The sequence below is a fragment of the Coffea eugenioides genome, chromosome 1 (assembly GCF_003713205.1).
Source record: "Coffea eugenioides isolate CCC68of chromosome 1, Ceug_1.0, whole genome shotgun sequence".
NCBI lineage: Eukaryota > Viridiplantae > Streptophyta > Magnoliopsida > Gentianales > Rubiaceae > Coffea > Coffea eugenioides.
The window spans coordinates 40,609,280-40,680,119 of NC_040035.1; the positions used below are offsets into that span (position 1 = coordinate 40,609,280).

General features: G+C 35.4%; 6 protein-coding genes across 8 annotated transcripts; 3 read left to right on the forward strand and 3 right to left on the reverse strand.

Moving 5' to 3' along the window:
- Positions 1-1,341: 1,341 nt before the first annotated feature.
- Positions 1,342-3,849, forward strand: LOC113783527 (protein FAF-like, chloroplastic). Its single transcript, XM_027329690.1, has 2 exons — positions 1,342-1,462; positions 1,730-3,849. The coding sequence occupies exon 2, from the start codon at positions 1,786-1,788 to the stop codon at positions 3,472-3,474; it is 1,689 nt and encodes a 562-aa protein (XP_027185491.1). The 5' UTR covers positions 1,342-1,462; positions 1,730-1,785; the 3' UTR covers positions 3,475-3,849.
- Positions 3,850-9,296: 5,447 nt separating this feature from the next.
- On the forward strand, positions 9,297-14,317 carry LOC113775451 (J domain-containing protein spf31). Its single transcript, XM_027320341.1, has 9 exons — positions 9,297-9,439; positions 10,643-10,733; positions 10,859-10,919; positions 11,256-11,333; positions 11,760-11,833; positions 12,147-12,260; positions 12,341-12,448; positions 13,786-13,824; positions 13,943-14,317. The coding sequence occupies exons 1-9, from the start codon at positions 9,345-9,347 to the stop codon at positions 14,027-14,029; spliced, it is 747 nt and encodes a 248-aa protein (XP_027176142.1). The 5' UTR covers positions 9,297-9,344; the 3' UTR covers positions 14,030-14,317.
- Positions 14,318-14,752: 435 nt separating this feature from the next.
- LOC113759240 (serine/threonine-protein phosphatase BSL3) lies at positions 14,753-26,008 on the reverse strand. 2 transcript variants are annotated; one of them, XM_027301811.1, is made up of 22 exons: positions 25,119-26,008; positions 24,631-24,691; positions 24,428-24,506; positions 24,254-24,333; positions 24,057-24,151; positions 23,798-23,897; positions 21,330-21,399; positions 20,518-20,619; positions 20,349-20,430; positions 20,039-20,218; positions 19,534-19,801; positions 19,207-19,444; positions 18,936-19,106; positions 18,377-18,615; positions 17,245-17,329; positions 17,051-17,149; positions 16,776-16,975; positions 16,618-16,693; positions 15,803-15,938; positions 15,523-15,662; positions 15,360-15,423; positions 14,753-15,275 (listed from the first exon to the last, which is right to left on the reverse strand). In XM_027301811.1, the coding sequence occupies exons 1-22, from the start codon at positions 25,564-25,566 to the stop codon at positions 15,262-15,264; spliced, it is 3,027 nt and encodes a 1,008-aa protein (XP_027157612.1). In that variant the 5' UTR covers positions 25,567-26,008; the 3' UTR covers positions 14,753-15,261. The 2 variants fall into 2 exon arrangements, with proteins under 2 accessions (XP_027157612.1, XP_027157608.1); XM_027301807.1 differs by having other exon boundaries at positions 14,753-15,423.
- A 10,597-nt stretch (positions 26,009-36,605) lies between these two features.
- On the reverse strand, positions 36,606-42,842 carry LOC113760511 (T-complex protein 1 subunit beta). Its single transcript, XM_027303123.1, has 12 exons — positions 42,638-42,842; positions 41,917-41,980; positions 41,757-41,813; positions 41,514-41,579; positions 41,313-41,424; positions 40,949-41,077; positions 40,211-40,282; positions 39,833-39,948; positions 39,677-39,753; positions 38,544-39,029; positions 37,325-37,640; positions 36,606-37,141 (listed from the first exon to the last, which is right to left on the reverse strand). The coding sequence occupies exons 2-12, from the start codon at positions 41,920-41,922 to the stop codon at positions 36,995-36,997; spliced, it is 1,584 nt and encodes a 527-aa protein (XP_027158924.1). The 5' UTR covers positions 41,923-41,980; positions 42,638-42,842; the 3' UTR covers positions 36,606-36,994.
- Positions 42,843-44,017: 1,175 nt separating this feature from the next.
- LOC113749316 (GTPase LSG1-2) lies at positions 44,018-50,794 on the reverse strand. The gene is made up of 7 exons (XM_027293007.1): positions 50,352-50,794; positions 48,229-48,330; positions 48,071-48,157; positions 47,104-47,197; positions 46,026-46,082; positions 45,591-45,670; positions 44,018-45,499 (listed from the first exon to the last, which is right to left on the reverse strand). The coding sequence occupies exons 1-7, from the start codon at positions 50,573-50,575 to the stop codon at positions 44,353-44,355; spliced, it is 1,791 nt and encodes a 596-aa protein (XP_027148808.1). The 5' UTR covers positions 50,576-50,794; the 3' UTR covers positions 44,018-44,352.
- Positions 50,795-55,468: 4,674 nt separating this feature from the next.
- LOC113763387 (outer envelope protein 80, chloroplastic) lies at positions 55,469-63,970 on the forward strand. 2 transcript variants are annotated; one of them, XM_027307180.1, is made up of 11 exons: positions 55,469-55,710; positions 56,025-56,091; positions 56,224-56,259; positions 56,379-56,523; positions 56,983-57,141; positions 57,237-57,307; positions 57,385-57,463; positions 57,619-57,734; positions 58,268-58,415; positions 62,587-62,656; positions 63,289-63,970. In XM_027307180.1, exons 1-11 carry the CDS (start codon positions 55,677-55,679, stop codon positions 63,435-63,437), a joined length of 1,074 nt encoding a protein of 357 aa, XP_027162981.1. In that variant the 5' UTR covers positions 55,469-55,676; the 3' UTR covers positions 63,438-63,970. The 2 variants fall into 2 exon arrangements, with proteins under 2 accessions (XP_027162981.1, XP_027162974.1); XM_027307173.1 differs by having other exon boundaries at positions 55,470-55,710; positions 63,280-63,970.
- The last annotated feature ends 6,870 nt before the right edge of the window (positions 63,971-70,840 follow it).

Below are 70,840 nucleotides of genomic sequence, written 5' to 3' on the forward strand. Positions count from 1 at the left end.
ATTTCACAGATTAATTGCTAATTTTACAGATTAAGAGCAATTATCGACTAAATGGTCACAGATTTACTGATTAAGTTGTTTAGTGGCTAATTACTGACGAAAAATAGTTTGATGATCAAAACATGATCTGACCAATAGTTTAGTGGTCACTGAGGTTTTTTGCCCTTATTATTTTCACCTTTGACCCATGTGGTTATTTTACTTTTTTACTGCTACTACTACTTGAATGGGTTGTTAGCTGATTAATTTTATCCAGGCCCTTCATGAATTAAATCACAGCAATTGCAAAATTAAAACCAATTAAGCATTAATTCGAAATGCTCAAACACCACGGATTTAAGTACTATAACACAGAAAAGGACCTTAATTTGCAATTTTGTAGAAAAAGGACTACATGTTACATACTTGTGGACTTCTTTCTTGCCTTGATCAAGTATTCATGTTATTCTAGGATATACTCCTTGATTTTTTTTCTAGTCTCACTCCAAAACAAGCCGTTTCTCTCATCAACGTTATTTCTGACCATAAAGTTTTTAATTTCAGCTGAGAAATCTTGTCTTTATTAGTTCATATGGATATAGAACAAGTCATCATCTTTTGCAAACCATACTATTCTAAAAGAAGTAACTGTACATTTTCTGTTGGGTAATGTGTCATGAAATACGCTAACTTTCCAATCATTTTCATATTCTCTGTAAACTTACCAAAAGAGTAGGGGGGGAAAATTTTTCTGGGATGACATATCTGAGGGGAACAGTTTGAAAGAGAGAGCTCTTACAATAGTGAAAACGAGCCTATTATTGACTCTTGGTGTCCAAGGTTTCCGGGGTTGATTACATTTGGCCTAACCAAAAGTTTTTGATAACGAAAACAACTTCCTTACCCCCCCCCCCCCTTTTTTTTCTAGATTCTAAGTTTATATCTGGTCAGTTTCCTTCACATTTCATGGCTCATGAGTACCCTTATTTTTGAAATTCTGCAAATAGAAACATTCTGACGATTGCCCCTGCTTTTCAAGAATTCATGTATTTCAAAGATTCAGGCTAAAATATGGTTTAAACTTTAAACTTGAAACAGAGGTCAGAATGGAAAGAGAACAGCTCTTAATGTTTGGTAGAGAATCACCATAATTACTGTTAACTTAAAGAGTAACAAGTGCTATATGCTTTCTTAACTTCTTTTTATTACCTCATCATTCATGATAAAAAAAATTGGAAACAAGTGAAAGGTCTTTTCATGGTGTCATAGTGTAGGACCCATGACACGGTCCAAAAGGCATTTTCGGCTCCTACAAATACCCGACACTCCCCAGCCCTTGTAATTGCCATCAGCCAAAGCCAATCCACAGCATCCTCAAACATCACCTTCATAATCCCTTTTACTCCTCCTTGGCTTGCAACTGGCAGCCCAGTGGTCTCTGCCTGTAGCAGACCTCTGTTGGATGCTGTTGTTTGCTTGAGAGGTAAATTTCGTATCGAATTTGTAGCTAATTTTATCCCATAAAACTCACGACACGCACAAATACACAGCTTAATTATAATCTCATTCAATAATTGCTATTGTTAGTTTGTTACTTTTGTTACTACATGCATGCATGTAACATAGAATTTTGGAAAGCTTTGCTTTGTAACTTGAGAATTTGTTTCATAGTATTGATATTCTACTACTCGTGGCAGTAGTGAATTGTATTGTTCTTTTTTTCTGATGAAATTTCTTCGACTTTGTGCAGAGGGAAGAAATTGTTTTGATCTTCTCTAGTCTGTAGTGCATCATCAGACGGTGAAGATGTCCACTTGTGTAAGCAGCAAGAGCAGCTTTCAACTACTATCTTCTATAAAAGTTGAAGAAGAGGCACCAAGAGTCACCATTGAGAAGCAAGGTATAGTGTCCATTCTTGGATCAGACTCTGAAACAACCAAAGCAGCAGCTTCTTTGAGAAGAACTCTTTCAGCTGATATGTCCTCAAAGAAATGGTTAGCTCAAAATGGCTTCACCAGCTCTAGCCCCATGAAGAAGATTGCATCATCTGAGAAACTAGCACTTTCAGCCGCTGATCATCATCATTCGTCATCATCTTCTTCTTCTTTTTCAGAAGGAGAAGAGGAGTATTATAAAGGTAATAAAGAAAGGCCTGCACAAGATGACGTATGGATGTCAATTCAGTCACATAAAGAGAAAAAGCAGCAGCCAGATGTGTGGAGTTGGGGCTCAATTCTTTCCCAAAAGAATGAGGACTCATCCAAACTTCCACCCCCTTATGTTCATCCTTTAGTAAAAAGATCTGCTAGCTCTTTGAGTGAAAAAAGCCTCGAAATTTGCACAGAAAGTCTTGGCTCTGAGACTGGCTCTGATGGCTTTTCCTCGTACCCGCCTTCTGAAGTAGGCGATGTAGATGAGGAAAAAGATAACGACCAACAACAACCACAACCACAACCACAACCACAACCACAACTACCGCAGTCCTACGAGGACATGCGAATTGCAAAGTATCATTACTCTATTTCCAGTAGGAAATCAGGGCCTCGGTCCTTCCCTCCTCCTCTTCCTTCATTGGCTCGCGAAGATAGAACCTCAGTTCACATGCAGTCTCACAGAGAAAATGGTAGGTTAGTTCTTGAAGCTGTTTCTGTCCCTCCACAAAACTATTTCCAGGCTCAACGCGAAGATGGCCGCCTTCGCCTCACTTTCATCAATACTCCTTCCTCACAAGAAGAAGAAATGGAGGATGATGTTCAAGAATTTGAGCAAGTGTTTGACAATTTTGAAGAAATTGAAGAAAATGGGGGGTCCAAATTTGATGATCCAAGTGATAAAGGCCATGAAGAAGATGAAGAAGAAGAGGAGGAAGTAGTAGTAGTAGTAGTAGAAGAAGAAGAAGATGATGATGATGAGAAAGTTTTTGAGAAAGAAAAAGGAAGAAGAGAAGTGGAGATTGTGATGGAGCAAAACTCAAGATTGCCAGGTGGATTGATGGATGTGCACAAACCAACATTGATGATGAAAAAGCTAATGGGACTAGACAAAAAGAATCTAGCATGGGCTCCAAGGTTCAACAAAGCTGTCAACTTGGGGGAGGTGGAGGTGGAGTTGGAGGACGCGTTTGCTACTCCACCACTTCCTCAGTCACTTCCAGTTCCACCACCACCGCGGGTGGCTCGACTGATCTCAGCCCCACCGGCAACCACAGCAGCTACATCTTTCAATGCTTATGAATACTTCTGGAAAGAGAAGCCCACAATGGCAAGCATCATCAAGCCAATGTCCACAGCTGAACAATGCCAGCCTCCCAAAAGCAACCAGAACAAGCTCATTCTAGCCAGTCATGGCAGCTTGAAGGGATATGAGCAGCAAAATCTTGTGCTCATGAGAGGAAACAAGGCAGAATACTTGGTTCCTTTGTTCAGAGGATGCAAAGAATCAAGAGCAAGATCTCTATTACTTTGTGAGCCTAATTGCATTGCTACCTCCTCATGATCCACAACCACAAATCGATACCACAGTGCTTCATCAACCACTTTTTTTTTAAATTCTTCTTATATAATTCCTCTACGTAAAATGTTACCTACTACTTGTCCCTCTTTGTATTAGTAGTACTTTTTACTCTCAGAAAGAGTTATGTGTAGTAAAATAAAATATTGGAAAAAGGGGGAGAAATTACTTGTTTGGATTTAGAGGATTTATGGAAGAAAAATGTGAGAGTACTACATAAATTTTTATTACTCCTGTACACTTTTTTAGTAGCAGTAGTAGTACTACTACTCTGTTATCTAACAAAATCTTACCACTATCTTTGACTTGGTGGTGTGTCTTGTCTGTCTCTGCATCATAATGGAATAACCTTCTTTTACATCAGCTTTTGCAACTGTAGCCAATGGGATTGCAGCATGGGTCATATCCCGTCCTTTTGGAAGTTAATTTTGGCTACATCATGATCACTTCTTGCTCTGTTGTGCTCCTGCAAGTTTTCTAGTCAAGATTTTCTGAATATAATCAACTTAAGGCTCGTCCAATGAGATTTTGGCTAGGAATTAGATTCATAAAGTCAATTGTATTCATGCAGTATACTGTATATGTTCCTACGTTCGCGTAACTATTTTGTACAAGCGTTAGCTTCGATTAAGACTGGGGATTCTTATTCTTCCGGCAAATGGATTACAGCAGAAATCCGTACAGTTCATGCTGGCTTAATTATGTGTTTCACCAACAATAAGCAGTCTTTTCAAGGGGAGATTACATTGACGATAAATATCTTTTCTTTCTTTTCTTTTTTTAAATTCGAGCAGGGCTCAATATATGCCACACATGTTGTTTCACATAATTAGTAAAACAAAAAAGTTGACAAACTGGCACATAGATTTTTTTTTCGTGTAATAAAAAGTTTAAGTAACTTTGGCTCCGAACATCACAACGAGTCAGAGCATGCCTTCGGAACCATAAGCCGAGATTCTTATAGAGTGTCCGTCAACACAATCATCATATCAGCATAACATACAATCTTTTGTGAGAAAATAATCCATTTTTACCAATTAAGTCAACTTATATTAACAAAAGACACATAGATAGCTGGATTATATGGACAGTGAATGGGTGACTTTTTCCCAAGTTCACGTATGGTTACAAATATTTCTCTCAGTTTCTTGTGAAATTATGTTGGTGATTAATGTGTATCAACTGAATATGTTTTTAATATCATAACTTCGTATGGGACACTCATATTTCGACGCGGTTTGTTTGGTTTGAAACTCGAGTCTTATAAATTTAACTCAAAGAAAATGATTTTATGGGTTCAATTCATACATCAAATGCAGAAAGTTCACAAAGGTGGCTGATCATCAACCGGATGCCTGTCTAGAAACAAATCTTTCAACTGATTTTTGACAACTTGTGGTCGGAATTTGGAAACAGACTTGATAAAAGACGAGCTATATAGTCTTAGACATGACTTAATTGATAAATGACCGGTGTTAGCTTTCCATTGAACATTTTGTTGCGAGACTTTGATATTGATCTTACTGTTAGTTCAATATGCCCTAGGAATGGCAATAAGGCTAGGCCTGTCAACTGACCCGGACCCGGACCGGATCCGTCAAATAATTCCGAATACGGGTAGGGATATAATTCCATTAACGAATCCGAATCCGTTTTGTCAAACAAAAACATGTCGGATACGGAATATGGTATTCTGACCCGTATTGAACCCAACCCGGATATAAATTGATTAATAATTTAAAATATATATATATTTATTTATATAATACCCTAAATTTACTTCTCTGACTATTATCCAAATAGTCAAACACACCAAAAACAAGTGTTGTTGCAAAATAGATTTTTGATGGACCCTTTTTCGGATAGGCTCGACCCGTCGGGTATTCGAGTAGAATCCGGAACTGGTATAATATGCCGGGTCCGGATTTATTAGTTTCTGCCCGGACCCGACCAGTTGACAGTCCTAAATACGGCGAGTGCTCGCCCCACGAGCTTAGGAATGGGTGGGGATTGGGGTGGGGGCGCGAGAGCATATGTCCATCCCATCTCGCGCCTTTATTTTAAAATAGTATGTATACGTACAATTTGGAATAAATGTTATGTTATTGTTAGTATATAAATATATTTTATGAAATAAGTAACATATTATGTTGTTATAATAAAACGATGTAATTTTTTTACTAAAATTTTAAAAGAATGATTAATAAAACTATTATTAGATTTATATAAATTGAAAAGATTAAATCAAATAAAAATAATAATAATGATAGTGGAGTAGGACGAGTGCACCCACAGAAATAATAGGGAGGGACGAGGGTAGGGGCGGGGGTTGGGGGAGTGGGAAACAGGGCAGGGATAAGGAGAACTTTGGTAGATCAGGGTGAGGGTTGGGGGAAGCTTCTCCGGCTTCAAAACAGCCCGTTGCCATCTTCTAACTAGCCAGATTAAAACTTTAACCAAGAGTAGATGCAAAATAAAGTTCACAAGACAAATCAAACAAGAAATAACCAATTTATTTCACCTCATATTTTTGAAACTCTAATATAAAACTGATCATGTTCAATTCCGATTAAGTTACTTATAACCATGTTTTTTTCTTTTCATTTTTCACTCGCCCTTTTAACTTTTAAGTCATTTTGAAGTTCTTTAAAAAAAAAAAAGAAAAAAAAGAAGCACAAGTTCCGAGTTCCAACATATACTTTGGCAAATGCTTTAGGGAATATGAGTAGGACGGCTATCCATTCCCAAAAATTCTAACAGCTTTTATGAAAAAGATGTCGGAGCATAAGAATATATAAGTAACTAGCTAAGACGCGGTTATGTGTGTGTATGTATATACTCCCTCCATTTTTTTATAACTGACGTTTAAGAAATTTGCTCTAGTGTACTTTTATCTGTCGTTTTATTATCCCCATACAGTATTAATTATTTTTTCACAATTTTACCCTATTATCTCTCTTTTCCAATACAGGGTTCTTAATTACTACTCCTAGTAATTATTGCTTCTCTCTTTGTAACAACCCTAGTAATTATCTGCCCCTCCGCATTCTTTCTTCTTTTCTCGCAGTATGTTGCACAATTAATGAGGGTACAAAAGAAAAGTAGTGTACAGATTTAAGCAATGAAAAACTTTTCTTAATTGGTGTGCAAAACCTTAAACGTCAGTTATAAAAAAAGGGAGGGAGTATACATATGGCATTGAGATAGAGGCAAAAAGAAAAAATAATTAAAAAAGTTTAAACAATAAGCATATGCTTTAATTTTGATACTTTGTAGCAGAATAAGATGACTTAAGGTACAACAAAAAGTCTAGAAGTTCTCTCTACTTAATTATTACTTATTATATGATGGATTGAAAATGCCAGTTTAAAGCTAGAATTGACACCAATCTTAATGAACTTTCACATCAATTAGGAAATTAATTATATTAATTTTCTTTTGGAATTATCAACTCATTTAGGACCAAGAATCATGCAGACATGTCTGCTTTTACTCTCTCCACATTTGTAAGGTCTACTGTCTCCAATCTCCACATTTGTTAAAGTATTTTGGGATAATTTCAGAAACCTCTCCTGAGGTTTTTGACAATTTCATTAGCCTCTTCTGAAGTTTGTAAAATTATACAAACCTCTCTTGAGGTTAAGGTTTTGATAACAAAATTACTCCAATTAGAAAAATTAACATTAGAAAAGTACTTTAAGGAGAGAGGTGAAACTTTTATCCCATAAATACTCTTTATGCATGCATATAAGTTGTATTGGTAAAAGAATGAAAATAATTAAAAGTTAGAAACAATTAATACACATATTTTACCACTCAAAAAGTCCACATTCAATAAATTAGACAGCACAAATAAGCAACAAAACTACACTGATGATCGTAAGATTCAACAACACAGACTAGTCATCTCTTTTGACATGATGTTTAGTATAATTCATTTGATTTTGAAAAGATAAATTTTCAAATTTTGCCTTTTTCCCCTCCTTTCTCCTTTACTAATATCTAACGATTAAGTAATTCGAGCACTAATTAACGAAAATATTTGTTAAAAAATTCTTTGATGATGAACGATGACTTGTAATTAAAAAAATACATCAATTGATATATCTAATGACACTATTTTGTGATTGATAAAATTTAACAATGACCAGAAATCAGTTGCACACAATGTGAGAATAAGAGCTTTAGTAGAAGAAAAAATACAGGCCAAAAGAAGGTTGTTCATGAGAATATTTTCTTTAAAACTCTTAAAACTGTGACAATTGTAAAATAATTTCGTAAAAATAAAGGAGAAATGAGGGGAAAAAAGTCAAAATTCAAAAATTTTTCTGATTAAAATCACAAGAATCATAGCAAACATCATGTTAAAAGAGATGACTAGTCTGTTTTGCTTAATTTTGTTGCTTATTTGTGTTGTCTAATTTATTAAATGCAAATTTTTTGAACGGTCAAATGTGTATATTAATTATTTCTAACTTTTAGCTATTTTTGTTGTTTTACTAATACAACATATATATACACGCATAACGGATATTTAAGAAGTAAAAGTTTCATCTCTCTCCTTAAAATACTTTTTTAATGTTACTTTTTCTAATTGGACTAATTTTGTTATCAAAACCTTAACTTCAGGAGAGATTTGTGTAATTTTACAGACTTTAGGGGAGGCTAGTGAAATTGTCAGAAACATTAGGGGAGATTTTTGAAATTATCCCAAGTATTTTACTTCAAACGTGTATGGCTCATTAACAAACATTTTGGCCTAAGTTTTCTAATCAAAGTATAGCCTAATAATATGTTAATATTTTGTCTAATGTTAATATTTACTTCACTGTCATACTCATGTGTCTATCGTTACAGGAAAAAATGTTAGTAAGATCTCCAGTTCTGCAAAGAGTTTAATTTGGATGGTAAGGTGGAAGAAATTATTAGTAGGAGATCTTAGATACAAGACCTACCACTTACACAAAAAAAAAAAAAAAAAAACTTTTCCAATCTTTTTTTTTGAAATTCTTATAGCCTACATGAACTTTTAGTACTTTTGAAACTGATATCCATTTGGCTCTTTTTCCTCTTTTTTTTTTTTTCAAATTGCTTCGTTTTGTTCTTTGGTAATATTTGTAGAGATACTAATCATTTGATTCTCTTCAAATGAAAAAGGATAGAAGAAAAGAAAATATAAACATTTGGAAATATTCTTTGTGCTTATGAGATTTAAATGAGTATCCTCTAATATGTGTCCTTTTTTTGTTATTTTTTCCCTCAAAAGTGGTACACAGAAATGAAAGTGGGCGGTGAATATATACACTACAATATCTCCACTAATGGTCTAATTGCAATTTAATATATCGATTAATTTCTCCGACGCTGCATTAACAGAAGGATGCATTCAATCAAATTACGTACCTATTTTTGTCTTGCTTGTATCAAAGCAAATTGGGCTTTTTCCTCAAAAAAAAAAAAGCAAATTGGGCAATTGTTGGTAAAAGAAAATGATAATTTGAAGTATTTTTTTTTTTAAAAAAAAAGAGAAAACGTGTGATTAAAAAAGATGAGGTAGATCTGCGCACGAATTGGACAGGTCCGGAATCCCATAAAAGCAAATATTTTGATGGCCCAATAGCCAAAATAAACAATCGGACACCATTAGCCCATTCACTCAAATACGATGGACTGATTGGATATCTGAGGCCAAACCTGATTGATGATCTGCTACTTTGGTTCAGATGGGCTGGAGCCCAAAAGTGGCCCGAACTAATTTCCATATTTGTAAAGGAAAGATTTGCAGCAAAGGCAAAGGAAACCTTTAAGGTCGTGTTTGGTTGAGTAAGAAATTCATTCATCCGTGGGCTACTGGGATGGGAGACAACAGCGCCAATAACCTCGACGATTTGCTGCTGAAGCAATTCTTCGCAGAGGTTAGCGAGGTTGAGCGTGATAACGAAGTCAATAGGTTCATTTCTTTCTTTTTTCCGTTTTTATGTGTATTTGAGTGATTTTTTTCCAGTGCAAGTTTATTCTTCAATTTATGTAAATTTCGTTGCTAATTTGTTAAAATTTTTGGTGCAAATTTGTGTTTTTTTTTGTGTGAAAATATTACGTGTAAAACAATGCGAACTGTTGTGTTAGAAGTTCGTTTTTTGATAAATTATGTCGTGGCTTTCCATTTATTTTGATGAGTAAATTGTTCAATTGGGCCAATTTTTAATTTGAAACATGAGAATAAATTTAGGGTTTTTGTTTTGGGAAAAGTCCTCTTTCTTGTATTGCTACAAATGATAATTGTTGAGATTGTTAAACGGTAGATAGCACTTCTTTTTCCCATCTAAAACATCTGCAAAGAAAAAAAGGGTGTGGTATATGGATTTTTGGTAAAATATGATGCTGAAATTGTGAGAAAAGAGATGTATGAGACGACAATATATAAGTGCCCAGGTGTTTATAGAACAGCAGATAACTGATTGGGTTGATTTTTTGATGTATATAAAATCCATTTCCAGTAGGGTTATTAGAAAGATTAAAGGAAAGAATGATAAAGGGATTGAAATCAGCTATTAGGAAATGCATGGCAACTTGCAGTGTTACATAAGCCTGAATCATGAGTTGGATGGAAAAAACATGTATCGTGTTGCTGAACCCTAAAGCCTACAAGTGAGAATAGGCTTACTTGAGTTGAGTCAAGAATGCTTTTTTTTTTTTTTGGGCTACAGGAGTAAGACTGTGTAAAGTTAAACTGTTGCACAATTTTGTAGGTTCAAAGCCTTGTGTAGTAGCTAAGTCTTATCACAACAAGTTTGGCTGTCTTATTCAGGGTACATATAATGGAGTAAGAGATTTAAATGCTAGCATGCATGTTGATTAAATGCTTATCCATAAGTTTCTTTCTTCGACTAGAGAACAAAATGGTGCGAGGAAGAAAAAGTTTGTGTTGATGAAAGTGGAAATATCAGAGAGTAGAAAAAGTTGAAACATCAAAGCAAAGAAAGGAATCTGATGGTTTTTGCTGATAGTATCTTCTCAATTATATTTCATATGAGTTCTTCAATGTTCTCAGGCAGATTATTTCATATTATGTCATTTATACTCTCTCTCTCTCTCTCTCTCCTCCTGGACCTATTTGCTTATCTGTAATCTCCAATTTTCAATGTTTTTTCAGGATTCTTTCGTGCTTCAAGTTAAATCCATTTGATTATCTTAACCTGTCATTTGATTCATCTGTGGATGACGTGAAAAAGCAATATCGCAAGGTAAAGCTTTTTTATATTGCCGATAGCTTGATAACTTGTAGATTGAATAAGGGTTTTGTGTTGTTGATATGAACAGCTTGGTATTCAAAATGAACTGATATATTTATGTTTTTTCCTTCTTATAGTTGTCTTTACTTGTTCACCCGGACAAGTGCAAACATCCACAAGCAAAGGAGGCATTCGCTGGTAATGAAATCTTCTCATCTTTCTTTCTAATCTGAAGCAATATGCAACTATCAGTACTTTTTAAGACCTTGGTCTGCTATAATGCTAGATTGTACTTTTGGAGAAAGTTAACAGTGCAAACACCTTTCTAATCCTTTTGGTGTCCTCTTATAGAGTAGCATTTAGTATGTGGAAATACAGAACTCCTTTTTTATGGAGAACTGATCTTCTTCAGTCCTCCATTCTCTTTACAATCATATAGTGGAGGCTCAAATTAATTGTTTTCGAGTTTGCTTTTATGCTGTGCAATTTGGTTCGCCCAATGAATTGCTTACTAACAAAATTTATTTGCTGCAGCATTAGCAAAAGCCCAGCAGCTGCTGCTTGAGCCACAAGAAAGGGAATATATTCTGAACCAAGTGAATGCAGCAAAAGGTACTTGCAGTATTATCCTTTATGATATTTTATGAAAAAGCCATTGCCTAAATGGCTCGCACTCATTTGTTTGTCCCAAAACCCAAAGAAAAAAGGGTTCTAATCTTTCAAAAGGGGAATTTGAAATATGCTACTAGATCATTGTAATAAGTAATTTTCTCCCGACTTTTTAGTTTTTATTTTGTTTTGTTATTGCTTGAATCCAGATAATGTCATGATTGTGACCATTTCTCTACATCACAAGGTGATATACAGATGCTTTAATAAATACAAGTGATGCTTTGTTCTGGATCTTTAGTGGACAATCCAGCTTTTTTGAATGATTTAAATGGTGTTTAAAGTGATTAGGTGTTATTCTAGGTTCCTATTTTACTTGTGTTCTTTGTCAAGCTTTGGTAACACTGAAAATTTTTTAATTCAATGCAGAGGAACTTAGAGCAAAGAGGAAGAAGCAACTCAAAAAAGATACTGCTTCTAAGTTGAAGTCAATAGTTGATGAGGTAAGTTTAGTAGCAACAGTGTCTTGTTATCCTTATTCTTTTCTACTTGTTCTGACTCTACCAAGGATCAACCTGGAACTTTATTTAGAATATTGCTGGACCAGTTTATGTCTCCAGAGTGTCTCTCTTCAATTCTTTTTCCTGTGTTTCTATGTATTGGACAAAATTAAATTAAATATGTGGCTAGTTGTTTTATAAAGAAACATTAAAAGCAGTTGGCTCATAAAAAGCAGGAGCTACTAGTGGTTGTCCATTTTCCTGTGGTTAAGTATGTAATGTACCAGAATAGATACTAACGTAAATGTTTCTACAGGGAAAATATGAACAAGAATTTGAACAATCACCAGAATTCCAGCAAGAGCTGAAACTGAAGGTTAAAGAGATATTAACGGAGCAAGAATGGCGGAGGAGAAAAATGCAGATGCGCGTATGTTACAGTACAATTCATTCCTTTAGTGCTATATAATCTGTTTGACTGAATTCAGTTGGTATGCTTTAATTATCTAGATATCAGAAGAGGAAGGAAGGTTGAAGAAGGATGAGGAGGAATCAAAAGAGATGTGGAAAAGGAAGCGTGAGCATGAGGAGCAGTGGGAAGGGACAAGGGAACAGAGGGTTAGTTTTTTTCTGTTTTTCTACCTAGTATCCTTCCTCTTATTGATTGTGCAAATGATTAAGATTGAGGGGTGTGCACGAATGACATTTATCTTCTCTTTGGGGGTGAACGTATTAATAATTCCACTAGTTACCAACAGTTCTTATCATCTTGGGGATTTGTATATTAGTTTTTCCTACAGGTGGCAATTTGTCCCAAGTCCCAATGGGTTACCCATGCCCATGGGGACTTTGGGCGGGATGGGTATTGGATTTTGATATTGGGTTTAAAATGGGACAAATCCCAATTGTACCCATTAATTGATGGGAATACTTGGGAAATACTTGGGTACCCATTGGGCTCAAATAACAAGGGCTCTGTTTGGTTTAGCTATTTTTGGGGGGTATTTTTGAAATATTTTATTATAGCAGTGTATATGAAAAATTTTTACTATAAATTTTTTTTGAAATATTTGATATACTAATATGCATGGGATGTTTTTTGAGTTATTGTATATTACTGTAACATTGTATTTGAAAAACTTATTTTTTGAAAAAATAGCCAATCCAAACGGAGTCTTAGATTCAAAAATTATCTTTAACAATTTTTATAGTCATACTAGAGAATATAATCTAGTAGTTTTCGTAGTCATTATCCACAAGAATTTTCAACATTTCAGTCAATTTAGACCTGTCATCTTTGGACAATGATGAGAATAAATATTCAACACCTTAAGTACCTTGGCTATCTTGATATATGTTGGAATATGACTGTGTATCTATTTTTTCCTTTATTTGTTAATCCAATTTTTGATGGGAATCCTGAGTATAAAGCACTTGCATGTTTATTTAATAAAACTAAAAAAAATTTAATAAATCAAAAATATTAAAATTATATAAAAAATAAAAATGAATTAAAGGGAAAAAAATATGTAGAAAATAGATTTGGGTATTGGGCGGGATCAATCTAAACCCATCCCAAAGTGATCCCGCCCAAGTTAGTCCCAAAACACATATGAGTAAGGTTGGGCCCAAACCCATATGACTCGGTTCCATCACAAACCCAAGCAAATCCCGCCCATCCCGCCCATTTTGCCACCTCTAGTTTTTCCTCTTGTCCGCTATCTCCTGAATGTGGCATGAGATTTTTGCAGTCTTAGATGAATTTTGCTGTCTCAGTTCATTCTTTTACTTAAACCTTGTAATGAGAAGAGTATGTTGCATAGTCTTCCATCTGATGGGCACTCATAATTTTCCTCATGCTTACCATTTTGTGCTTATAGAATTAGTGAGGTGTAAAAGAACTGATTATCCATTCTCATTGTTTTGAATGTCGGTCATTTCCCTTGTACTATCAGGTTTCCAGTTGGAGAGACTTTATGAAAGGTGGAAAGAAGGTAATATGTCCTCCTGCGTGACCGTTTACTTTGAGCTTGCTTTGTCTCGTCTTTTCTCAAGTGGAGATGTTACTATGTCTTGTGACTGATCAAGATTTCTATTTGTCTATCTCTGCAGGTTAAGAAAGGAGAAATTCGGCCGCCAAAGCTCAAGACAGAAGACCCCAACAAATCTTATGTTCAAAGACCAGTTAAACGTGGTTAGGCGCCATGTGCTTGGTCACATTAATGATTGTTCCCAGGTGTTGAGAAGCCTTTTGATGATTAGGGAGAGAGTTGTATCAGCTCACATCTGTAGAAAGCAGTACTCTGCTGCAACTAATTCCTGCATGTTGGATGAAACTAGAATCTGTTGTAGCATATGGAGAATCCATCTGTTATATTACTGTGGATGAATTAAGCCATCTAGTTTAACTGAAAAAAAGTTACTCTTGAGAAAGCCGCAGATTTATTTACATTTTCTGTATAAAAAAAAAATGGTTTTTTGGGCTTCCTCAATGGTCTTCCAGCATTTGTTTGTTTATTATCTTTAAATGGTGGAGAGTTTGCCATTGGCTTGAGATGAAATAACTCCTAACTTAATTTGCGGTTGACAAATAGCCGTCCGGTGCTTACTTCCAAGAGTACCCGGAAAATAGTTAACACTGGCCGCTCAAGTCATTTGTTTTCCTCGAGACAGCTGCCTTAGTTATGAGGTTTCGATATCCCCTGCATGATTGTATAGCTGTTGCAACGTACTGTAACAATCACTAAGTGATTCACCCAAAAATAAGGGGGGAAAAAACACAAGGAAAATATAGTGTCAACAATGAAATTTACATCGTCAATTAAAAGAAAAAAAAAAACGTTTAGGGGAATAAGAGAGAAGTAACTAGGTGTGGTATAAGAATGAACCGAACACCGAGGGGCTATTTCTTCCATCACATCATGTCGAAACTGGAGAAAAAGGAGCTTTTTATCATCACACAGAAGTTACATTGTACAAAACAGGCAACACAAATTACAAATCGACACCCTCTATGTTACATGAACGCCCAAGATTTTGTATATCTCACCAATCACATTTTGAGAACCTCCTAAAAGTCCCCTCTTTAGCAAGTGATAAAAATAATACAACTAAACCAGTAACCAAAAAATATATAGCACTAACAAGAAAAATACCCAGCACTACTCCCACCCCAGGAGAACCAACCAACGCTGTCAACTTCTACCTGCACGCAACTCATCAATGTACAGAGGAACTTCTCAAAAAACCCCTATCAGCCTTCATCATCGTCACTCGAGAAACAATCCTCCGCCTGCTACATGTTTTGAGACTCAAAATTTCCGTGCCTGAAGGCCCATATATATTGTGGAAGTTTGATACCTTGCAAGCTCCAAAGCCGTCACGTATCCAAGTGGAAACAGATCCTGCGGCAGTCTCCATATGGCATCATACTATGTACAAATCTCTGGAAATCCCAGGTGTTAGCATGAGCCAGGAAGAATATAGGAAAACAATCTGGGACAACATATCTAAATCCAAGCAAGAGAACCTCGATCATTGGCAACTTGAGGACGACCTCTAGTTGGTGTAGGTGGTCTGTTAGCATTAAGCTCCTAATTGAGAAAGATCACAGAGAGAACCACTTTTAGAATAGGTCTAAAAAATCAAAAGTAAAAGGACAAAATCTGAAACAAATGAGAAAACAATTGTACCTGCATCCACGTGTCTTCTATATGACGTTCAGGTGATGTTTCAGGTGAAGAAATAGCCGGTGGCAATGGATGAATCAGCTTGGGAACGACTACAAGATCTCTGCCCAAAACTAATATAGCACCAGCATTATTTGCAGTCCCTGAAAGCATCAAATTCCAATGATTCAATAGAGCTAAAAGAACATTTCTCTGTTTACTTTTATTTTTTCATTTATGTATGTCTGCCTATGGTGACATATGTTCGCTCATAATAATGTACAATTAGGAAGAAAGGCCATACCACAGTAGTTTGTGGCTGAGAAAAGAGTAATTAAATGTCCTTGTGCAAACCGTTCAAAGCCATCCATCACACACTCGTGCGCTCTGACTATCAGTTGAAGATCATTGTTATTGCAGAATTCCATCACACGATCAGGCTGTCAAGAAGATAAATTTGGCCAAAAATCATAAATTGACAACCTAAAGACTAATAGACAATCTAGTTCCCCCTTCAATGGAGAACCACAAAAACAAAAGAATTGAAATGAAATGACCAACAATAAATGCCAGGTACCTTATTCTTAACCTAATTTATCCAATCCAACAAGCAAAATATTGCTTACAATGAAGCACATGACAACCATAAAATTTCTCATATTACAATATCAGAACATAGCATTAACCCTATTTGGTTCCAATGACATAACACCCAAGAGCATTTAACAAGAAGAAATGTGCCAAAATAGAACAAGCATTGAGATATGATCTATGCTTCTTGTTCCTTCATCTTATAATAGTTGCACAACTATATAAATTGCCTATTGTCCATGGTACGATGCTAAATTGCTTTAGAAATGCCACGAGTCCACTTTTCATGCTGCTGTTTCAGTTATTTCCTAATACTTGAACAAGTTCTTCAGGATAGATGGCTTTCACACTCAGAATGCGCAGAGTGAAGCTTAGAGAAAGTCATTCCAACATGACAGTATAGGAAGTCCCTTCATCAAGTTTGTACACTTCCAGCTCAACAAAAAGATATTGGAATAGAAAACATGATTATGATAATCTAAGACATTAAACTTGAAATAAATTCACAAAAAGAGGGAGAACACTGACCCCAAAAGTAACCAGCCCAGGACCCCTTGCATTAGGCCGTAGCCCTTCTACACTATCATTTTCAGTTGGATCGGACCTATAAACAGGAAATCAAGTAATTACTTTACAAAATTGGTATTGTTAACAAAATATAACACACGGCACGGAAATGCACCAACCACAATAAATCCATCAGAACAATTGAGCCTGCTTCCATTGTAATTGGTCGCTGAATACTCTCAATTTGTTCTACATGATTTATTGATCTTCCAATACCACCATGCATACAGATAATTTTTTTCTCAATCAATGCAGCTAGAGGAAGCCAGTTGAACAGTCTGTTTATCCGATGCCATGCCCAAATTCCATCTCTCTCACCCTGCTCCAAACAGCATAATGTTGATAATCTCTTCGGGAAGAAAAACCACAATTTTTACTCTCCCACAATACTTACCATGCGTTCAATGCACTCGATTCGAAAGCCAAAAAGTGCATTAATATCTGCAGCTTCATGATTTCCACGAATTAAATGAACATTGTGGGGATACTCAACCTATACAGCAATTAGTGAACATAAGACCATGCAAAGTCAAGTTCACAAACAGGATTTGAAAAGCAACTATAAGATCCACAAACATGTCTGCATACCTTCAAAGCAAGGAGAAGAGTTATGGTTTCCAAGCTGTGCTGGCCTCGGTCAACATAATCTCCTAAGAAGAGATAATCGATATATCTGACAGTCATTTACATAAAGTTAGTTACGAGCGCAAAACAGTAATTCACTTAGTTGAAAATTTAACCAAAACATAAGAAACATAACTCCAAAATTTTTTCTGTTGAGAGCCAGTGATTTAAGATACCGTGATGAGGATCACGAGTTAAATAAGCATGCATGAAAAATGAACAGAATGCCTCTTTTAATCTTAATGGGAGTCATGCACAAGCTTCCATAGGCACCCAATTAACAAATCCTAATTGAGGCTGCTATTATAAATGTGCTTGTGTATGTATCAACTTCATTAATGAGGACAGACTCATATGGAATAATGCTTTAATATACAGCACCAAAACTTGTTACTGACTGCTACTCAACTCCTGTACCATACAGCAGTTGGATCAAGCAAAAGAGATGCTAGCCCAAACACAGTCAACAATCTCTCTTCCAGCTCTCAACAAGTAAAGACCATCCAACCCATGTTCTAATTCACATTTCTCGGACAAAAACTTGGCCTTAAAGAACCTGTTAGTGACAGCCTTAGCAATCATTTGTACTGCCGACACACATCAAGTAGGCAGGTGTTGGCAATCAATGACACATTCTTCTTTTGTATATGAATTTTGCTTGTTATAAAAGGGCGTCCAACTTGTTTATTAAGGGACGGCTAAATATGACAGACGAGGGAAACAGGGTATCAGACTGCAATTGTGTGAAGAGCACTTTAGAGAACTTTAACTTTTTAAGCCTTGCAATTTACATGTTCAATATATGCCAGAGAACATGCAGTTCACAACCTTTTACTTTGCCTTCAGAACAAGATCTAAGTGGATCCACCAAAATCGAAAAGCGAAGGTTGAAAGTGGGCAAAAAGAGAACAAATTAAGAAAAATCAGTTAATTATACTGCAGGCAGAAAGTGGGCATGTAGTGTAATACAATCAGTAAAACAGCAAATAGCAAGCTAAAGAATGCTATTTTACTGTATGAGAACTATCACCCACATACTACCCCATAAAACAATATACCAAGGATGCTAAGAAGCGTACGCCATTAATGCACTTACGCAATATCTCCAGCAGTTGAAGGGGATCCATACTCATCAAAGAGCCTCATAAGATCTCCGAATTGTCCATGTAAATCACCAAATATCTTGATTGGAGCCTTGAGTTGTAAAACAGTTGGCTCGCTCGAGAATATTCTTTCAGCACTATCACAAAGGTCAGCTATCTCATTGCAATCCAAGAAAAATTGACGTCTAACAGGAGGCTTCCAACCACGAGGCTTCAATAGATGAGCAATCACCTGCGAGAGAGAGAGAGAGAGAGAGAGAGACATCATCAAGCAAAAAGTCAACTTGGATGAACCAACAATAGACGCCTGTTGTCCTTGTATAAAAGTTCCTCTACCAATCAACTTTCTTCAAAGCAGTCCATGACTGCTCTGCAATCAAATTCGTACTCTCAATTCCTACTAGGAAAGCAAATCCTTCCATCTAAACAGACGTTGCACCATTTTAAACCCAAAACTTGAGTGAAATCTATTGATTCTGATCCTTTTAATTCATCACCTATCTTCCCAAATATGACATCTTTAGCTATCCACATGAAGGAAAGATCAGATACCTTTTTGGGCACACTGTTGATGGACATTTGCCGATCCAAAAGTTTTCTTGCTGCTGTAGCACTTTCTGGTGTCCCATAACTTACACGTCTACCCTCGTTTTCAAATTGATCGATTGAAAGCTGTCTAACCATGCCCCCTAATGCTCCACCTGTTTCAGCAGCTACAACCACCTGCAAATGCATTTAGAGTAAAACCATCAATTTAAGATACAATTCATTACCAGCAAAACAGAAATAAATTTCAACATAAAATCAAAAACTTGATACTGACAGCACGATGATGAAGCCGAACCCCTGCAGGAGCAGAATTATTTGATGCAGCAGAATCAGGTTTAATCAATGAAGATATTTGCTTCCCACTCGGAGTTGCCTCTGGCCCACGGTCCCCCCTATCAGGTCTGTCAACTTCTCCATTGAATCGAGCTTTTGCAGCAGCTAATGTAGCACTAATTGCCTCAGCTTCAGCGGCTGAGGCTTCAACCAAGTAGTCCACACCTTTACTCAATCTCCTGGGACAGTTAAATTGATATGGAACATCAACACGAAGCAGCAAAAGCACGTTGTATGAATCGAAGTACATGTTAACCAGCAGACTCACCGAGAACCTTGAAGCATTGCATTTTCAGTACTGATATCAGTATACATATCACCATTCACTGGCGGAGCAACAGGATTTCCAAGCACAACAGCACCATCAGTAACTGCTTCCGGAACTGACTGTCTCATTCTTTCATCAACATACCTTCCTGTCAACCTGCCTGGCTGCACATTAGATGCGGCTGCAGCAGCGGCGGCATGTGAAGCTGCCGCTGTTGTTTCTGAAGCAGCTAGATCTTCAGCAACAAGCAAATCATCAAGCAGAACACCTGTGACAAACAGATAAATGTACTCAAGATCCTATATTATTATGAAATACTAAAGACAGCACAATATAATAAAACATACTATCCCACGCCTAGAATCATCAAAGTAGAAGTAAGACATCTAAAAGATGGAAAAAAAATTCATTACACCAAAAAACAACTACCAGAATACTCGTCTCACTTTACAATTTTACATCCATAAATCTGAATCCTATAAACAGGAAAGAAAACACATCTCACCACCACGAAGGCCTCCATAGATAAAAATCAAGTCACCAACAGCAGCAGCAGCATGCCTACAACGTCTGGTTAATTCAACCGCAGCATCCCCACCAGCAGCATCAGCACTGTATCTACCAGTCCTGGGACTAGTAACAACAGACTTTGTATCACACCAAACTCCTGCTGCAGTATCCAGAACTACAGAAGAAATAAACAGGTGAATTTGCAAGAATTGGGGTAGTGGAGTCACGAAGAAGTTTGAAGGCATGTAAAAATTGCAGGTAGTTATCGTAGATCTGTATGGATGGAAAAAGAATCAAGTATGTACCTGCCACACTTGATGAGTCCTCCACCATCCTTCCACCACCAAGAGCCCCTCCTGATACATGAAGCCTAGCATTGACAAAAACCTATAACCCAGAAAAATAGCCAATGTTCAGATGCAAATATTGGCCCACAATTTCAAATAAACAAAGAAAATTCCTATAGCAACTCACAGCTGCATGCTGATATCTAGGAGATGGTGATACACCAGGGGCAATTGCCCACTCCCAACGACCATCTCTGTGTTTGGCAAGCCCATATGCACTGGCCAGTGGCTGCAGTTCACAGTAGTGATAAAAAGCAAAGAAGTATTAGGCTAAAAAATCAGTTACTCTGGTAAGAAAAATTGGACAAAATAACAGCAAAATGAAGCATGTCAATGTCCCATGGAATGGATGATGTGCAATCAATCCTATGCCTACAAGAGCACAGAACAATTAATCAATATAGCAACAGAGGTCTTTACAAGCAGCACCAAAAGAGAAATGAATACAATGTGAAACAACAAAGTTCCCAATAAGTATCAGTTGCACCAGTAGTAATATAGACCAGGTTGGTTAGCAAATTCCAAATATCAACAAACAACCATTCAAGTTAAGCAATGCCTCCAAGCTTTCTAGAAAATGCAGTCCACCAATTAAGCCATAAGAGTTATCACACATGATCAAGCTATTTAGCAATGAAAGAAATGCGCAAAAACAAGAAAAAAAATTGAATAAGAGAACTAAATAGGAATTGAAAACATCCCCTCGGCAGGAAAACTAAAATGAAAACAAAAGGACAAGACAATGATGGTGATGATAATGCAACAGAAGCCATTAACTTTCCGACCCCTCTAGATATAACTAACTGATAAACAAAGGTGGTCTTTTAGACAAAATGGTGAACCAAGGGCAAATAAGCCTATTAAATTGTGAACATAAATGGAATTTAGATGCACAAATATATACATAGTAATGCATATAGAACATGTGTATCAGCCTACCACACTGTTCGCGTCTCTCCCCCCGCAAAGAAGAAGAAGACCATCAGACCGAGCACTTGCAGTTGCATACCTGTGAAAAGCAACAGGGGAAAAACAAGAAATCAATATTCAACTTCCATACGTCAATATAACACAGAAAAAGCCAACATGAAAAGGTAGCCCACTGCAATACAATAATCACAAATGTTAAGCAAAGCATATAACAGAAACTTGTCACTTTTCAAACGAAATCTTGCTGAAAAGTCCAGAATGCCAAACAGATGTACTCTAGAAACTAAAAGTTGCCTCTAAAGCACAAGCATTTGCACAAGTTTCAGGATGCTCCCAACCAGAAGTTTAGTTCACAGAGCCTTTGAATCTTTACAGTACAAGCCTTGCCACAAAATTAGGCGGCTGCTACAATTTCTAACTTCAATCTCTCACCTTGGTAACAGTCATAAACAGACCATATTCATAATACACATGGTTATACTAAGAGTCTATGACAACTTCCTGTTTTCCTCTGTTTAGCATTCCTCTTCTATATGGAGTGGAGTTTCAAGAAACACTTTAGCAGAGTCAGAACCTCTATGCAGGATAGCGCAATCACAATACATATAGGTCCACTATCACTATTGGAGAAATTCAGTTAGAGGCCATGGCCTCTAACAAGAGCTGTTTTCAGGATTACTGAATCTATGGTGAGAGACATGGAACAGACCTCTCTCTTTGTGCAGGGCTTGCACTCAATCTTATCATTCGTTCATGTCGTTCTGCTGGTCTAGGAATTGCTCCCCTAGGTGCCTCCCCCCTTCTCTAGTGGTGCAACTAGACCAGAGTGATGTATATGTATATGCGTGTGCGCGACGCACATTATATATACTTATCCATCCATCTGAATATATAAGTATATTTACATATGCATATACATGGTAACTGGAGAGTATGTCAGAGATATACCCAAAAAATCATAAACAGTATTTTTTGCTTCAAACTCACTTATATGTAAACTTCAACATGCTATATTTAAATAAAAGGAAGGTCTAGTGGGCTCCTAGATTGCAGAACCCACAAAAGGTAAATTAGTTAACAAGATATTGTCTGGCAGATATCTTGTCTGGCAGGTAGCGAATAAACCAACCTACTAAGAAACAGTTAGCCTATAAACTCATGTGGCCCACCAACTCATGGAAACAACCAAGTCCAGATTGCTTTTACATGAAAAGCACTAATTAAAGCCTAAGTTGAGCAAGAGATATCTGACCAAGTGAGAGCAAAAGATAATAGCAGCACCCTTACATTTCACTTAAGCTATATTTATTATAATAATGACGAGATTTTACGTTATTATGTAACTTTTCACGGTTCGTGTTGTTTGCAATTAATAACAAGACATCAACATCAAAAACTATGACGTGATTGACATTTTTAACCAAACTTTAATAGGTCTAAGATCTAACAATATCTTCCTGATTATAGGCACTTAAAGTAAATACACTGTTGAAACCAGAATTCCACCACACAGTAGTGCCAAGTCAATATTAAAAGGTCAGTATCAACTCAAAGCTCAGCTCCTTGAAAGCAGCAATGCTAAACAATGAAGGCTCAGCTCCTTACAAAGCAGCAACCCTGAACACTCAATGTAGCTTAATTAAGTAGGACCCAGTTTGACGACAAGAGTTGGTTGACCTAATAGAGCTTTGCACAATCCATACTTAGCTCAAGCGAGTCTATTTCTTAATCTTCCATAACCTTTTAAAACAGGATATTTCCAGGGCATGATGATGTCATTCACTAATCCTATTGACTTGTTGAAGTGCACATAGGGTATCAGAATCCACTTATGGTGTTGCCCCAAGGTCTGACGAATCCCATAGAGCCATATTATAATGTCATTCAGTACCAAATTGCACAAGGCCGAAAAGAAAATGTTCAGTCAGAAATTGGAAGCATCCAGATTTATTCTTGCAAGGGAAAAGAGGTTAATTTTCAGAAATTTGGCATTGAACTCATCATTCCCTTCAACTTTTAACCACTATATAGAAAACTAAAATAACAAAAAAAGGGCAGAACCATTGTTACATCCAGATCATTAGGGGGAAAAGATAAATTTGAGAAACAAATAGTGTAAGTCACTATGCGTAGGTAAATGATGATCCAGGAATAATGATACTTTAGGTAGCAATATAACTGGGCCCTCTTAATCTGCATATGCAATGTGCTTATAACACCACTTTACAGAGAGGAAACTATACTATACACAAAATAGACGATATAGCTATTCATAAAGAAACCCACTCAGCAGAAAGATTGACCACCGTGCAAAATGCATTGTAATTGTCACTAGAGCAAAGGAAATCATCAATACCAATCACATAGAAGATGTGCATGGTCTAATGATCAAGTAAAGAACATGTGAAAGGTTAAACAAATAAAAATCATGTACAGCTAATCCACATGAGCAATTAGAGAGGCGGCTTGAAACTCACATGCATGGAGGTGGACCTTCACCTTCAGGTTCCAGTTTCCGCCATTCATAAGGTTTGGCAGCTGTGTCCAGGGCCCATACATCAGCTAAAGGCCTTTTTCCTGAAACAATACATCACATCAAAGCCTATTAAACGTTAAAGGCGACTACCAAAGATAGATCAAGAGAGATAATAGACCAACCATCATTTTTTTATTTTTTTCCTCCCACCTCTCCCCACACCCTTCCCACCCCCAACTGCCAGGCACAGGAAAACTAACCATCATTTCCACCAATAGCCATGAGATATCTTTGGCCCACCAAAGCCATGACATGCCCATAACGAGGCCCAGGTCCAGGGCCTTGAACAACCACCCTATAGGAAATTATAGTCAATCCAATGTTTGTGGGACAAACATATGTTTTATGAAAACCAACTACATACATTTTCAGCATTTAGGTTTAACAAAAGGCTAACCTATGCCATCGTGGTCTTTGTTGTGTTAGGTCTAGAACATGAAGGTCCTCAGCAGACAAACCAGCCGGACCAATTCCTCCCTGCGATAAATGAAAAGTAGCCTCGTAAAAGAGCTAAAGTTTAAGAATACGCTACAATTCAAACTTTGCAACGTAAACTGAACTATTAAGCTACCTGAATGACTACCATGGTCCCAACTGCAGTAGCGACATGAGCTGCCCTTGGTGTGGGTGGCTCTCCAATTGGAGTAATTCTGCAGAAGTCAAATGCAACAAAATTATAATTCCAACAGAAACAACAAACCCAACGCAAGCCACTGAAAAATTATTGTAGGTGTTGCACAAAAGTTAATAAGACAATAGGGATCAAAAGTTTACCTAGACCATTTATTTGTCAGCACATCATAACAATGCACATCAGCAGTTGCCCCTGCTAATCCTGATATCAATCATAACTACACTGGTTACCACGTGTCTTTAACAGAATAAGTTTCAATTTCACTGACAAATATAAAAACAAAATAAACGGTGCTATCTTCACCCTAAACACTACATTATATACACCTTGACAGAATTCACGAAACACAACTTTTATATGGCATGCCTTATTTGTCAGGTTCGCATCAAATTTCAATCTTTAGCAAGCTAGGAATCCCCCTGTTTTGCTCTCTCCCCCCTTTCCTTTAAGAACACCATGAGAATGAAATCCAGATTCTACAAATTCACTTTATCTAATATTGAACCAAGATTCAGCTGGAATGCTATCTCAATAGAAACAAACAGCTTCAATTATAGCTAAAGCAAAACACCCCAGTTTCAATAAAAGTGAACAAGAACAAGATCAAATCTTTAAAGCTAAGACGTACGAATTCCAGCACTTCCAGCAGAGGAAGGAGTTCCAGAAGCAGCTGAATTGCCCTCTAAAGCTGTGGCACCACCAAATAAAATTAGCCTCGGCCCAATATACCCCGGACTCCCTTCTTCCCCAACAGCAGGCACAGCCGTAAGTGTATGCCCACACCTTGGTCCCGGCCCATCCTCCTTCTTCTCTATAATGGCATTCACCACCGTGTACGTCGGCGCACACCTCGGCCCAACCACCGGACTAGTATTACTACTCTGCTGCTGCTGAGAAGAAGGCTGACCCGCCTGACCAGGACCTTGCTGAGCTGACTGCTGAGAAGCCTGAGATCCTAAATTATCAACCCCACCCGATAACTCTCCCGACGTCGGACCATTCGCCGTCGCCGTCGTCGTCGTCGTGGACTCCTGATCGGATTCCTCCGCTGTTACCATATTCGAATCCACATCCATGTTTCCGCTCTTCTCTTCACCCAAACCCTAAATTCAAAACCTTTCCGTTTAAGATCCGAATCAAAGCTCCAAAGCTTCGCCAGTCGCATTTCTTATCAACATTTTCCAATAATTCAAAACCCTAATTCCCCTAATTTGGTCTCCAAATTTGAATCCTTAAGTTTCCCAAATTCAAAAACCCTAAGCTCTTCTCCTCCGATCCTCGAATGAAATCATTATTCCAAGCTTTTTTATTTTAGACAAAATTAGCAGGAGAGAAGAAGAAAAAGAAAAATGGAAATCCTAAGGGGGGATGGGATTTCGATTTTCGATTTCTCTTTTCTCGTTTGGACCTTTTTCTCCTAATTTTCCGTATCTGGTTATTAATTTTGAAGGCGGTCGAGGGAGAAATATGAACGGAAGAGGACGGCCAAACACACCTCAGAAAACAATTGTGTTTTTTTTTTTTTTTTTTTCTCCCCACTCTTTCTCTCCTTTCTCTCTACCAATCCAAATACTTTCTCTCTCTAAACATTTTCAGTCTTTCTCTCTCTATCAATCCAAATACTTTCTCTCTCTAAACAATTGTGTTTTTTTTTTTTGCTCCCCTCTCTTTCTCTCCTTTCTGTCTGCCAATCCAAATACTTTCTCTCTCTAAGCATTTTCAGTCCTTCTCTCTCTATCCCTAGCTCTCTCTGGGCCCCATTTCAAGTTCATTTTCTATATAAATATATGACTTCATCTAATTTACTTATGTGCTCCTCTAGTTTCTAGATTGAGAAAATGTGTAGTGTATTTTTTATGTTGTTTTCTTTCCAAAATTGTGCACTAACTATTTGTGATTCATTCATATCCATCATTGTACAAATGAATTTTAATTAGTCCTTTTGAAACAACTTAGATTTATTGACTTAGCTCTAATCACGACCTTCTTTTTTATTATTCATCGAACAATATTATATATTTACAATATCAATTATAGAGTTCTATCATTTCTTAAATTTTAATATTAATGATGATTAATTTTGTATACATTGACAGCATATATACTATTATTAACTTAGTTAATAATACTTATTTTTTCATCTAACTTTCAATCCTTTCCTAATATGTGTTACAATTGTCATGTTTCATAGGATTATGATTGATTTTGAATAGCTTTCGTACTTTTGATACCACGACTAGAAACATCCATTACATGTTTATAAGGGTTCATTATAGTTTCTTAAAATATTAAGCTATTACAAAAATAAGGCATATAGTAGTTTCTTCAAAATCTTATTCTTTTTTTTTTTCAAAATTTTTTTTACGATGCAGAAGGGACCAAAATTAACATCGGACCTTGTCCTCTTAACATAATGAACACAAATTTTATTTCACAAAAAAGAGATAATGGGGGGTAATTTCTCCAATTTTGAATAAATTAAATGTAAGACGGGCTAATTTTTGTGTATATTATGGGGTAAATTAATCCATTATAATTATACTGGGGGTAAAACAATAATCCATTATCTTTACTCTCAGTGAGTATTACAGTATCAGGAGGAGTATGTACTGTTGTGAAAGGGAGTGCACGGTAGCCGGTAAATGGGAGGGACGGCCGAAACGCGGAAATCTAGTGCAGATTGTGGGAAATTGATTACACATGTGGAAATGTTGGGTAATAAACCGTTGGGTCGTAAGTTGCAAGCCGGAAAACCGGTTAAACAGGTAACGGTTAACTGTGAAAACCGGATTCCGAGTTCAATGGAAGTGTGGAGGGGCGTGGAGACGCGCTATCGTCTGAGGCGCGTGAGGAATTTCTGCAAAGGTTCCTAGCCTGACAAATACATATGCGGTGAGACATGAGAGCTGGTTTTGGCTGGATATTTTATTATTTGTTTGTTCAAGAAAGAAATTAAATATTTTTTATGGGAAAATTTGGTAACTGTCTAGATAAAAAAAAATGTTTTTACATTGATGTTTCTTTATGTTTTTTGTTGCAGAATTTGATGCTTTTTGGCCCAAGTTTGAAAAGGAAAAGGGAGGAAATTTGAGTAAAATATTGAGGACAAAAAGCTGAGCATTGTAGAATTGGGTTTATATGGGGAGTTAACTTATTGTTAGGAACAAGTCAAGAGTCTGCATCAAAGTTTGAGCCAACAATTGTTTTGGTGTTATCAGTTATGGACAAAAACAGTAGCAGAAGAATTTTGAGAAAAGGAGATTCACAGGCAATTGAAAGTGAAGAATGGAAACGTGGAATGTCGGAATTCCATAAGGGTTATTAATTTCTACCCAAAAAAGACTAGTGTAACCAATAACCTTTGAGGCATAAAAACATGTTCGAAAATAGTTATATGCAATTGATAGGAATTGTTTTTTTTTTTAAATATATTGGTAAAGAAGACTAAAATTTAACAACTATAAATAGATGGGAATGATTTCTTGATTTGGTACAAAAAAGAAAAAAAAAAAAAGACTCTGCATGCAATCAAGCTAATGTTGGTAGAGTGATTGGGCGGCTATTAATTGTAGGATAAGACTTTATTACGAATAGTGTATATGTGTTAGCGAGATTAGATGCATGTGTAAATTGTATTTGAATTTAATTTTTGTATATCTTGTCGTGCATCCAAATTCACTAGTTATACATTGTCAGTGTAAAAAATCTCTAATTGTAATATTAAAATCAGTCCCTCGCCCTAAAGTATAATAAAACTTTAGTAAAACAAAAAAAAACATATTATGTTTAATTTATTTTTGAGTGCTAATTTTGTTGGCTTAAGTAAAAAGTTAGTCAAGATTAAAAATAATCTTAAGTAACTAACTATGTTGGTTGATGTGTTAATTAATGAATAAATGTAAAATAAGAAGTATGTGGTCATATATATCTATTTGTGCGCAGTTAAGCGAACGATCAAAATGGAAATTAAATTAATAAGGTAACCCCTATCAATGTTCTTTCCATTTAGTGCTTTTGCTAGCTGCATGTCGTGTATGTTGAACATATAAATCGACATGTAGAACACCGAAATTCCAATATTATCGAGCGGCTAGTGATATTGGCACACCCTAGATGTATGCTTATAAGAAAATGTATAATTATTTTTTTCATATTAAGTTACATATACTTGTAGACATGTATATATTGATATAAAAAATCTATAGTTACTATTTTAGAGGAAGTTATTGTATTTAAAAAAATCATGAAGAAAAAAGTGAGATGTGAGGGAGACAGGTGAGGAAGTTGTAATTTGTTCTCAAGGGGATCACTTTTTGTTGATTGTGAGGAGTTTTTGTTTTTTGGGAATATATTGAGACCAATTTACCCTTATAATTACGGGTAGATTAGAAATTTTAAAAATTGATCCTGTGTGTATATCAGACTATATTGCTCTTTGATTATATAGTATATCCTAAAACGTTGCTCTCAATTGTTTTAGAATTTTGGAAAATTTTATTATGGAAAGTAATTATAGAGAATAATCAGAATCAGTAAAAATTACTCTTTAGTTTAGTATAGATTTTATTTAACTTTTTTATCTATTAAAAAATCTATAACATGAAAACAAAAGTAAATGAGAATATTATAAAAAGTGATTATCTTAAAATATGAATACAGTGTGAATATAGTTCTTCATGTTAGACATTTCTGTTTGATAATAGTTGGAAATGGAATCACATGGACCCTAATTTTATCAGGTGAAAATGTGATATCCTCTTGCTTAAATGCCAAAATATACAAATGCTTTGATTGCGTGGTATTCAAAAGAAATCTGTTAGTCTATTCTTGGTGCAATTATTTATTTTTAATTTTTTTATCCTTCCTCCCCGGTCCCCTCCCACATCCTTCTCACTCTCAACTATCAGACCTAGAATTATTCTTAGCAAATGTACTAGTAACTAGTAGTCTAGCACTAGTATTTTTAATTTTCAGTGTCTGCTCATTGAAAATTTATTGACACCAACCAACAAAGTTTTTTTTTTTTTGAGAGATACAAAATAAAGTATATTAAACCATCCAAAAAATGACTAATATTATTAAACCATCTAAAAAATGAAGTTTCCAAGTTATCACGAGAGTATCTAAAAATTAGATAGGAAAATCTATCTCTTAACTCTGAGTTGATTAATTCCACTAATTGAGCATTAAGGACATAAATTCCACAATTAAGATTAATATGTGTTATCCTAATCAAGAGATGGCAAAAGAAGTATAAATAAAATATAAAGCCATCCAGCATCCAATATCATCAACCTACCGAATTAAAGAAGAGATTATTTATAGGTACTAGCAATAAATGCTTAAAACCTTCTCTTTTGCCTTGCTGACAAGGGCATAATTTGTGTGGATAACAATTTTCAAAAACCAAAGGCAAAGTGCAATCATGGGTTGGGAATATTAACAACAAGAGCAAAAGGGTTGGCTGCTTGCTTAGGATCCAAAGGCCCCATGCAGATTCATGCCTCTCATGCGATGTTTTGATGTCCAACTTTACCAGGGTAAAGGTTTCTTTCCCCCTAAATTACTCGACTTTTCTGCCACCTTTTGCCACAATTATTCCCAAACATCAAGATTTATGCCTAAAACTAAATGCCCACCTTCCAATCATGGAACCACAAGTTCTTACGTGTTATTTAAATACATTTCAATCATAGCACCTGAGGCATTAATGTTGCCTTCTTGTGACGTGATGAAAGCTATTTGTCTTGCCATATACATAATCACTACTCACATTGCATGCATTAGGGTTACTCGACCTTTCTCTTTTTGACATGAAAAGATAATAATAACATCTCTATAGTGGTCCTTAGCCATGCTAGTTAATGCTTTTAAGTTTTAACCCACCATGTAAACTTAAAATTTAACTTTCTCGATTTAACTTCAACTTACTTGTTAGAAAACAAGAAATCATGTCGAGTGTCCCAAGACCCCTAATGGACATTCTCTAGGAAAAGGGGAGATTTTTATACTGTGAGTTGAAATCAGAATTTGAGTTAGCACTCTTAGAACCCATCTGGATTGCATTTTTTGGGGAGCTTTTGGGAAAAGATTACTATTAAGGTAAAAAAAGCGATCGAAAATGAGAAAAAAATTCTCACGGAAACCTACAAGGTTTTTTTTTAGGCAAAAAATGCAGTTATTTAATGACGCGCTTATTCCGTAATGAAGCACAATACTGAAACCACTTGAGCAATGAGTTAACTTTGTCATTTTAGCCTGTGTCATACAACTATCAAGTTTTCATAGAGAAAAACATGTTTTTAATTTTTTTAATTTTTTAATATCTTTTGATGTTACATACATCATATTACAAAAATGTTACATTATTATTCCAAAAACTTTTTCCCAATAATCTTCAATCTAAACTAAACGGGATCCTTAGGTTACCTTTCCTTCTATGGCACGTTGCATGAGTCCATGCACTAATTGTGTAACGTCAAGGAACTATTCCAAAAGAACCCTACAAAGTCCAAGAAGGACAGTAATTAATGCATCCGTAGAACTATTCCAAAGGAACCCAAGAAAGAACCCTAGAAAGTCCAAGAAGGACATGATTAATGTAGGTCAGGGATCAAATTTCTTGATTTGCATTTTTATTCAGAATTTTCTGAAAATTTCACTAGTAGGTGTATAGACGTCCGTTTAGTCCAACGGTGGTTCAATCTCCTCTGAATCCCCTTTTGACTCCCTATAATCCACCCTTTTCCCTTAGTATAAAGTAGGCATAATGTAGAAGAAAAATTATTGTATTCAAAAATATATATATAATGCATCCGTCTCTCATAAGGGTACCTCAATCTACATACTGCTTTCACGCTACCACAATACAAGATGCACTAGTTAGTTGCAAATTTCTAACTCATAACATATGCACACTCAAAAGCTTGCAAATGTCAGTAAAATATTTGTGGATGGATGTGAGAGTATTTATGGAATAATATCTCTATTTTTGACTATCTTCACAATGTCATCTAATTTGAGAGGAAGAAGCAAAAAAAGATACTAATTCAAAAGTTGACAAGTATTCGACTTTCTACTTTGATATTGGCAAATGGTAAGATGGTTATAATAGGGTCTTTGATGTTTTTTTTTTTTGGGGGTGGGAGAGGGAATCTCATTGAACTGTCTAAAATAATACTATGTTTGTTTTTGGTCAATGGAAGGGTGCTATTCTGCTAATAGATGCGGTCAGATTTGACAAGTACTAATTAATTTATGAGGTTATGGAGAGATCCTTCTACATTTATTGGTCAGCATCCCCAATAAAATTTGAGTTCTTTTTATACTCTTCGAAGAAGTTTTCCTCCTTGTGCTAGCTACCACAAGATTTTGCTGTCTCCCCACATTTGTATAACTTGTCAGTATGCGTAAATACACTTGATATAGCGACAATCATTCTTTAAGAAAGAAAACAACAGATTTGAATTGGTATTCAGGTGTACTCGTAATGACCAAAAAGATTAAACTGGAACCATATATTCTGGGATTCACGGGAGTGTAAACAAATTTAATCAAGTCGAATATCTTAGTATTCAAATTTGTTTAATTATTTTTACAAATATGAAATTTTAGTCAAATTTAATTTATTTATCTGCCGAATTGAGTTTGAACGAGTTTTTTTTAATCGAATTTGAATGTTATCGAACATAAAACGTTATTTAAGTTTGACTTAATTAGTTGGCGAACTAAGTTTAAACGAATTCTTACCAAATCAAAGTCGATTCGAGTATAAAGTAGTTAGATTCATCTTTCATATCTGGAGATTCGGATAATTATACCATAAAATACATATGTTAACACGACATATGTAGATACCATAACATTAAAAGTATATACACTAATATAACAACGTGCAAAAATATCGTAAATTTCGTCACATATAGAAAGCCAAATCCTACAATTAATTCCATTTGTCCGATTTCAAATTAATCAATATGCCAATTACTCTAAAAATCGCATGCCGTGCCATACTCTCTGCTATTTATTGTAAGCTGAAGTAAGTTAACTGCCCTATTATTATTATTAATGAAATCCATTTATGAGTGGACGAATTCCGTCATTGACACTTGTCAGTGACAAAGGTCAACAGCATCATCCCTCACCAAATAGGAGTATTTTACTCTGCAAAAGAAGGGAAGAGAATACACTACGGTGTATCAGTAGTATATCCCAATCGAATAGGAGAAGAAGAAACACATTCCATATCCAATATTTGACCATTGTACAGATTTATTGTGTTTGCCATTTATTGGATCCCCACTAGTTTTATGTAACTAACATTCACATTCACATAGTATGTGAGAGGTTGACTTTACCGTATCCTATTGTCAACTTTTTCTTCTTTTATTTTTCTTTTATCTTGTTCATATTTCCTTTTCTAGTGCTTCATTTTTCTTTTTCTTTTTTCTTTTTTTGGGTGGAGAATTTCCTTTTTTTTTTTGGTACGAATATACTGCATTAAAGGAGAATTTCCAAGTGGAGGTATGTTTGTGGTTGACTTCACTCAACTAGTTAAGTTGCGGGGGCTTAGGGTTAGAGGGGGTAGTGGATGTTGACTTTTTTCTCTTGCGGAAGTTGACTTCCCTTAATGTATTTTTAAATCATATCCCTCTTAGTTCTTTCATTTTCTTTCTTTCTCATTCTTTGTTGGGACCTTTTTTTTTTTATTTTTTTGGGAGTGCACTGTCAACTCTTCCTCTTTCTATTACCTTCTTCCACTCAGCCTTTTCCTTTTTGGATTTAATATTGTTTTTCTTTTTGTTAGTGTTTCTCATTTCTCTCATTTTTTTTTTTTTTGGGGTTTGGAGGCTTGGTAGGATGTGGCTTGGGAAGTTTCGGTGCAAGAAGGGAGAACGTGTGGAACTAAAAAACGGTTAAATACAGTTGGCAACGCTTTGACAATTCAACAAAGAATTGAATAATTCACAGATATTTGAAAAGGAGATAAAAGTAAAACCACTAGTGTAGTGTATAGTGTATACCCTATCCCAAATCAGCCGTGTATTTTACCTCTTCAGCAAGTACTCCGCCGTATAACACTTGGAAGCTTCTAATTCTAGGCGCATGTCCTTCAGAAAAAATTCTAGCCGCACGGTTGGGATGTCACACACCATCAATTATCCAATTCGTGAACATTCTATTCCAAAAAGCTTGTGTGGATTGGATGGTATTCTTTTTTTTTTTTTTTTTGAGACGATAAACCTAATCTATCCTACACTAAGGGAAAGGGGGCGGACCTAAGGAAGCCCAGGGATAACCCGGAGAGAACTAAAACACCACCGGACCAAACGAGTGCACAGCACACCCGCCTAGATTTTTTTGGAAACAAGCCACTTAAATGGGGTATTTTTGGTGGGAGGGTGGCCACTGAGCCAAAGGCCCAGTGGTTAGATTGGATGGTATTCGGGTGATAAAATGTAAGTGAAAGATGCTGAATTCAAAATCTCCTATTCACATTTTGAAAAAAAAATTGATACTGAATTCAAGACTTCTTATTCACCAAAAAAAAAAAAAATCTGTCTATATCATTTGGTATGAATTTGGAGGAATAAAATTGGCGCAATTAGTATTATTGTACTAAAAAACCTAGGCCCAGCTTGGTTACATTTTTTTTTTTTCACTCACAATCAAATATCTTCATACTTTGTTCTACTAATTATACATGTAGTTTTTGACTAATATCTAGACTGTCTTATTTTGGTCCAATGTTAGGAATTAAACAGTTGATACACAATATTATAAACCTAATATCATGTAGAAGTTATTTCTCTCATCCGAAAACACATCCTATTGATGATATTAGTTGAAAAAAAGGGGAAAAAAAAACAAACGATATTTACGCATCCCTCTTTGATATTCATGCATTCTCACTAACTTAAATTAATTGGCCTTGAATGTAATGAAAATTGAAGTGGTCATAATGTGTGGATGTCAAATAGAAACTTGTGAATATCTTTTTTTTTTAAAAATATTAGTTGGTGCGCAGTTTATGTTAGTGAGTCTTTTTTGAGAAATATGAAACACGGGCACTTGATTGCAAATAAAAAATATGGCTGTAATTATACCTGGCAATTGGGCGGGTTGGGCGGGTTTTGGACGGGTTGATATTGGGTTTTTATTTAAATGGGTTATACCCAACCCGTCCAACTTTAAATTGGGTTAATTTTGGGTTGGGTCATATTGAGTTATCTCAAACTCATAACCCAAATATGACCCAATAAATTAATTAATAGATTTTGATACATAAATTCTCTCAAATACATTTTTATGTACAAAATAAATTTTTCGCACACATAAACACATTTTCACACACTAAAATAATTTTGGTCCAAGTTGGATATAGCATGAAAAAATGGTATATCAATATACAATTTTCCAAGTCTTGTTACTTGATTTAGCATTTGTCATACCAAACATATTTCTAATATCATAAAAGATCCAATCATACCTTAATTAAACTGAAATTTTGATGAGAGAGATATAGTTCTCAACAAATTAGTTCAAATATCACTATCCAATTCATTTGAAAATTTTTGGGAAAATTAACACAACATTAAAACAGGTCCAATGACAACTCAATCATTCACCAGTCACCAATAAAGCACATGCCAATGCCTTTGGTCCTACATTTTTCTAAAAATTTTAAGATAAAAATTTTAAAAAATGATGAAATAAAGGAGAAGATGTCCTACTTTATAATTATAGAGGAAAAGTTAATCTATGATCCACTTTATAACCATTCTCTATTTTTCGAGTACTCGGCTTTGGATTTTAACTTTAGAATTTGGTATTGATATTTCATTCAATATAGCAATATTGATATAGGTACATATTAAATCATACTCCCTCCCTTTTTTTATAACTGACGTTTAAGAAATTTGCTCTTAAGTACTTTTATATGTCGTTTTACTATCCCCATGCAGCATTAATTATTTTTTCACAATTTTACCCTTTTATCTCTCTTTTCCAATACAGGGTTCTTAATTACTACTCCTAGTTAGTTTGCATTGCTTTTGGCCTAGTAAAACAGCACCATTTAGTACTCTAGTGAGAGAAAACATTGGTGAATTGGACAATTAATGAGGGTACAAAAGGAAAGTAGTGTATAGATTTAAACAATGAAAAACTTTTCTTAATTGGTGTGCAAAACCTTAAACGTCAGTTATAAAAAAAGGGAGGGAGTAACATATAATGGAATCCGTTGTTCTTTACCAGTATTGTTTTTTCAAAAAAACCAGAGTATTGTTATGTGACAAAGGGATTATTACATCAGGAACTGTTTTTAGTGAATCCATGGTTCTTGATTGATATCGATATGTGATAAGGGGATTATACCAAGAGCTGTTTTGATATTATTTGCTGCCAAACAAGGCAAGAAGTTTTGGGCTAGTTGAAGTTGCTAGAAGGAAACCAGAGTTGTATTACTTGAATTTAATTTCTTTTTTTTTTTTAAATTTAAGTTGGGTAATGGGTGCCCAACACAAATGTCCAAACCACCCAAAATATATTTAGATTTTTATTACCCAACACCCAAATTACCCAACCCAACCTCTCAAATTAGTGGGTGGGTTGAGTGGGTTGTTAGATTTTGGGCATAATTGCCAGCTATAGCTGTAATCTAGAAAATAAAAGTAATACTACTCCGAACATATTTAGAACATCAATCCCTACGTTTTATAACTCTGCTAATTGTTCTTGAGGTCCCTTGGTATCCACCCTAATCATTTCCTACCTCCATTTCGGTTGAATGGGGAATAACTTGGTTCACAGTAATATTTCTACATATTTTTATCCATCAAACATCTAAAATGCATTTTCATGATTTTCGTTCCTGCTGCCTCATGCATCTGCTATCATACTCTGAATTTTGCCGACAAGCAAACTTGATCCTACCACTAGTTTATCCTTCACCATCACCCTCACCCTCACCCTTTATGTTTTTTTGGATCGCCTACCTATTTATTTCTGTGAAAACATATTTACTGTGTTTGGTTCTGCTTGTCAACTTCTCATAACTCCTGTAATTTGGTTAAATAGATCTTTAAACTGGGAAGATATGCAGACTGTAACCTAATAATATACCAAAGAAATGCTCTCATAAATCAGAGAAATCAGAAAGATACAGCAATACCTAAAACACTTTTTTCTCTTCCTTTCTTTCTTGGCAAGGAAAAAGGGCAGCTACAAGTACGACCAGAAAAGCCTAAACGCAGAAAATTGTCAACCTTTTCATGTCATGCCAGTAATGCCAATACAACATTTGAAACAAAAATGTCTCCTAAAATAAAGCAAAACATGTTTAGGGCATGGTTTTTAACTTGTAATCAGTGAAACCACTGAAAACCTCAAAAGTTTAGCAACTCAAACAAATGCCATAACAGCAGCGCCATTGACACAAGTACTTCTGTGAGAAAACGTACTAAAGCAGATTCCCTTGATCAGGTCTAGTTAACAGGTTTTTTTTCACATTCTATCTTCCCTCCTGCGTGGGGCACAAGTAATGATTTCATCAACTCTTAAAATCATCTCAGCAGCCTCAGTTGCAGAGAGTAACACAGCTTGCTTAACTTTAAATGCTTCAGAGATTCCAAGCTCTGCCATATCTCCTACCTGTCAAGATCACAAAATACATTTATTTGGCATAAACTGACACTTGAAATTGGTGCGAGTTACATAATTTCAATCTATAGGAATAATTATCGACAAAGCTTTAATTCACATCATCAATGGTTCAAATGGCAATCAGATCTCCAATGAACAAACCATAGCCTAGTTGTCCACTATTTCACTTACAGATCCAGATATGACATCAATCCCTGCAGCGCTTCCTTCCTCGTGATGTTCTGCACGGAGTTGGGAAACCAATTCAGCACTGTCCAGACCTGCATTATCAGCAATAATAGTTGGAATGGCCAATAATGCTCGTGAGAAAGCTTCAATGGCATGAGACTTTTTCCCAGGGGTCTTCCTAGCTAGTTCATCCACTGCTTTTGCCATCACCATCTCTGGCCATCCACCTCCAAACAACACTCTACTGTCGTTTACAGTCTGAGATAAAACACACAAGGCATCGTGTAGGGATCTTTCAGCTTCATCCAGTACATGAGAACTGCCACAAGAATCAGGAAGATATCAACAAAGATAGACAGATGAGTAAAGATTGCTCCAGATCCGCAATAGCTGACAAAATCACTATTATAATAGCAAAGCACCATATCACACCACAGACAAATGCTAAACAATCAAAAGAGGATGCAGGTTTGGTCAACATAAACGTGCTTGTAGTCTATGCAAGCAAATACCAAAGAGGAATCCAAAACACATCCATCATTATTTCCCTAAACTGGTCCCAAGACACTGCCTGCCATATATACTACTGTAAAGATCAATACAGAAAATTCCACTTTGGAAGTTAAACATCTATTGCAGTAAACCTGCATAATTCGCAGTTCTGTGCTGGAATCTGCAGGCTTTTGATTTGAACTAGTAAATACATGCTTAATTCACTTTTTTCAAACAACTTGTCAATGAAGATTAAACAAAAGTGCCAGTTGGACATCAGATGGCACGTTGAATCTGTAAGCTGACTGGCCCAAAGACGGTGCTAATAAACTCAAGTAGATGATGCAAGATACAAGAGAAGACTAGAAAAAAGAGAACATCCACAAGAACTAGAGGGAAAATTATGCACCTGAGACAAAAATTGTAAGAAAGAGATCTTTCAAGAACTGGTAAACTATCTCCATCAATAAAATTGACAACTATGACAAAGCATGCACTAGAAAGATATAGGGCATGGGAATTGACATGGCCTCAACCCTTGAGCTAGTCAATGGTTTTGGAAGTTGGCTAAACCGAACTAGTCCTGGGGCCAGTATTTATATATTTTGCCCAAATATTTTGCGAAAAAAAAGGTCTACTTGCAGACTACGGCAACAAGACAACATCACCTATAGCACAGCATATGATGATAGTTAGCAGGATAACAGCGTAAATTGGTCAAGAAAAGTACCTTGCACCCCTAAGTACAATTGTACAGGCCTGACCCATTTCACAACCAGAAAAGTGGATCAATTTGTCCTCACCAATCATAATTTCCTCAATAAGTTTACACTGTCCAAGCTTAACAGACTCAGGATTGTCAAAGGTTGAAGCAATCTCCCCACCAGTAACGAGTGCAAGTCGCTCAATACCATCAAAATCAGCATGCTCTATTGCAAGTACTCCAGCATCAGCAAACAATTCCTCTGGAAAATTGTAGATCAACTGACGGTTAACAAAACAGTTTATCCCATGAGCAATAATCTTCTGCACCTTCTCTCTCATCTTCTCCTTTTCGGCCCCTTCAATCTCTGCAACTTTAGACATTGAATCAACACGCACACGTGCCCCATAGATTTTCACTTTGTCTGTGTCCATTGCAGTATTAGCCACTAAAATCTTTGCATTCTCAATTCTCTTTGGTTGACCAATACCAATTTTCTTGTCCAAAATAAATCTGCAACACAAGATGCAGTACACAATAAAAAGAGTCCAGAAAGAGGTTTTCAGATCTTCAAAAATTTAGCAGCAAGACAGGCAAAGGTGAATGCAAATCTCTAAATTTAGCATTTGGAAACAAAAAATTGAAAAGCTTGGTGTAGCTTGTGCACAAAAGAACATGAAAACCACTGACAAAGCAAATCAATCTTTTATTCAAAGATATAGGAAATAACCGTATTAGACACCAATAACATACAATAGAATAGACCTCTGCCCCTATACAAAACTACAAATGATGTTTTAAAAGTAGAGTACATGCATAAGGTAGCATTTAAGGAATTTTCTTATAGAAGGTTAAATGCAAATAACAAAATTTCTCTTCCGCAGTCATGCAAACAACAATATTTCTCTTCCATAGTCACCATCTATGTATGCATCTTTTAAGCAGAAAAAATCCAGGATATTAGTCCAAGCGGCAATAAGATCCAAATCTTGGCAGGGTGTCCTCACAGCTCAACAAAAAGTCAAGAACATAACCCCACTCACCACTTTCCCAACCGTCAGGAAAAAGGTAAAGAGGAATAGTAAACAAGCAAGCAAGCAAACAAACAAACAAGAAAAAGGCTTAAAAAGTAGCAAATAGGATAAAATTGAATAGCCTACCCCTCATCTAAAAATGAATCCTTCAGTGAACCTCCAGGTTTTTTTATAATTTGAATAGCCTCCAGATTTGTACTGCCCTGTCATTCAGAATTTGTCAGAAAAAGCATAAAAGAGTGACAAAAAACCAAAACTCCAACCCACCAAAGGTACATTTACCTTTAGCCTCATGACAGCATCAACAGCTAGTTTTGCAAAATGTTCCTTGTCCTGAGACAAAATTTTTGAACTCAAAGTAGTCATTGCAATCTTCATTAAATCTGATTTGAATTTCTCTGCACAGTCCAATGAAAAAAAGAGTTAAAATTGCTAATGCATATTAAGAACAACCAATCAGCAGTAGTTGAAGCATCTATGTAAATATGAACCCCTCTCATGCCAGCAAATGCATCAATAAGTAAATGAAGGAGAACCAACTTAAGTTTGAAGTAATAAGGGGAAAATCAAGTAATGGAATAGGTCAAAAGGTTGTATAATCACTCAAATATCATACACAGCAACTATATCCAATTAAATCCCAAGAAGTAACAGTGATACCTGCATCTTGTTTATTGTCAACAACCTTCTCCAACAATGCATTCCGAGCACATTCAGCTGCCACACGATAGCCTATCGAAAGCAGTAAACCAAATTAAGATGAAAACTGAGCATACATAGGTAACTAAATTACCTTAAGTGAGGTGACATAGGTAACATAATGCTGTTAATCCATGGACAAAAACAGAGAACAAAATAGGACATCATAAGCACATGTGCAAAATTCAATTGGACACTTAAACTTTCAGCTATGCTATAAACTAGAAGAACCAATAGACTTGCATGAAATTAAGCCAACAGATGCAACAATAGAAGATCCCAATAAGAATCTAATCATCATTAGAACTGTTATCAGCATAATATAAAGAGCTTTGTCAACATCAGTGTAGGATTGTAGTTCAAATAAGAGACAGGACTGCATGATCAACAGAACAAATGAAGAGTCCACTATTACAATGAGCAACAGTAGCCATTGTCTAGGCCATCATAAAGAAAGTCCAACTTAGACAACATATATCATAGAGTTCTAACCATTGAATGTCTCACAAACAGTGCAAAGAATTGCAAAGGTACCTAAGATCACCTACATAAACTATAAGATGTAAGGAAAGCAACAAAAATAGTGGAATTTCAATCAACATTTTCTGAACTTCTGGTGTGCTAAATGCAGACTTCCAATTGTTTCAAGTAGTGTTAAGATATTAATAAGTATAGGGAAAAAGATAAATTAAAACCGACCTGAGATGATTGTCATTGGATGAATTTTAGCATTCACCAGCTTTTCTGCCTCCCGTAGAAGCTCCCCAGCCAAAACAACAACTGAAGTTGTCCCATCACCTACTTCATCATCCTGAACTTTTGAGATGTCTATATGATGGAATTAAAGGAACAACACCACATGCCATTGTTTAATCAATTCTTCGGCATAACTATTTAATAATATTGTTAACAATTAATACTCCAAAAAGATCACACATCCTCAAGAGCATATTCATCAATGCATATAAAACTCCACACTAAACAGCAGTAGAAGGGAAGAACCTTGTGGAACTAGGAACATGGTAAGACTGAGAAGAGTCTAAGAAACAAACAAAAAGGATACCAACAAGGACTTTTGCAGCTGGGTTGTCAATATGGAGGGACTTCAAGATGGTGGCACCATCATTTGTAACTGTTACACTTCTTCCTCTGCCTGTTGATTGTAAAATCTTATCCTGCAAAGCAGAAATATAAATTAACTAAGGAAATGCAAACATTGCATGTACTCAAACTGTCCACTATACGAAGATGAGTTGCACTGTACCATTCCTTTAGGTCCCAAGGTTGTCTTCACCAAGTCAGCTATTGCCATAGCTCCAACAAAAGAAGCCTGGTACATACCAAATGCTAATCCTTGTTAGGAGGGAAAAAAGCTGCATTTAAACAATTGCATAACTCATAGTTTCGGTAGATCCAGATCCACACTAGTCTCTAATACTCTTCAGCAGTGTACAAATTACATGTTACTAAATGGAACTATCATTAACTTGTAGTAATACTAACTTACCATTCTAGCCCTTTCTCCCTTTTCTTCGGTGGCTTCATCTTTAAAAAGTCTCTCAACCTACAATACTCAAAGGAAAAAAGAATAAATGTATGCAAAATTTGTACAACATATTATTGTGATAAAGAAAAAGCAATTGAAGGCCACAAAATTATTAACATACCGCCATTGTGAAGGAACTTGGCAGAGAAAAAACTGAACCACAAGTGCTCAAAGATAATAATGATCTGAAACAAGAAAAAACCATGCTTTCTTCAATGTAAGCCAAAGGAAACCATAATTAACTGCTTGATATTTTATCCAAGTAATTCCTTCAAAATACAAGAATCTAACTTCCTCATCTTCATTATTTTTTTCATGAACAACGTGCCCTCAGCCCATGACCTTTTAAAGCGACTCAAAATGAATAAAAAATTATTCAAAACAGCAGAAAAACAAGCATTACTTTTGAAACCAACGGAGCAAAAAGAATCACACTAACTTAATTAAGCGAAAAAAATGTGTTTATTAGTCATTCATTTTATACCCTTTCTTAGTTGGCAAACAGTGCAATGCCTCTACTCACCGAACTGTTCAATGCTCATCTCATCATTAAATCTAAATGTAGAAATCAGGTTAAAAAAACTAATATTTAATCAATGACTCCATTTTTCTACCTCCTAAACAAACCCAAATTGCACAGCCCTACCTTATACCATCGCTATACCACTCCCCATTACCAAAAAAATTACCAATCTGGAAACTATTAGGTCTAAAAGCAGTCTAATTCCACCACAAAGTGCGAGTACTTAATGGAAGAAAATTGAAAATTTTTACACAAAAATACGAGCTCAAATTAAAAACGTAATACTTCCAACATATTAGTGAGGGATGTAAGAATTTACCCTAGATTTCGAAATGGATCGTTGTTGATTGGTGGAAAAGAGCTCAACCTGCTTCCTTTTTCTTGAACGACGGTTAAAGACGGTGGAGATGGCTGAAGTGGTGGTTTGCGGCCGCTGCAGCAGAGGAGAGAGGGAAAGAGGGCACGGGGGTTTTGAGTAATGGCGCTGTATGAAGGTTTTGAGTGTGTACTTTGTAGTGCTTCGACTTTAGGCTGTGTTTGGAAGTGCTAGAACATTGTAGAGACAAAATAAAAAACTACAAACAATAAAAAGTGTGTTTTGATGTGGATTATTTGGGATAATTTTTTCAAAAAAAAAACACTATAACTCTTTTTCATGTGATGTATGTCAAATAAAAAGATGGTTGAAAAATTTGTTGATAATGCAAGCAAATAAATTTTGACAAAAATAATATACTATCCTAACAATTTATTAACTAGTATTTTGACCCGCGCATTAGCCTGGTTCTTTTATTAGTATTAGTTGTGAATTTATACAAGTATGAATAATTCAAAAAAAGATAAAACAACATTCTTATGTATTCATGAATATTTATGTTGGAAAATTAATCATTTGTTTGGGTACAAAATTTTTTCTCAAATAATATTTTATTTGAATCATAAACACATTTTCAACCATGTTTTCATCACATATATATCACATCACAAAAAATATTAAAGTATTTTCAAATAATCTCCTATCTAAACACACCCAATGTTTTCAAGTGTTCAAGTACCATATAACTTTTTGAAAACTTCTATACATACATTTATTTTAACATAATACTACTATTTATTAAATATGCAAGGTATACGAAAAAGATTGATAAATATTCTTTTCATTAATCATTGGATTTTTATATGATTAGAAACCTTAAACTATATCTTTGTACTCAACTAATTACCAAATATGCAAAAATATATTTTCTTTATTATGAATATTAATTTTCTAGCAATGTGAATGTAGTAGAAATTAAAATAAAACTTTTTAATATGCAAAAAAGTTGCGCAACCAATAGGGGAGAGAAAGGGGGAGGGTTCCGAGAGGGGGAAAAGGAAGAGGGAGGGAGGGAGGAAGGGAGGAGGAGAGAGAGAGGACAGGAAAAAAAAGAAACTGATGCTTGTAGAGAGAGTTGGGTGGTGCCAATGGGGAGGGAGGAAGGAGGGGAGAGGGAGGGAGGAAAAAGAAAAAGAAAAATTATTTTCCCAACTCTCAAATATACCAAAATTTTTCTACTAATTTTATATTAAAATTATAGTAAAATTTTATACACACACTCAAAAAGCACACCTTCCCAGCAGAATATCCATTTACATTATGCTGGAGAGTTAATTGTTTCTTCAATTTTACAAGTGTTTGTTTAGTTTCAAAAGGAAGATATACCAAAATTTCATTTTCTTGGAACTGAAAGATAAAATTTATGACTTTTACAACTCTATAGTCAATTCGTCATATCAAATACTACCTATTAAGTTACACACAACCTAGACATTCTTTACCCAGTTTGACAAATGTCATGGCCATTTAGTCCAAAATATATCCCCGAATCAGCTGGCTAGTTTCTCATTAAGACATTCTCTAAGCCCGCAGTCCACTCCATATGTATCTCACATGAGCTACGGCCAGCTGCTGGAGGACTGGAACCAACGGCCAGCACCTGGCACTACCAATCAGGATGAAAACTTTTGCCAATATCAACTCTCAAGATGAGCCAATTAAGGCATTAGAGGGCCTGTATTCACAGGCTTCTGGAAAACCCTGGCCACCGGCATTCCATCTCCTTCATCATCTTTGACCCTCCATGTGCGATCTTTCTTTCTTTGAGGTTTCTTGTGTTGCTTATGGGGTGCAGTTGAGGGTTTCTTCTTCCTAACCTGTCCCTGAACTGAAGAAAGTCCGTTTGCTATGTCAAATGAATTCAGATCATTCAGCACATGCTCTAAACTGGGGCCACCTTCATGTTCACTAACTGAAGGATTTTCAGCATCAGAAGAATCTGATTCATATGTGTCGGATAGGCAGATTCCGACTGTATCTTTCATGGCAGTTTCCTCATCGGCCATTCCTGGGGGCAGCTCATAATGAGGCAGCTTGCCATCAATGTAATCCTTCAAAATTTGGCGAGCAGCTCTTGTTTCATCTGGCAGCCCACTTGCAGCAACATACCCCCGAGATGCGCAATATGCTCTTAAAAGCTCAGAGGCCAGGGGGGGTCGAGTTTGTAGTTCATAAGACTTGGGTTTGGGCAAGGAGATATTGTAGACATCCTCAATCATTTGTCTAGGTACTCGATTTGCCACAACCTGTACAGCTTCCCTATGCTCAGTCATCCGATCAATAGGCAAAACACCTGAAGCAATCATCTCGTATCTTGAGCTTGTAAAGGATGGGAAGACTAAACCAGGGCAATCACATAGTGTAAGCTTCTCAGATATGATCAATGTTTGGAAATGCTTTGTCTTCCCAGGAGTTGAGGTTACACCTGTCCGCTTCTCCCCTACCAAAGCATTTATTGTTGAACTCTTTCCCACATTTGGATAACCCACAAATCCCACAATTACACTCTTAGATACAGTATTTTCAAATAAATTCTCTTCAGAAGAATAATCATAAGGTGGGCTACTGTTATTTGGTGCCGATCCATTTCTCATGGAAACAATTTCTTCAGCTTCAGACTGTAAACGGGCCAGTAGTTCCTCCCTACCATATATCTTTGTCTCAGAATCAACGGATTCTAGCTGCTCATTTTGCATTCTAGAGGAGCTACTGATCTTCTTCCCCTCCAAAGCTGCATAAGCAGCCTTAGCTGACCAGAATATAAAGAGAATCCCATGAAGGCGGAAGTATGTTGCCCACTTCTCTCTGTCAATAATGCGAACTTAGAAGTTAATATATTATACAAGAAAAAGTGAAACTCAAACGGGTGACAGCAGAAAGTCGATTCGTTGCTTACCTGACAGAAAGAGGTAAAAGATCTGCCTTGTTGACAAGAAGCAATGTCCTTTTGTGCTGATCAACTTCTTGTGCATATGCCTGTATTTGACAAAGTGTTTGAAGTCTAGCCAGTAAGATTGAATACAGATACGCGGAATCATGTTTAATTCAGGACAGCACAAATCTTTTATTGTTTTCTGAAGTTTTTTTCCACAAGCATTCATGGCACAAAATTCAAATAATGCAGTTAGCAAAGAGGTGGGGGAAGATGAATCCAGTTATCCAAAAATGGCCAAAATGAGTTTAAAATTTGCACGCAATCAGAGGCAGAAATGAAGTCTTTGATGTACTGTATTTCCTAAATCCTAAATAAAAAGGACACTGGAACATGGTGCAATATTGCATTGTACTCAGTCATCCCAACAAGAAAGATTTGAAATCCATAGATATTTACCTCCAAATCAGGGCACCGATAGAAGAGTGGGTCTCGTGCATCAACTACCATAACAAGCTGAGGAAGAAAGAGAAGCAGAAAGAGAGTGACATCAGCTCCTATGAAGCTCAGATTATCCAACACCCGGCTTAAAATTTAAAACATATCCATTCACAGAAAATGAAAATAATGAGAGTTATGTTCCCTCAGAGGGTTAAGAACATTTTTCCGCTATGGTAGCCACATATTCATGTCAGCAAAACATTGATGCAGCAACGACTATGAAGAACCCACCCTGCCGAAATACCTCTAGGAAAGTTGCAGGAAAAAAGAAAGTACAGACACATTCACATGCAAGACATACAACACAGAGACACATATATAACTGGACGATGTCTGTTTTAGCATTCAGATATCATTGAAAGGGAAGAAGATGTGGGAAAGAAATCCTTCATATAACCATCAACAAAAAATGATCTAAAATTTGGCCTCCAGCGTATCACTGATACTGAAGAAGCTACAACCCATGCTGCCACCAATGTGGCATCCATCAATAACTTTATGCGAAAAGAACTACCCCACTAGGAAATTGGATATTCTATTGCCTGAAAAGCATCAGTTTCTTGCTTAATCAGTTGTAGCAGCGCAATTAGCAGAAACTTTTTCTGACATGAACCACATAATTTTACCATCATTATCACATAAAAGAGTATGAAAGCACTGATTGCCTATCGTTTAATTTTCTGACGATAACAGACATGCTAAGTTTTATGAGATCTTAGAAAAAGCTCATAAGGCATTTTGAACCCTAAGGTTTGGCATTTTATTGCTTACTTGCTCCTTCAACTAATGCACATGCACCAAAATTCATGATGATCATCAAAAGACATGAGTTATCAGCAAATATCATATATACAACCTTAATTTATTTTCCAACAGTCAATCACACATGATTTTACTCGGAGGAGTATTGCCTAATAAAATAATTATTATCTAAATCTGTCACATAAAATAATGGTTCCCGAAGTTGGTCTAATTATCAGATAATTTTCACCAGCAGGTAGTCAATAGACATGAGACATCATAAATGTGAACCCACCAGGTCACTCCGTTCAACCACCCTCCAAAGCTGTCTCCATATATCAAGGTTTTTCTCAAATGGAGTCAGAACAAGCTTCTCATTCTCCTCAAGCCTGCACAAACCAAACATACACACATACATGAAAGTAGCAACTCAATATGACTCCAACTTATCCAAACAGAGTCATATTAAAACCACTAAACAGTCGAAATCTGAACCATGATGCTTATCAAACCATCAGCTGGCAATTCCAAATAAATAGGTTATTTGCAAGTAAATGTAGACGGTCACTTAAGCGTACACTTGACTGCACACAAATAATATAATCAACTCTACAGAGTTTTCAAAGATGCTACAAACATTACCTACTTATCGACATCCATTAACTCAATGTCTATTAGCATAACATCTTAAGTTTCAAATGAAGAAGAACAACCCACCTGTGAGATTATCAACTAATTGGAAATTAATAATAAAACTGCCAAGCGTCTATATCATTACAAACATGAAAGGGTAACTTGCTTAATTATAGATTGGTAGAAAAAATTTCTGAAAAGCCTACACTAAGGAAAGGCAAAGGCTTATTATACTTCAAGGAAGTTATTGCTATACCAATTTCTATTTGTACATGTAATCCATTGTCCACTATATCTGCCATGGACCAGCCTAACCAATCGGTTACGATATCCATTCATCTACCCTATTCTGAGAAAGACTCAGTCCAACAATATCTCACAATCTTCTCTGGCCACTAGATAGGTAAAATTGTTCAGTATAATATGGTCTGACAACTATACTCACAAGCCAAAAAGCACTAACAGAATTGGGAAGTACTCTATGTAATGGATGCATAAACTAAACTCCCTCTATTAATTTGCATCATATTAATCAAGTCATTACATGAGACATTCTTGGAAGTATATGTCAATCTAGTTAATATGTTATCTATCCTTGCAATTATCCATTATGTTTGATAAAACCTTACCTGGCAAGGCTGCGGCGCCAAGCCAAAAATGCTTGTCGTTCATTAGCATCAAGCTCTTCCACTGACATTTTGGAATTCCATGGTGGCCTAACGAAGATCAACATATTCATGTCAATAAGCCATGTACAGTCAGTTCAAGGGAAAGAAAAAGTACATGCCTGCGTGGAACCCGAAGACTGCTGGCATGCAAAGCCTCCTCTTTCTTCTGTTGCTCCCGTCTTTCTTCAGGTGTCATCTCACTGGTGCTGGAACTAGAGTCTCTGTCGCAACATATTCATTGAACAGCCAATAAATCAAGTAGATATAGTGATATAGAGTAAAAGTATGCATATCATGAGCAAATGCAACTCAATCACATCTTATCAAGCAAAGATAAAGGTCATGCATAAGTCACATACCATGTTTAGACAACTTGTTCACAAGCCTCAACAAGTATAACTAATGGATCACTTCAAAAATATATTAAATGACAAAAATTTGATGGAAATTTCCCTGACACATGCTAAAGACTAAAAATCATTGCAGCAACAACTCCAAGATCAAAGGTCCGTCAAAAGCTAGCAGCTTGCATACGTGAAAGACATGTTAAGGCACTCATTTTAAAGAGGGGGGGGGGGGAGATCTTAAACTTAAAAGAAATATTAAGCATGAATATCTCGGATGGTGAATATGCGGATGCTTGATAAAGCAAGCACATCACAGAAGACTATCCATGTATGAAAATTGGCTTTCTTGTCATTTTCAGAGTAGCTCAACCCCTATAAATACCCTCATTTTCTCCAGGTAAAGTAATCCTAATTTTTATCAGGATTAATTTCTTAATTTTTTATTTTGGATTAGCAATTCTGATGCTAAACTACTACAGCTCATGCCTGTACTAACTTAAGCATCCGAGCTATCCTACTGGCGACACTGCATGAACATCTAATCAACTTATTTCTAGGTCCAGAACTGCTCAGAAGCACAAAAGTGTCATCTCAGTGTTCTTTTGCTTGACGGGTTGATCTTTCACCTCTTAACAGATATTTTCATCTGAGCAAAGAGTACTTTATAGCTAACAAAATTGAAATGAAATGCCATATAAATTGAGAACGTCCAAGGACTGGTCAATTGACAACAAGAAGATATTCACAAGGTGTTCTCCTGGTAAAATACCTTGATGTTTAAGTTAGTAAGTGCTTCATGAAGCATGATTAGTAAGTGCCTCTATAGAGGTTCAGATTTCTTGCCAAGCTTTAATGAGGGTTAGCAATAGGACTTTATCAGCAGCTAAAAGACAACAATGCCTTTAATCAAACTTATCCATCCTCTGCCAAATTCCATCGTTATTGGTGACACTATAGACACATTGATTAACAGATTATCTACCGATGTTCCTAGCAATACAGAATAGTAGATAAGCAATATTCAACAAAAAAACAAAAGTTAGTCCCTTCTCCATATAATGCATTCGATGTCCATCTCTCTTTATCGGGCAGTCTCACTTGATATTTACCTAAAGGGAAAATCTTCCCCAATCACTAGTAAAAGTAAATTCTTGATGCCTCATCTTCTCCACTAAGCTACATTTATATGTTAAAAAAAATTCAATGATAACTTTATAGTAATATTATTTTCCACTCTATCGGACAAGTTTCATTATCCTATCATGCATTTTGGAAATCTCAAAATCAGATTATTGAATTCAGAAAAGGATTCTAAATTTGTAGTGAACGAATTATGATTTCGGGTGTGCCACGTTTGCACTAAAGATAAGCTCCCGAAAATAACATTCAGCACGGATCTTGTGCTAAAACCATGCCAGAGCTTAATTATCAAATTTTGATCATAAATTGATTGAAAGTGCCGTGCTTTCCTCTTACATTTGAAAGAATCAGTAACCCACCACTAACTTGTACAATTCATGCAATACATTTTGCACAAAACCTGTCAGCATGTCTAACAGTCTTGCAAGCTGCAATCCTTCCGTATTCAGATTTATCCTATCTAGATTTGGCCACCACTTTAAGCACTAATTCATAGGTACACAGCTTCACATTTTCAATCAACTTTACAGCTTAAAATTTAACTATGCCATTATTTAACTCCAGCCAGCTCTAAGAAAGTAATAAAGACAAAAGCACCATTCTTTGATAAGACTACACAATACCCAACAGAATAACTCAGTAAAAACACAATTAAATTTTAAAAAACCTCAAAATGCTAAAATTACTGCAAAAAATACAAACCCAAATTTAAAGAAATTAAAAAAGACGATATAAGGAAATTAAAGTGGGCTTACAAATTGATGAGCACGTTGACAGGTGGATTGTTATCGGAGAAGAACCGGTGAGCCTCGTCAGCCTGCTCGATTACGGCGTCGATATCGCTAACGTCGGTAACGGATTCCAGAACTTTCTTGTTTTGGCCCCTGTAAAACCTCCCTTTCTCTTTACTATCTTGGATCATCTGATTATGGTGTTTCACCAGAGCTCTCCCTAAACCCATTTTCTCCCCCTTCCCCATTTCTTGCTTTCAATTATCCCCTTATTAATTTTTTTTTTTTTACTTTTGGGTCCAAAATATTTCGATTTTAGGAGCCAAAACCACAAACTCGTTTTATATTAGGTATTGTATGGGTAGTAGAGGTTAGTAGACTAAATGAGGCAGTGGACGGCGGCGGCGGTGGGCGGAATGCGATTAATGGAGGTGGGGGACGAGTAGGAGCTGCTTAAGCTGCTTGGGCTTTACCGCCTTAGTGGGATACTGAAGTTGACCTGGAATCCTGGCTTTTTTTTATTATTATTAATATTTTCAGAATATTAATCAAAAGTTTAACCCCAAAAAAAAATTTAATGAAAAGGATACATATTCGATATTACATCCTAATTCATAAAGATGGAACAATTTTGAATTACCATTAGGGTTAATGATAAAAACTCGCCTTAAAGTTTAGTCAAAGTTGCAGTTTACATCCTAACGTTTATTTTTTCTCACTTTACCTCTTATTTCAATCCAACTCATCAAGTTGACTATTTAAACAGTTGAATCGATAAAAAAAGCCCTTTTCATAATTTATAAGGAAAAATCCCTACAAGATTCTTTGGGTTCTCAAATTAAAATATTTGAATTTTTTGGATAAAATAAATTGAAATATTAATATTCAATTTTTTTTTGCCTAGAATCATCATGTGTGTAATTATTTTAAGTGGATAGATCCTAAAATTTGCGAAAAAAGAAAGGAAATATCTTCTATATTATAAATAAGAATTGTGGATAAAAGGTAAATTTAATAGCAAATCACATATTTTCTCTTCCTTGATTGCCATTCAATACATATTTCTCTTCTTCTTCATTTTTTTTTTCAAAATTTAGGGCCTACTCACTTAAAGTAATTAAATGGATGATGATTCTAGGTAGAAAAAATATTAGTGTTCTAATTTATTTTATCTAACAATTAAAAAAATTAGTCTATAGTAAAAATCAAACCTTATAATTTGAACATCGAAAGAATCTCGTGGAAGTCTTTTTCTTATAAACCGTATAAAAGAGCATTTATGTCAACTCGAATGCTTTAATGGTCAACAAGTCTTGACGAGTTTGATTGAAATGGGGAGTAAACTGAGAAGAAATAAATGTTAAAGAGTAAATTGCAATTTTAACCAAAACTTAAGGGGAGTTTTTGTCATTAACCCTTAATATTATGCAAAACCAACATTTTTAATGAAATTATTTCGATCTCTCAACTATTTATGTGGTCGGAATTGTTATCGAATCTTATAAGATGTCGAATGTTAAATTGTTGAGTTTCATAGGATGTTGAGTGTGTTAAAATTATTCCTTAAAATCACACAAGAAGTTAGATCCATTGGGGTAGATATTTTCCAACGAGTCTTACTTCTTAGTAATGTTTAATGGGATAACTTGAAGATAACAAAAATTTGAAACTTATTTTTTTCGTATCTTTTAATCCATGAAGACATATTTTCTTGATGTTTGTTTTTCATTTTTTTGGTAATTTTTCCAACCAAATGATATAATAAAGTTTAACACAAATTTTTCAACTTTGAATTCTCACATGTATATAGATCAAAGGACTTCTTGAAAGACACTTGCAATAATGAGCCAAACCATCTCTACGGGATTTTGTCTAGTCTTCTAAACTGAAACATTTCCCGACGCTGAACTTCCTCATCATATCCAAGCAAGAAGTTGTTGCCAAGCATCATCCAATCGCAATATAACTGACGTCTATAAAGATAAAAAATCTGAGAAACCCTAAAATTATTGCTGTTATCTACTTTTGGCTCATCATCTAAATTTTATTTTAGATTGGCCCTTAAATAATTAAATTCACTTTGAGGACTTTCGGTGACTTTATGCATAAATTTGGCTTGATTTAAAGGGCATTTTGTTCATTCATAATTGAAGCATCGAGACCAGCATCAAAAACCCTTAAAAAAAAGGTAACCCTTCAATTTCTTAAGCACATCACTAGATTTTTCTTCACAAATCCTCTGAAAATCGAGTTTTACCCATAAGAAAAAAGCTTTGCACCATGCCTCGCATGTGGTATTTTTTCCAATCATTTAAAAGCTTCACTGTCAAAATCTTTTGGGTAAAACTCGATTTTCAGAGGATTTGTAAAGAAATATCTAATGGTGTGTTTAAGAAATTGAAGGGTTTTTGTTGAAAATTAAAGGGTTTTTAAACAAGGGTTTTTACACAGATATTAAACAAGGGTTTTTTCAATATTAAAATCAGAGGGCCTTACAGTGTAATTTTCAATATCTATTTTTTGTTTTCCTTTTCTGCTCTTTTTTTTTTTTTTTTTGCCCTTAAATATTAACCTAAACTTAAACTTCTCCAAGTACCAAGACTGCTTACAAACAATCATTTTCTTATTCCAAATTGCCAGCTTAGCCACAAGGTTGTCGCCACCAGTGTTAACCAAAACTCAAAGCATGATTTTGAAGTATTTGCCGTTGGGCCTTGCAGCGTTTCAGGCGGCAAGATTAGAAACTTGCAGCTTACAAGTTTTAATGGCTGACGACTGTGATCCCTTTTTGCCCATTAATATGTGATAACGGTGCGTGCCATTGCCCAGATGGTAGATGCTAAGGATGCAATGGATCCCAACTATGGAGTTTAGATTCATGTGTTCATCGGGTATCAATGTTAATAAAACTATGTATATTGCTCCGTTCGACCAGAAATATGTAATCTTGGCTTTCTAGTTTCACTTTTTCATGTTGATCCTGGAGTCATGTGTTTATGGACTGTGCCTGTGTGATCCCTTGTCTGGATCTATTTGTATATGTTCTGTGTTCCAAATTAATCCAACTGTATGTAATGTATAAATTTTTGTGAATTGCTTAATAGGCATCACCGTTAAGACGGTTTCAGGTTTTAAATTTCTATTATGTTCGAATACAAAAGGCTAAATCAAGAAAATGTAGAAAAGTAAACAGTATTAAGTTTCATCAAAAATTCAGAAAGTGCAGTAGTGCATTCATTTAGACCGGAGATTCACCTCCAACCTCATACAAGTCTAGTGAGACTCCGCTCTTCTCCAATAGTATAACAATAGAATAGTATAACAATAGAATAGATTATTGATGTTAAACAACAAAAAAAATAATAATAATAATAAGTTTGGAAGTGTGTTACAAAATGATAAAGTGGGTGTAAATTCAATATATAGAAAAAGGGCACCATTCAAGAATCTTTAATAGAATAAAACTAATTTAAGGCTTCTGATTGATCCTTCATTTTAGTGATTAATTACTAGTGCAAAGGAAATGCATTTTAGTAACCAAGCCTGATTAAGCCCTACTATGGAGTTGAGGTCAGACGGCAAGTGATTGACCATATTTGGTTCAAATTAACAACTATTGTCCAGGTTTCAATGTTTTTATAATCAATAACCGAAGACACTAAATTCGAGTTGCTCATAAAAAAAAAAACTGAATTGATTTGGTTTTTCATGCTCCTCTCACTTAATTTTGGTGGCATCTCAATACTTTGTCATGTTTAAGCAAAAATTAAATGGTTAATTATGTTTATGCTGAATTTTCTTTTGGGCAGTCTTCTTGGATGTGCAGCTTGACCATTTCCACATAATCAAATTATTTTGTGTGGCGACTACTACATGCAATCTTATATCCATTAAATTTACTTAAATCCGAAATCAAACCCAAATTCTTAATGGATTTGACTGTGGAGAATTATATTCCAATGTATGTATCTCAATATTAATGAGTATCCATGGGTAATTTTACAATATATGATCAAACTCATTGCTTTAAAATTATGTAACAATAAATCAAAGACATGAAAAAATAGATTTCGAATTCATCATTAATTTGTTCCCATCACCATTTGTATATTAAAAAAAATTGAAAATTGTTACACGTAAGAGTCATTCAGAAACAAAAAGCAAAGTTATGTCATCCAATTAAAATTTTTTTTCAAAAGCTTTTATATATCCATTTTTGTAGTTTTTACATGTTTATATGGATAAGAGTTTAATTGGTTAATTACATCTAAGCCCAACTTTCATTCTTTGAACAATATTACACATGACAATAACAATAAAACCTCAAGCCATTATTCTTTTTTGACTTCTTAAATGATTTCAGATTTTTTCGAATTACTAATTATGAAATCCTTCCACGAGACATAAATTATTTGACAGAATACATCATCGTATCATAATCTTGATGCATGTAAATAAAAAGTCACTTGAAAATTTCGAGTTTATTTAGAAGTTTTTATTTATTTATTTTGTGTAGAGAGATAAGGTGAGTTGTATTTAGAAGTTTTTATTTATTTATAAGTGAAGAATATTATAATCAATTTACTACGTAAATGGAGGTTAGTATAATTATTCAAATTTGAAGGGAGGTGAGTGAAATTATTAGAAATCTCAGGAGAGGTTTATGAAATTATCCCTTGAGAAATTATTATATCTTATTCCAAATTAACTGTTTGGCAAGTTCAGTAATTTTTCTGGTCCTGTCGATTGGATAAATAAGAGATCACAATTTTTTTTTATTTATATAAAGTGTCTTTTTTTGCATTATTCCCTACCACACAAGTAACTTCATTTTTTTCTTTTTCTTTTTCATGAATTAATTTTTATTGACACTAATATACATGAGTGAGGATAAATACATGTTATGTTATCTCAATTTAAATTCGAACTCTAAATTTTATGTATGCATATCCATTCGAAACCCATCAGTACATATTCCATCTACTTATGAATTCTTGTTTTGGGTGAAAATTAATTAATATTATTGGGGACAGATTTCTAAAGCCCAAAACTAAAGTGCAAAACCAGAGATTTAAAAAAAATTTATAAGCAGCAGAATTTGCCCAACTGGTCCCCCAAGTACTGCAAGAATAGGGAAGCCATCTCATAAAGAAAGAGATAACTTCTCTTCTCTGAACACTTCAGATTCTCCCTCTGTTGATTCTTCTCTTGGTAGTATTAGTAGTTACTGTATTTTGCCAACAGAAACAGCTACTTGCTTGTGTAACTGAAACGCCGTCATTTTGGTGGAGTACCCAATGGGGCACTGAACAATAAAGATTGAGGATTTTTGGGATTTGAAGTAATGGGATGGGAGCTCAGAAGAGCATTCATGCTGGCAATGGTAATTTTTATAGCTCAATTATTTTGTTTCCCTCTTTTTTCGCCTTCTTGACAGTTTAATTTATCTGTGAAATGATATATAAAATATTGTGAAAAACCCATTAGGATAATTGAAGAAGCGTGATTCCAAAGTGGCATTTGTGGAGAATTATTTATTTTTGGAGGGATTTTTTGTTTCTCTGATTTTTTTTGATGAGGATGTAGCATGCACTTCCCAATTATGAGATTTATTTGGACTAACATTTTTTTAAAAGTTATTAATAGTGAATTGTGATGATAGAAAGATGGATGATAAAGTTTGAAATTTGTATGCAGCCAAGATAGACTTCAATGTTGATTTCACCCACAAATTATGTGCTGCTTTGATGCTACATTCTTCCAGGTTTTTTTTTTTTTTTTCTAATCGTCATTTTCATCTTTTGAGCTTAGTAAAATTTCTTAGTTTCATCCATGTTTAGTTAATTTCCAGTTAAGCTTTGATTTTGAGGACGGTTTGTTTGTTTATCCGAAACAGGAATACTGATAGTCCTCTGTCTCTCGTTATTGGAAGGTATTTCTTGTGCAATTTTAAGTTCAGGAATTTCTTTTTCTTTTTTTTCTTTTTTTTGCAGAAATCGTCTTCTTTTGTAATTAACTGGGAAAGATGGTTGATTGAATGCCTTCTTGCAGTCTTTGCATAAAGCATCCAAATTTATTTGGCAAGAGTGAGAAGCTTGATGTTCTGTGGGATAAAGGACTTTATGACTCCAATGTCTTGATAGCTTACAGGAAGCCACGGCCCGAATGGCTTTCTCAACAATCCTTTTCTATACAGGTTAAGCTGTAACTCCTGACTTTTCTCCTTGTCGTTTTGCTTAATTATTCAAAATTTAGCAAGCATTAGTTTTTTTTTTTTTTTTTTAAAATTTAGTTTGAACTTGATTCTGAAACAGATACTGGGTGAATAGAGTAATTGAATTTGAATAGTTTTCTTGCATCTTTTTTATTGTGGAATAAATTTACCTGAAACTGTAAGTTCAAGAAATCTTAATGCTGAATGACTGTTAGTTCTCTGCCCGTGCATGCTGGTTTTCAGAGAGAGTACTTTTATTGCAACAATTAAAATATTTGAAAGTGGATGCATATCTGATGCTAATTTTCATTGAGATTGATAAAAGCTGCTGTGGGACTGCCTTTACTTTCATACCATGTAATAGCTGGAGCTTTAGTATGGTAGACAAGAGCAGCAACTCGTGAGAAGTATAGAGCCTGACTTGAAGTGCTTTTTATCCAGCATTCGGTTTCTCCAGAAATTGGGGTCCATGGTGTTCCCGTTGACAATTACTCCCGTTCAGGGAGTGGAGGCGTGAATCTTTGTCGCTTTTCTGCTGGTCTAGACTTAAGTGAGCCTGCAAGTTCAAATTGGAGCAGCAAAACGAGTTTAAAGTTTGAGGTAATTATGTTCTTCTGTGTCATCAGCAAAATGGTCTAGTACAAAGCATACCCTTTAACTTATTTTAAGGAATTCAATAACACTATCGCATGCAGCATGTACGTCCAATTAATGATGATGGCCGCTCAATTAGCAGAGATCTTCATGGTTTTCCTGTGACTTGCAGGTAGGAGAGGCTACTAAAATGTGTTTACTGTTTCATGATAAGTTGAAAACTGATTGTGTCTCAAAATTATTCTGCAGTGGTGGTTGTCATGACAGTATGGTGGTAATAAAGCAGGAATCTCGATTTGCAAAGGCCAGTGAGCACAGTTTCACTAGGGTAATGTAGTGTACATTGCCAAAATATGACAGTAGCTTGTAATGGTCTAGCTTGAAGATTTTCAAATCTAATGGCTATTACTTTGTCTGGAATAATAAATGAAACTTATACTGTCTACTGGTGCATCTGAACATTTTGATTGGTTACGGTTTCAGTTTAATCTGCAAATAGAACAAGGGATTCCTCTTCTTTCTAAGTGGCTGATCTTCAACCGGTTCAAGTTTGTCGCATCAAAGGGAATCAGACTTGGGCCTGCATTTCTTCTGACAAGGTGGGCAGAATCTTCTTCTTGTTGCACCGCTACTGATTAGCTGCAAGCTGCAGCTTTGCCCATTTCATGTGAATGACAATATTTTATGACAACTAGAAGGTTGAAGGATAAAAAATGGAAATAGTATAAGAACTAATAGAAAGGGAAGGAAAGATGAAGTTTGTTTCATGAACTTGTGTGAGAAGCTTTGTCTTGATAGTGTGGAAATGATTAGAAAGTACACATGCATTTGTAACAACACCTTTTAATGGAATTTCTTCTTTTGTTTTCCTTTCTTTTTTTTTTTTTTTTTTTGCTCGGGTGGGGAGAATGCTGTTCAGGATAGAAGAGAATATGCTCATTGAGTGCAAGAACCTTTAACAGAATATTTATTTCAATTTTTTTGCCAACTGGCTACATCAATAAAGCCTGCTGCTTAATGCGTGGCTGCCAATCTCATCACCAGCTACTAGTTAGCTTATGAACAGTAGAATTTTACTTTCGACTTTTGTGAGTATGCCTTTTTCCATTGCTCACTCTTTTCTTTCTGATAGCTTTACGGGTGGCTCTATTGTTGGAGATATAGCTCCATATCAAGCTTTTGCAATTGGAGGACTTGGTAGTGTGCGAGGATATGGTGAAGGTGCTGTTGGTTGTGGAAGGTCTTGTGTAGTGGCCAATACTGAAGTGACATTGCCTTTGGTATGTACTGATATTAATACTAAAAACTATTTATTTCAGTCTATCCCTAATTATGTCTATAGTGTCTCTATATATGTTCTGCTTGCATAAATTTATCTTCATCCTTGAGAAAGCTGATTTTGTCATTTAACTTTCATAATGTTCTGAGGATCAGATTCATTTCACCGTTATTCCCATTATAACAAAGGAATAACAATATTCATGAGCCAATTGGCCATAGAGGTAGACCTCCTATTTGATAATCCTGCTCTCCATGTTGTTTGACAAAGTCTTAAGTTCTTTAAACAGTTTATTAATATTAGCTTTGACAGTAACACAATTCGTAACTTGAGCGTATTGCTTTTGCTGGCCTTGAAGGTCCTCTGAAATGATGCTTGTAGGACAGGGAAAAACTTGAAACAAAAAGCTTGTAGTAGCAAAGCTATTAGAATTGGCATATGAAACTTAACTCTTGATCTATGCTTTAATGCACATTCTTTAGTCTACGTTCAACATGGTCAGCTTTTGTTTGCTTATCAAACATGTTAAATATAAGAATTGGAGCTTGTTTGTTATAAGGCATGAATATGTCTGTATCCTTAGATATTGATTGAAGTGGCATTGACAATGACCAAAAGAAGCTGCCTCAATCAGTCATTAGGATCATTTAACTTGAATAACGGAAGCTAGTACCATATCAATAGGTATACCTTCTTCTGTTCTCTCCAGCATCTGGAGATAAGTTGATCCCCGACAATACCATGCAATTTTTATTTCAAAAAGACGATCCCATGCCATCCTCAACTGTTTATGATTTTTAGATCATATGAGGTACAAGTGTAAAGGCTTTTGTCCAACACGGCAATTTGGAGTTTGAGTTGACTTTGTAAAGTCCAAGTAAAATACAATGCTTTTTGGCTAAAAGGAATATTTTGAGATTTTTTAATTACTTGAGGTAAAAATATTATGACCCCTTGATATCAAAGTCCAAGTAAAATACAATGCTTTTTGGCTAAAAGGAATATTTTGAGATTTTTTAATTACTTGAGCTATGATAAACATGCTGAAATTGTTAAATGGAAACTGTTTTGTGAGGAGAGTTTTGGTTGCAAGGACAACTCTTTACCAATCTCAGAATACCCTGCTACTGGTAGTTTGGTAGGTGTTACCCAGCATGCTCACAGGACAAACATCAAGTGTAAACACACTCCTTTGATGACATTGGACAAATTAATTATAGCCTATCAATTCTTAAATTATAGCCTATTAATTATAGCGTCTTAATTATAGCAAACATAACACTGACTGACTTATTGAAGATGCCCTCAGGGGCAGAGAACCTATGCCAATTCATGAGAAGATTAGAATGTCTTTAGGTTCGGGATTCTACAGTGTGTCAGCCACTGTATCATTTTTCGCCATTTATGTGTTAGTGATTGGTATGGCACATAAATACAAAATTAATCTCGTAGTCAATTTTGGTCTGCAAAAATCGGTCTCTCTATTGTAAAAGCTGGCTTCCTCTTGGTATATACTCATTAACTTCATAAACTGGTTTGCTAGACAGTTTTTAGAAGAAAACGTTATAGCAGTTGAAATTGGTTTTGCTGCTTTTATGTTTTCCCAGCTTCCCCAATGCCCTGACAATCCCAGTTTAGTGCTGAACCTGCGCTGGGCCAGAAAACGTGGCCTTGTTGGTCCGGTCAAACTAGCCAGTCTGTAGGATGTGTCTCTAAATTATAGGTTAGTTGTCAATGTGACAGATACACATTTTTCTATTCTATTGATGTTCATCCAATGTTTCTATCTCGAACCATGACTTGGATATTCGTTGCCTATACTAATATTTTTCCCCGGAAGTGACACCTTAAGTTGATGTCAAGAAAATGGGGCATTTCAGTGATAGTGGGGCAGAAGACTAAAGGGAACTTTAGCTAGCAGCACAAAGTACTATGATCGATGAAAAGAAAACATAAAAGTTTGAAGGGAATTAGCTTCTAGGCTGTATCATAGCCAAAGAGAGCTGATTCAAGCTTTACAGATTAGCTGATTTATAAAATAAAATAAAATAACCAAAAAAAAACACACATAAGCACACCTTCTTGCTACAGTAGATAGATGGCTACTTATAGGGCTTCAAACATATAGTTGACCTAAAATGACAAGACGAAAATACCTTAATGAGGCACATGCCTAGGATGTTTGCACCAGATACACAATTTCTATACTGCTACACTTAGCAACTAAGCATAACGGATGCATACTAAACAACAAAACAATGAAGACCGAAAATACCCTGCATCAGAGTATGAGAAGGATATTCTAGGGAAACACAAGCAAAGATTGCAGGCAATCTTTTTGAATTAGTAAAACTTTAGATAAATTACATGAGAATATGCAAGTGTATAGGCTCTGTCTTTTCAATACATTAGTCACCCAAGGCGTCACTCATGAAAAATGTAAATAAATGGGAGGGAGTATTACTCATAATGCAACAGTTACTGTGAACTGCTTCTCTAAGGATTTTATAGATGACAGCAACCAACATAGAATGAGCATTCCTTATTCTAACTAGATGCATTATAATTCAGAAAGATCAAGATCAAATATTCATCTAGCCTTTATAATGTTTATTTTGTCATTAGCCATGGCATCTGTATTCTTTAGAAATATTTGTGGATAGTTTTGAACATGTATGTACATGTTAGTAGTTCCTAATATTGTAACGACATGTTCGTTATTCAAAGTTAGGCAAGTAAACTTTTGATATTGGAGAGTGAAATGGAGACAACAAGAGTGAATATTTTCAAGTAAACTATTACTAGTTGACTAATTACTGTAGTGGACTACTGTACTTGGTTTAAACACTGAAAATAATGATGTGTTATTTTATCAATGTGAGAAGTGGAGTGAAATATAGTCAAAGCTGGAAAAGTTATCTGAGTTGGTGTAGCTGAAGCAATTTAAGGGGGCTAAGATGTTATTTGGTCAGCAGCGGCCTTTACCTGATGTATAGCTGGATTTAGATTACTCATTAAGATGCATAATACCAGCTCTGGCCAGCTTACCTTCTTCAAAAGATCCAAGAAAACTCACTGTCCCTGATTTGCTTTCTGTTATCTTTCATTTCAATACTTTTTTGGTTTTTTCTTTGTAGGTTTTTTTTGGGGCAGGGGGCCTATTCTTGTAGGTGATTGTGGCAACAATGAGTAGTAAATTGCAACATGCTATATTTGATTTGTACTTTACCTATATAGCTTAATTTTTCAATTACTTACTAAGGCGCACCATACTAGCTCTGGCAAACCCACCTACTTCAAAAGATCAAAAGATCCACAACAGCTCACTTTCCCTGTTTTGCTTTCTCTCAAGTTTCTTCTTCTCCTTCCTTTTTCTTGGTTTTTGGGTTAGGGGGTGATGGCAGCTTATATTGTGGGTGATTGAGGCAAGAATGAAATAGTAAATTGCAAGATGCAGTGTTTGATATATACAGGATGAGAAAGGAAAACAGTGTTCAAGATCTAAGTTGTACAATATTTTTTCATGGTTAAATTAGTGCAGTATCATGAATGGAGTTTGTCATCAGAAAAAAACGAATTCAGTTGCAAGAGAATATATCTTCTGGTTTAAGCATGTAGACCACTGATACTTTGTGGTTGGAGTATTTAATTGTAAACTGGCTTGAACATGTGATTAGAATTTAACCCCCCCCCCCCCCCAACTTTCTCCCCAATCCCCAAAAAAAAAAAAAAACCCTGTACTGTTTTGCCTTCTGTTTACCCTTTGTTTTGGATGTTGCATGTGCTTCAGTTACATGCAGAACATCATGCTTTTTGGGCCGACTGGATTTGGTTTTTGCTTTGAAATTTATCTACTTATGGTTCTTCCTTTTCTTAATTATGCATTTGATGCATCTTTTTCTTTTTTACCTTGTTTTGTCAACTGAAAACTAGTTTAGAGTCCTTGAGCCTGTGCTCTTTCTTCCAGTCTCTCGTGTTTATCCTTTGCATATAGATACAAAACAGGAGCTTCTTGGTTGTTGATTTGTTATTGGTTCGTGGATAAATTTCATATTTTTATGCATGCCATAGTCTTGCTTAATTGAATGTGTTCTTTCTTTTTTTGTGTGTTTACCTTGAGGTAAGATTCTGCAATTATCACATCTTCTAATGGCAATACCTTTTATATCCAGAACCGGACGATTGAAGGTGCTGTTTTCTTGGATTGTGGATCTGATTTGGGTTCTGGTCGATATGTGCCTGGTTTGTTCCATCTTAAACCTATTGGCATACTTGCACACATTTTCCTAGAAATTTACCTGCGAGTAGATTGCACCAAGTATATGTTTTTCCTAATTATTCTTATGAACTTGAGGATCTGGTTTACTAGTCTAATTTGAGAGCTTTTTCCACCTAAATGCTGGTTAATGTGTTGACTTTTTTGGTGCATCTTTCATCAACAGTACATAATTAAAACCCAAGATAAGTTGGTCAACCCTCCTGATGTTCTGACAAATATGTTCCTTTGGTATGAATATTCTTAAATAGTGGTACAAGCTGCACAGCAGTGCCATGACCTTCATTTAGGCATAACCAGTGAGCAGAGTGCCACCCCACTTATGTATGCATAAGTTTGGCCTTTTTAATAATCGGGGCAGTGGCTTGTCCTATATACAAAGTTGGTTTTACAAGATTACAGGAAAAGAAAAAAGAAGAGAAGAGAAACTTGAATTCACACGGTGTAATTCTTGATTCAATTGTCAGCATTTCTCAAAGAATTGCCATGTATCTAGTGTTTTTATGTGCCATTCCATTCCTTAAATGTCACTCCTGTGTTTTTTGTTTCAATTTCCATTTGAATACTTAGATCTGCTCCCATATTTTAGGGAATCCAGCTCTCAGGCATGGTAAGCCAGGAAGCGGAGTCGGAGTTGGATATGGCCTTCGGTTCAAGTCATCTTTAGGACATTTCCAGGTTGATTATGCTGTCAATGCATTTCAACAGAGAACTGTGTACGTTGGCTTCAATAGCATTGGCTCGTAAATAGCCTTAGTTTCACAGCTTGTCGACTTTGTGACAAAGTTGATGTTGCCAAGGTCTCCCAGTCAAAGCTATTCAGGCTCAGATTCTGGTTCAGGCTAAGGGTGCTAGAAACTGCACAGCTCTAAGACATCCTCAAATTATGGTTCTGTATGTTGGAGATTTAGATCATAGAGCAAAGATCATTGACGTGGTACATATCAGGAAATTGACACAAAGGTGTAGATTGAAACTATAAATTTCCATAGTTCCCTTTCTTTGGACTTCACTTCATGGAGAAGAGAGTTATAGACACATTAATTTGATGTTAGAGAGGGACACACACAATGTCTTGACAAATTTGACATACCAGAGAGTCAGAATGAACAGAAGTTTCCATGGTACTGATACTTGGGAAATCCTTTCAACCGATTCCATATGCAATTTGAAATTTTGGCTTTTAAGGAGATAAACAACTTGACAAAGTTTGCCTCCTGATAAACGATACTATTCTGCTTTCAAATCTTGGATTGATTTGTTTGGAATGATTTCCTTGAGCCATTAGACCTAACTTTTCTGAATTTTGGAAGTCAGAAAATGCAAAGAAAGATAATAACACACAATTTTGCTTTCACATCATGTGGGGATAGGTGTCTGAAAAATTAAGGTTTCACGATTCTTGAAACCGTGTAGGATCATTTCACCGTTTGGATTAGCTGTTTTTGTGTGTTTTTTTGAAAAAACTTTACTGTAACAGTGTATATGAAAAAATTTTGTATGAGATTTTTTTGAGTTGTTTTTGTTTATATATTACTGTAATATTGTATTTGAAAAACTTGTTTTTTAAAAGTAGGGAAATCCAAATGGAGTTACGTTTTCACGGATAATACTTGTAGCGTGACCAAATTTTGGCCCTCATTCAAGAAGTGTGAGATGTAACCAAATCTTAAACTATGGAATGCTCCACAGGTTCAAGGCAACAAAAATCATCTCTCTTTTTCCTTCACGGATTTGCTAGGCTGACCTTGCCTCTTTTTAAAAAAATAAAATAAAACATCATAATTTCATTAAAATCTGCTCTAATTGCAGAAGTTATATTATTAAACATACACAGATATCAAAAATCAAATCAAAAGAATGGATACTACAGATATAAAGAACTGACGAAAATTACACTGTAAAGCTGTAAAAAATATATTTTAAAAAATGAGACAAATAATTGGTAGCCTGACCTTGCTTAGACCATTTGATTTTGGTAATTAGTTGAGTCATTGCTTTCGTACAACCAACCCATACCCTTCCACTCCTGACTCCACCCCATAACTTAGCAACAAATTTGGTTAGCAAATTACAAATTATGCTGTACATGGACAAACGTTGTTGGTGCCCAAATCCCTACTAAAGCACTTGCTTTTCATCACCAAAAGTGATTTAGCTAATAGCTATAGACATGCCCCTCACAGGGCAACTCGTTTGGTCACGGTTCACCCGCAAGGATTCGAGTCCCGTGGTTAACGTGTTCGGGGGATGGGACCTCTCCTTCCGGGTGGGAGTGGGATTAGTCGGACCCGTAAGAATTGACCCGAACACCCACTCCGTCAGCCAAAAAAAATAATAATAATAAAAAATAGCTATAGACATGAAACAATGACCTTACTTTTCACAATTTTAGTCCATTACTACAATTATTTACTTAGTTGTGGTTTGGTAACAAAATTCCGTCTAAATTATGAGCAAAAGGTCATCAACTTGAAAAAAAAAATTCCCAAAAAAAAAAAAAGATACTCATTATCTCTATTTTTTTTAAAAATTCTTCAATTCATCATCATCCTAATTGGGGTCCCTAAATTTGTTTCCTGACCAAAGTTTTGTTGTTACACAGGAGCTAAAGCCGTTTATAGTTCTATTGATTAGCGCAAGAAATACTACTGTATAGCATTATACATGATTTGTTAAGCCTCTTAAGAATAGTCCTAGTTGATAAGATTACCTACAATAAATAGAGAGATTACAATATAAGAGACTACAGCTAACATAAAGTTAGAATGAGCTCACACATAGTGAGACTTGAATCTTGGTCCTATTAACTTTTTAACTTCTCATCTTGCTTTATGTCCCATCCACACGTACAACTTCTCCATTTTTCAAAAGGAGCTAAAGATGAACATTGAGTAGTATTTCTTTTGGCTATCCCTTCCTTGTGCTGTGCTAGCCGACCTAGCTCGATTTTCGCCCTTTTTGCTGTGTCCACTCGAAGATTTTATTCCTTTCCTAGCCCTTCATCTTTCCTGTTCCTTTTTGACATTAACACTTTCGGCCGCTTGAGAGACTTACTATCTCTCTGAAAGTAGTGTCACATAATTTGGCATGGCATCGATTATTACTTTTAGGATTAATTTTTTCTATACTGACAATGTATACACTGTCAGTTTTAAATGAATGACAATTATGTAAAATTTAAATTTAAAATTTAACTTTTACGCATGTTTTATGATTTATGAATCTAACGGTAACAGTGTATATACTATCAGTGTATATAAAATTTACCCTTACTTTTATTACAACAATCAATAAGAAGCTTTTGCTTTCAACCTTGACTAGTAGTCCAAGACCTCATCAGTGGTATTATACTGCCCATTTAAATAGTAATACATCAGAAGAAAAATTGACACATTTGGATTCAAATAGTTATGAACAGCAATCGGTAGTTTTGTCTACGTTTAGATTGTCAATTCTAAACAATAATGTCAAACTCTTTGAGCACGTAGCTTGCAGATAATTTTGAGACTTCATAAAACACACCAAGATTTGATGTCTAAGTTGTCAATTTGAGTTTATTACGAAGACTTTATATAAAGAGAAAAGTGTACTTGGACCGAACAACTCAATCTATGATTGATGTCGCGTTCAGTTCAAGACTGCAGGAATCTGAAATCATGAAGTTCAGATGAGGGCTTTGTTCTCCTACTGCCAGACTGCATTTTGTTGGATTGGTGTTTGAATGGTTTAAGGTTTTACCATTCTTGAAACTATGTACCATAATTTCGTACACCACATTGTTTTCACAGTAAGTACATATATTGTGTGGCTTTGACCTTAAAATTATAGAATTGTTAGATACAATGTTGTTAAACTCGGATCGGATAGCGACTTGACTAAACTATTGGGTTAGGAGTTAACTGATTAGGATTGGTTAGATCGTTCTCAAAAACCTGCTAACGTTAGCATGATGTTATAATTATTTCATATTTTTATAAGTTTCAAAAATATTGAAATTAAGTTCTTGGTTATATTTGACCAATCATGAAAAATGTTCCAAAAATATTAGACTTGCAATCAAATATATACCTAATATTTATATATAAAAATGTAAATTCATGGTTAAAATATATCGATTCTCCAAAATTACTTGAAAAACTAAATTAAAACAAATTAATGCAAGTTGGAATCACTGATGCTAAATTAATAAGATCATAGGGATGAAAATATCTTGATTTAGAGATCATTTAGAAAAGCGAGTGATTTTGATATTTACACTAAATGGATGGCAGTTTCTTATTCCTATTAATAAATGAAAGTGTTACAATTTAGGTAACTTAAATTATGTTAGGGAAAAAAAGAAAGAAAAGTTTGAGAATCGGATCAACCAATCGGATCGGGTCACTGATTTAGCTAGTTTTCTATGGTTTCGACTGGTTTTTGACTAAAGCGGCTTTATACTACAAACCAATTTGGAAAAGATGGCTGGTTCACGGTCAGACTGATCGAACCGGCCAATCTAGTTCGGATCTAACAACACTGGTTAAATATAACTAGATTTGAAAATGCCCGAGAATTAACTACTAGGCTAATGGCCAAAGAGTTGAACTCCCGCCTAATAGAACAGAGTTTAAATCCTGATTTGCAGGTTTGGGGGTAGAGAGGGAATCGGGGAGTGGGGGAGGTTCAAGAAGAAAAAGGGGACTTTGAATTCTTGAATTTATGTTGAAATAAGCCAAAGTTGATCTTTTTTCCCCTTTGTTTCATGTATTTGCGAGGATGGCCTTGCTTCGATCATCTCTATTTTGGTTAGTAACTAAGCAAGAAGTTGACCCCGCGTGAATGGTCCAGCGGTAGCGCCTCTCACCGGTGACCCTTGAGGTCTCAAGTTCGAGTCTCCGCTTCGCTGGATTCCTCCGCGCACTTAACGTGTTCGGGCTCCGGGCTCGGGCCGCAGGGGATTAGTCGGGCCCCGTAAGAATTGACCCGAACACTCCTGTGTCGAAAAAAAAAAAAAAAAACTAAGCAAGAAGTTCGATTGTCAAATTGCAAATTATGCTGCCGGTGGACAAACTTCAATTATCCAAAATCCGTACAATTTACATAAAGTGATGAACTATAGACATATGTCAACGAACTTTATATTTAAAAACTTAGTCCACTGCTATAATTATTTCTTTAGGTATGGTTTGGTGAAAAAAGGTCCGTCTAATTATCATTTTATGGTCCACCAACTTAAATATGTTTTACAAAAAAAAAAATTTCAGCAAGAGAGAAGTGGAATTTAAGAAATGAGAAAGAAGAAGAGGAATTTGAACTAATGACCAACTTTTCATTACTCTAATTAGTTCTTTGGGTAAGGTTTAGTGGAATACGTCGGTCTAATTATCAATTTATGGTCCGCCAACTTAGATACTTTTGACAAAAAAAAATTTCAGCAAGAGACTAGTCGAATTTAAGAAATGAAAAAGGAGAAGAGGGATCTGAACTCGCGACCAAACTTAAATACTTCACTTTGAAAAAAAAAAATTGATGTAATATTTTAACTCCATTAATTATTCCTCAATTGATCATCATTCTTAGTTTCAGAATGGGGTCCCTAAAGTTGTTTCATGACCAAAAAGAAGCCCAAGCTGTGATTGGGAAAAAAAAAAATTTAAGGGGACCAGAGTCCTTTGCTTGGGGCTTTCATCTTCCTATTGTGGTCCACGTAGCTGCTCATAATTTGTCTGTCATTGTCTTTATGCGTTCGTGGCAAATTTTTTGTGTTTGTTATGTCCAACCCGAATTTTAATTTAGTTGTTCTCTTACAAGTGTTATGTCCAGAAAGTTGTGAACAATTAATACCCCTTTCTTTTCCTTTTTTTTTTTTTGATTTTTCGAAAGGAACTAATAGTTGTTAACATTTGATTGATTGGCAAAGGTAATAGTCATCAAAGATGATTTTTATGTCTTTTGGGGATGGTTCCAGTTGTCTTTCTACAATCTAATTCTAACTTTAAATTGTCCAGCAAGCAGACATTTGTCAGTAACAAATAGAATTTTGAAATCTACATAGCACCAAAACAAGAATTTCTATGATATAAGCAAGACAATCATCTTCCACAAGATTGATCAATGATGATAAGGGCTTCAATGCAATTTACCACTATTTGTAGGATTAATATTTCCTACAATACCAGTATACTTGGATGAATAATAATTATGTAAAATTTGAATTTGAAATTCAACTTTTGTCTATGTATCATAGATCTAACGGTAAAATTGTATATACTGCCAGTGTATATAAGATTTACTTTTATTTATATAGCAATAAATCAGTAGAAAAAGTTGATTCATTTAGAACTCAAATTGATCAAGGAGTGACCATTAATTTTACCAAGGTTTCACAATATCAAATTTCAATGACACGCTAGGACATAATATATTAGGGCCACAAACTAAAAGACCAGATGTTGATTTCTAAGTAGTCAATTTGCTTGTGAACAACAGTGTGCTCGGGTCAAAGCATAAGATAAAAATTGACAGATTTTTTACAAAATCATCTGTCTACTCAATTTCGGAAAAGCCATTCACCCCATGCCCCCCCCGCCCCCCGGCCCCGCCCAAAAAAAAAAGAAGAAAGCTTTAATAAAACTATTCTATATAGGCCCCATGTTTTGTGACGTGGCACCGTCTATTCTTTGAGATAGTGACCGCACAAAACAAAATCCCTCTTGATAATGAAGGTGCAACAAAGCAAGCAATTTTTGACTTCCAAGATGATAGATTGAACTATTATTCGTGGTAAAAATATAAGACATGAAATAAAACACGGTAATTTCATATGCACAACAAAAATTTGGGCATGGATAATACATGACTCTAAAATATATATCATGTTTGGATTACTTTAGTGCTTTCATTTACTTTTCAAGTGTTTCTTGGATTATGAACCAAATGAAATTGGATGGTATCATCGTTTCATTTTCTTTTTTTTTTTAAGGATGAAAATTATGCAATATCCTAACATTCTAGGTTTTGCTAAAAAAAATAATCTAAAAAATTATTAGACAAATATTTTCTGTGACTTGATAATGTAGATGAATAGTATCAATATGGTTGCGCTACAAGTCTTCCCCTTGATATATTTTCCGGGGAAAGAAGTTGATTTAACCAAATTACAAGGGAGGTAAATATAATTTACCCTTTTGCTGCCCTGTATTAGGTGTTCGGTCACCGACACTGATGATGCATGAATGAGGAGGTCCTCAAACGGAAAGTACATAGTAGGCCCAACTAGTGGGCCTAGGAGTCCAATAAGTTTCATTCTTGTCGGCCGCATAAGATTAAAGGGAATGTGAGCACATCCTCTATTCGGTTTAATAAAGGCTTATAATCTACCTAAATCCCTCTATAGTTGTTGTTTGGATTATTTAAAATGTATTTGAATTTGTGATTCACTAATTATCAAAATATATTTTAAACACTATATTATAATTTATAAAATCAAATATCTCATAAACAATTTAAACAATTAGAGAGATTTGAGAGGATTTCAAATCTTTCGTCAAAGTTCTCAATCCAGATGAAGGACAGGATATCAAGGGAAAAAAAGAATAAAGGAATTTTACTTTGGATACTCCTTCATAGTGAATTCTCAGCTATATATGCAATATGCTTGTAGTATATGGAGACAAGGAAGAGAAGAAGGATTAATAGTTTCTTTCATGAAGCACTTGAAAGTAAGCAAATAAATTTTAGTGGGAAAAAGTCGAAGTAAATTGGCTTCAGATACTTTACAAATAACGAAGGAACAAAGAAAATTCCCATAAATAATGAGGAAGAAAATAAATTATATTTACCTTTCTTTCAAGAGGGGTTACAAAAAAATTAGAATAGTTTTCTATAAAGGCAGACCCTCGTGGTCCACCAAGAAAAGGAAAGACCAAAGGACCTCGTTCATTGATTGGAATATGAAAGACAGGTTACAATTACTTGGAATCTTAATGATGAAAAGGTTGTAGAAGTTACATGCATCACTAACGAAAATGTATGAATTGCAATTTGAACAAGTTACAAGAGCAATTAGCCTTTTTTGGCCATAATTATGGTGATTATGAAGCCACAGAAGAAGTTACGATTGCCTTCTTTGAAGTTTTATGTTATGGTAGCCAAAACTTTGCTGT

Excerpts from the sequence above, each read along its gene's own strand:
- LOC113749316 (XM_027293007.1), bottom strand. The coding sequence starts at position 50,575 with ATGGGGAAGGGGGAGAAAATGGGTTTAGGGAGAGCTCTGGTGAAACAC. Across the intron at positions 48,158-48,228 it reads AGTCTTCGGGTTCCACGCAG|GCCACCATGGAATTCCAAAA; the intron begins GCATGTACTTTT and ends GATCTTCGTTAG. Across the intron at positions 47,198-48,070 it reads TGGCGCCGCAGCCTTGCCAG|GCTTGAGGAGAATGAGAAGC; the intron begins GTAAGGTTTTAT and ends TGGTTTGTGCAG.
- LOC113763387 (XM_027307173.1), top strand. The coding sequence starts at position 55,677 with ATGGGAGCTCAGAAGAGCATTCATGCTGGCAATG. Across the intron at positions 58,416-62,586 it reads CTGAAGTGACATTGCCTTTG|AACCGGACGATTGAAGGTGC; the intron begins GTATGTACTGAT and ends TTTTATATCCAG. Across the intron at positions 62,657-63,279 it reads TTCTGGTCGATATGTGCCTG|GGAATCCAGCTCTCAGGCAT; the intron begins GTTTGTTCCATC and ends CCCATATTTTAG.
- LOC113775451 (XM_027320341.1), top strand. The coding sequence starts at position 9,345 with ATGGGAGACAACAGCGCCAATAACCTCGACGATTTGCTGCTGAAGCAA. Across the intron at positions 9,440-10,642 it reads CGTGATAACGAAGTCAATAG|GATTCTTTCGTGCTTCAAGT; the intron begins GTTCATTTCTTT and ends ATGTTTTTTCAG. Across the intron at positions 12,449-13,785 it reads AAGGGACAAGGGAACAGAGG|GTTTCCAGTTGGAGAGACTT; the intron begins GTTAGTTTTTTT and ends TTGTACTATCAG.
- LOC113759240 (XM_027301807.1), bottom strand. The coding sequence starts at position 25,566 with ATGGATGTGGATTCGAATATGGTAACAGCGGAGGAATCCGATCAGGAG. Across the intron at positions 20,431-20,517 it reads CTAGATATCAGCATGCAGCT|GTTTTTGTCAATGCTAGGCT; the intron begins GTGAGTTGCTAT and ends TCTGGGTTATAG. Across the intron at positions 15,663-15,802 it reads CTCAGCCACAAACTACTGTG|GGACTGCAAATAATGCTGGT; the intron begins GTATGGCCTTTC and ends TGATGCTTTCAG.
- LOC113783527 (XM_027329690.1), top strand. The coding sequence starts at position 1,786 with ATGTCCACTTGTGTAAGCAGCAAGAGCAGCTTTCAACTACTATCTTCT.
- LOC113760511 (XM_027303123.1), bottom strand. Across the intron at positions 39,754-39,832 it reads ATGCTGTCATGAGGCTAAAG|GGCAGTACAAATCTGGAGGC; the intron begins GTAAATGTACCT and ends TCTGAATGACAG. Across the intron at positions 37,641-38,543 it reads ATTGTACTTAGGGGTGCAAG|TTCTCATGTACTGGATGAAG; the intron begins GTACTTTTCTTG and ends TTCTTGTGGCAG.